The following is a 67478-nucleotide window of genomic DNA, read 5'->3' on the forward strand; positions in this document are numbered from 1 at the left end:
TATTTTACCTTTCTTAAATTTTTTTTCCCCTCCATTTCATTCTTATTTAGAAACCTCATAGCTCTTTCAGGCCCGAGCATTCATTTTTTTTTTGGTATTTTCAAAATGTTTTTGCATTTTTGATACTCAAAAAATGTATTACCCACTTACATGCGTACATTTGGCAAGAAATTTGATTATCTCTATTTGGGGAATCGACAACAAACTAGTAACTTCATCCAATCCTAAATGAATATATATACATATAAGTATAATAGAGAGAGATAAGGTAAAAAAACAAGGTAAGATTTTTTTTTCCTATGTATATAGTAAGATACCTTATATGATAAGAAAAAAAAATCACTATCAAGAGAAAAGAAAAAAACGGGGAGGACAAACAATTTTGTTATGGTTACAATAAAGCTTTGCAATAGTGAAGAAAACAGAGAACTTGTTTGAATTTATTCCATTTTTTGGACACATTACGTCTGTGACCGCAAAGAGGTTAAAAAACAAATGTCAGCAAATCTTTATTTTTTGAAGAAAATAATTCACTTCGTTCAAATTTTTCATTCACGACGATGCTGGATATATTCATCAAAATTTTCTGTAATACATTATTTTCCCGGAGGCACTTTAGATTTGGAGCAGAAAAATATCTGCTCGTTCATTAATACTAAAAGTTTGTTAATGCATGAGCCAGTTATACACATTCAATACTCAAGGAATATAAAATTTTAAAAATAAACAGCCTATCATTACAACTGTAAAAGCTGCTAACATTTGAATAGTCTTTTGGTTGATAATTATCTGCTAGTTTATGGAAACAGGCACAATGAAACTTATCTTTTTGATTGAGCTCAAGCCTAATGGTCCTGCAAGCACAAGATGAGATGTCATACCACATAGGACGATTATATTCTCTTAGTGTTTTCGCATTGAGAATTACTCGTCAGCAATCAAGATTTCACACGGTTTCTCATTCTAGAAAATAATAGAATCATCCAATGAAACAGTTAAATCTCATCTTGTGCATGAGGGATTAAATACGAACTTGGTTAATACAAAGAGGAAGGGAAAATCTAGAATTTGCATGAATCACAGAAAAAAACAACTCCTCACAATACCATTATACAGCACATCATTTCAAGGAAGTTGAAGTATTTAGAATTTGAAAAATTCAGATTTCTGAATCTCTCAATTCTAGGGGGTGCTTGCACCCGTTCCAGAAATTTCCATGGGTGCTCGAACACTCCCAGCTCCAATGGCACTGCATCATTCTGAAGTTCATTTGAATATGAGGAAAAAAATGGTGTCCTGTCAAGACATGGCCAAGTGTAAATCTCTTCACATGAAAATTTTTCTTTTAGCGTTGTTTTGACATGAACCCATGCAAAATAAGTCTATATTATATTTTAAAATTCTTTCCGATATTATATATATAAAGGAAAAAGAAAATTATTCACACGTATTACACAATAAATGATCAGTCCTTCATTTCGAAGTTGTTCACAACAACTTTATTATTTTCTTGCAAACATTAAGCATTTTCTCTGACCTTACTTGTTTCAATGCACTTCATAATTGAGAGAAAGAAAAAAACGTGAACAAATCACAAACAACCCATTCATATGCAGTCTTCATTTGCCTGAGAATTGAAACTTTGAACAAGTTTTTCTTTGAAAATATTGTTATTTATATACATGTATAGCAACGTATTACGAACCTCTAGATTTCCGATACACTGATTCAACAGAGTTCTCGAAATTGAGTGAATTTTAAATATTCTTTTCAAAAAAACGGGGAAAAATTATTTTACACTACTTTCTGATTCACAAAAGATCGCCCAATTTCAAAAAAAAAGAAAAGAAATTATAAGACTTACAATTTCATAGCGAGTACATTTAAAACTACACAAATATCACATTATTTTTCCTCATTTAAATGTTGCATAGTATGAGTATATCAACACTGACAGGGGGCGATAAGATTTATTTTTCTTTATCATACACACATCTATAAAAAGAGAAATTCCAATTAAATAAAAAAATAAATTATTAAGTTAGATTGTTTTTTGTTACTATTGAGAGATAAGATTCGAAACGAGTTGTTTAGATTATAGCACACACTTACTAGATAGTTTTAAGAATTTTTTTTTAAATGATCATAGATATCGAGCCTGAAACAGCTCCTAACAGTTTTCTCGATTCTTGAAAATTCATTCACAATTGTCACACTAGGTTGATTTTCTTCATACTAATACACCATCCACATTTCATAGCTCATATATGTACTACTAGATTAAAAAGTTGTTATATAGCAGTTATTATTCCCGCTTGTCATTAAAATATTTTAACGGAAAAAAATCTAGTCTCAAGACTTTATTTACTCCTGATTGTTATTATCTTCATGGGGATTAAATGTGTCAATGTACATGTTCTCTTTCTTGTGCATCCTACGCACGTGGGAGCGCAAATTGTCTCTACGAGCTGAGCGATAATTACAGTGTGGACACAGGTGAGGTTTCTCGCCCGTGTGCATGCGACGGTGTTGAATGATTTTCTTAAGTTGGATGCTAGAAAAGTTGCAGATATCACAAAGGAAGCTTTTTCCGACCCGATGTTTCTCCATGTGTTTTTGCATCTGATCCTCCGTAGCTCGATCTTTGCCACAGATTTTACAACTGAGCTTCGGCATCAAAGTCTCTGTCCCAGTTGCATGTGACTTCATGTGTTTCTTCAACGCTTTGTATACTGTACACGAGTACTGGCACTGAGGACAGTGGTATTCTTCGGCGTTGTGCCTGTGCCTCTGCGGCAGGGCATCTGGCTTGTGACGCTTTTTGCCACAAGGATGTACACCATCTAACAACACATGCTTTTGCATGTGTCTGTCCAATTTGTCTCGACGCTGCGTACTATAACTACACGAAGGGCAAGTGTACCTTCGATTTGCTATGATCTGATCCACAAAAAGCATAGACATTTTATGAGCTTTCCTTCTTTGGTATTTTGGATGCTGAGCTTTCAAATGCTTTTTGAGGGCTGCTCTGCTTTTACACATCATTCCACATTCTAAACAGTCATAAGATATGCATGAAGTATCATCGATGCCATATTGTGCAGTGTCGATAATTAACTTTGTATCTTGGAAGGTCTCGTCGTCAATATGATCTGTACCCATTTCTATTGAAGAGCCAATAACAAATCGATCAGAATCAAGATGAGAGTTGATGTGATCGTCAATCACAACTTCATTTTCAACATTTGATCCAACTATGACCTCACTATCTTCGATTATGTCTTCCTGCTTAATCATGCTGTTGGGAACGAGTATAATTTCTCCATGTGGGTCGTCATCGGTACCTACCTCCACATTCTGCTCGACGATCATTTCAGTATCGCCAGCATCTTGAAAAATAAAGTGCCCAACATGATTTGTGCTTAGAACTATTTCATCTAATTTCTCATGTTTCATGGTGATGAAACTCTGGTTTTCGACATGACCGTCCGCAGATATGATGGAACTGTCGCTGATAAGCTTCCCTGGGTTTCCTACAAAAATATAATTGTAATAAAATATTAAATACAAAATTACACTATTATGCCAAAAAAAATTATGTATTTTATCATAAAAACTCCATTAATTTGAAAGTATCATCACCCAACTTGAGTTCCACTCATTTACTAAGAAAGTTGAATACAAACGTGAACAAGCAGTAATTAGTGAACAGTTATTATAATTTGTTATAAATGCACTGAAGAAAACAAAAAGTATAATGCAGGAAGCCCCCAAAGCAAAATGTTTTGCATTAGTCTGTAACAAGCCCTCAGCTGGCTCAAAATGTTCCGCAGTAGATATTCTCATAATACTGTTTCCTACACTTTTATAAAAATTCTTCCAGATTGTTCTGTAGCAGCAGTTATTATTCTTTGGTGTATGTCAGTTTTCAGCACATTCTGCTTTGGGGTAGGAACTTTTTGGCTTGTATGCCATTTTTACCAGAAAATACTTTTGCAAGCCGAAGAGCTAAATTAATTGCTTGGGAACCAAATATGGGAGCTAGAACTTTGTAAAAGCTCTCTTATGCAGTTTTATCGGACACAGAGTTGAACGGTTTAGAGAAAACCAAGTTAATCAAAAATTAGATTGAAAAAATAAAAAGATGCAGCAGCAAGACAACACAAAACATAACTTTAACAACATAAATTTGTTAAGAGACCACATAACATATACACTCAGAACACACATTACGGCATGCATAACTGCCAACTTTGGGAAATGAGAATTAGGGAGGTTTCATGTGCATCCAAAATTTGTTTAAAAATAAATATAAAAGGGGTTTCGAAAAACAATGTAGGGATTTTTCATTAATAAAAGTACAATTGTAGGGATTTTTCTCTCTGCAAAATGTTACATTGTGTAAGCCATCACAGATTCACGCCAAGTAGCTAATCATCTCTAACCAGTAGGTTAAATTATTATTCTCAAATCATGGCAAAAAAAATCACAATTGAGTTGAAAACGGGATGCATGGTCAAAGCAGATACAACTAATGTCGAAATGTCAAAAGACTGAATCAACGCTGACTGTTTGGTGAATTTTGTCTTTTCCTCCAAAATCAAATTATTTTTTGTGATTTTACAGACTGACAACAATTTACAATTTACATTGTGCTTGTGATGTCAGTTCAGGGATTAAAAACGAAAGCAAAGGGGAAATTCTCTGGGAATGATTTTTTTCCTACAAAGATAGCAAATTTTTACAATCATATTTGAAATTCTTGAGCTACTGTCGGTCGGCGCTCAATATAACAACCCTCTTAGTTTTGTCAAAAACAGACATTATATTGGTAGGGTCATTATATAATAGCCATTCTATGAAAACATTTGGGACTTATCCTACTGGTAGTTGTAGTGAAATGGTCGCTATAATGCGGGGTTGTTACAATGTGTGTCGCGTGTATAAGAATTTTTCAGGAGTCCGGAATAGAAATTCTGGAGCCTCCCAGATTTTCAGGGACACTTGACAGCTATGGAGCATGTACTGATTTGTTAGAAATTGCACAGAGGAATGTTTATCAGATGCATGTATAGTTAAGTAGTCATAGCAGATCAACATAGTACACAGCAATAAAATACTACCTTACATAAACACTCAATACTTAGGCAAATGCAAATCAATAAAAAACACTTTCTAATAAAGAGCTAACAGACACATTTTCAGATTTAAACATACAAATATAAAGGCCACAACAGGCAAAATGCCCGACAAGGTGGCTGAAAGAAGATGCCCATAAAGAATATGGATATCCGAAATAACAAAAATGAAAGTAACCAAAAATAAGAGCAATTAGAAAAAAACAATTACAAATTAATACATTGGTCCACTAAAAAAACCTAAGATATTTTTTGTACACCAACTCTGGTCAGTTGGTCAATTCGACATATTTGAGAATTATATTATGCCTCTAAAACCATTCAAAAAAATGTTTTCAAACATTATAATTAAATACAAGATTTCAGGACTGAACAAATACCAGGTTGCCATAGTGACTAGAAAATCTATTAGCACTTAAAATTTTCCAAATGCGGTTGCTAAATTAAGTCTAAGGGTGACACGAAATTTAATTTCATCCTTTAACATGGGAAAAACAAAACATTATTTAGGACCATTTTTCTTGAGCAAAATACAATGCCTGGCTCCTGAGAAATGAGGTGGCACCTTAATATTTTTTTCAATTTGTCAAGACCGCAAGACTTGGTTACATTTGTGCATCACAAAGGTGATGCACAAATGTAACCAAAGAGAATTATGTGAACTACTAATACTGGTAGCAGTTAATAAAGACCAATTAAACAATTAAAATGTGTTTCACAGGCATACAAAAAATTTCCTGTGTTGGATTTACTGCAAAAAAAAAAAAACCACCACTAAGATCTCTACCTTGGGGAGGGGGCTTACTTTCCCCAGCAATGTTAACTAATCTTATCAAAATTTGATACTTCAAAAAAGGTTAATTCAACTTTTATATGGCCTATAAAATTAATTCTGAGAGAAATAAGGTGTGTTAGTCAAAAAAATATATATACATATCATACGAATAACATGGAAATAGGATTTCTGAAACAAGGGTCTGAAGAAAAATTTGGTTTAAGGGATGGATGAATAAGAGATGTGTTCTCTACAGCATTTGTATTTTGAAAATCAGGTTTTTTTTTTTTTTTAAAATTTATAAAACCTTTCTCACTACTGTACCCACTCCTGCCAGTTCAATAGCTTCAGAGTATGCTGGTATTATCGAGCCCCCAGCGTGACCCAACCCGCAAGGGTAAAAGACTTATATCCCGGGAGGGACAGAGCCTGGGCCGTGACTGGTCTGTCGGTATTATCGAGTCACCCAAAAATCACCAATTTATCAATAATGTAATCAACATAGTAATGGCTCATTAAACATAAAAGGACTTTGTTTAATGAGCCAGCAGCATACCAAGGAAACATTTGAGAAAACGGCAGTGAAGAAAAAAAAACTTCGATCATGCTGTTTTATAGTTGTTGAAACTTATTATATAACTGTATAATTATTGCATTAATCATGAGAATTACAATTTTTCATTCAAGCCACATTCAAATGAAATCCATAATTCAGTTGAGGTAAGTACTCTTTCACAAAGAAAAACACATACCAAAAAATATTGTCTGCGGACATTCAGATAGAAAAGCTTGATGATCCCTGAAAAAGAAAGAAAATATAAAATTAATAACTTGAAATTTGAAGCAAATAAATTTTTTTCACAGATCAAAATTTCTTCTAGCTATTAAAAATTTGAAATATAGAAGTTTAGCAATAGTTTATAAGGATACATAATCAAGAAACAATTGACAAAAAATAAAGCAAGAATTATTTCTTACATGTTGCTTTCTTCAGGTATACAGCAGTGATTTGATTTAATGCACAAAATTGACTCCTTCGATCTTGATTCTAAAAACCATCAGCATATCTATAGCTAAAAGAAAAAATATATATATGAATATTAAAATAGGTTTGATGCATTTTTAATTGATTGCAGTTACAAAACTTTAAGAAATTAAAAAATTAATAGCACACACATTAGAAGAAGCATAGCTTGACATTCACGCATTAAGAACAGATAGCTTGATAAATTATAGATGCCAGGTCACCACAAGAACTACAAAATCATATGAAATGTTTTACGAGATTAATAAATAGAATTAATTAACCATGCTTTACTCCTAGAAATTTGGCTGGCATCTAATTTCTTTTTTAGTCTTAAAATACACTGATATCAAAATGAACATTACTATGTACAAATATTTGCATTTTAAATCAGAGCTTGACAAATCCCAGACACCAAGTTCCCATGTGAGAACACAAAACTTTTGGAAATTATTATTATGGCTGGGATTACACTATAAAAGTTTTATGAAAGTTATTTTACAAAACTTGAAAAATACAACCAATAAATGCATCTGTTACATTAAAGCATGTAACTAATAGGCTTGTTGGTTGTTTTTTTCCAAGTTTTGCCAAAGATCTTCAGTTTAACAACACTAGAAAGTGGTCACTAAGCGCCAGAAAAGTGATACAAAATCATTAATTTTACTATTTCTCTAAAAAAAAACATATGCCTGGCTCTACTTTTTTTGTCAAGCCCTGCTTTAGAATTTAATTTATGTGTGTGACTATACCTTAAAAATGAATTAACTTCATTTGAGCTATAACATAACAGCGAACATAGCATCTTATCATATGACTGTAGCTGTTCAATTGCAATTAAGGATGCCAAAAATCATATTGAAATTCCAGTTGAAACAATGTCTGGTTTAAGAGATGGTAATGCTACCAGTATATTGAATTGATACTGAAATTTAATCCTTGGTGTCTGATGAGAAATATGTGAGGGGAAAAAACTTTTCATTCCAAAACTACTCAATTTAAATTTAGCAATGAAAAGTGAGTAAACTTCTGTTATCATTAAAAATTATAGTTTATAAAACAATAGCTTTTAACACTTGAACATATGTCAGGTGCTTTTTCAAAAATTTAACATAGAGTGTGTGCTCACACTGTTTCTGACACCTTTTTATCTTGCATTTTCATTCACTTCTCGAGCACTTCAGGGCGTAAGCGAATACAAGTGGATGAAAATCTAGGTTCTTCAAAAAACTGGGTTTCAGGCAAAAGTTGATCAAGTTTTCATAAATCACAGAAAAGATAGGGGTCAGCCAATTTTCCCTAAGAACCAAGGATAATTTTTTTCCTGAGGAAAAACGACCTAAATAATTTGGAGCAGCTATAGTATACAGGGGGAACGAGACATGCTCTGCCAAATGAAAATACTGCTTTGGGGCATGAAACACCTTACCAACCCGTCTTATCTTAAACTGTTTGAGTTATGGTAGAAGGCAGATAATCGATTATGAGAAAAAAATGTGTCGAGTCTGAAAAAATCCTGAATCTGAAGTTTTTGAAAGACCTACGCACAATCTGAGTACATATTTGGAAAGAACAGAAAAATCTTATAGTGACACCAACTTCATCAAAATATTCGGTTTTAATAGCGAGCTACAAGCACTGAAAGATGGGAGAAGTTCAAAACTGAATTGTTTCCAAAATTTTTAATCATGAATTATGCAAGCATCCTTTTAGCTATAATCAATCAAATTTACCAAAAACTTGTTTATTGTACCAGTTTTCAAAAGAGCCAACAACAAATCATATCAGCCTCCTAGTTCAGGAGAAGTTTAGTCTTTTATTTGCAATATATCACTGAAATTTATGTTTGTTGAAGTAATTTTAGTAGGTTTTGGCAACAACTTGATTTTTAATCTCGGCGCTTGAAGCTCGCCATTAAATACAGATATCCTGTAGATAGAGGTAATATCACCTTATAGGATTTTTTCTGAAAAATCAAATTGTCACCAAAGTCTGTGTCCGCACATTTTTTGAATTTTTGTCGAATATCTACTTTGACAAATGCTGATTTCAGTAATATATTGCAAACAAAAGGCTAAATTTATCCCGAACCAGAACACAGATTCTAGGCTCTTTCGAAAGCTGGTGCGATGGACCAGTTTTTGGTAAATTTGACCAATTGTAGCTACAAAGGTGTTTGCAGAATTGCCAATGAAAAATTTTGGCAATTCAATTTTGAACTTTGCCAATCTTTCAGCGCTTGTGGCTCACCATTAAAACCATATATATTAATGAAATTGGTGTTAATTGACAGGATGTTTTTTGCTCTTTTGAAATATGCTCTTAGTGTGAATGTAGGTCTTTCAGAAACTTTACATCACAAATTTGAGTTTTTCAGACTTGACCCATTTTTTTCCCATAATCGATTTATCCACCATAACTCAAAAATGGTTTGACATAGGACAGTGTTGTTTTCATGTTCCTCTTGGGCTTGCCCATTACTCCCTTTAGTTTGTACAGGGTGAGCATGGTATGTTCTGCCAATCTCTTTTTTTTATTTGGCAACTTCCTATCTAATCATGTGACAAACAAATCGTCCTATCTATCAAATTGTCATTTCTTCCTGCCCAGCCCCCTTTGCAGATGTAGATGTGTGCCAATTCAGTGCTTTTTTGAAGTGGAATATTATGAGGAGCCACCCCCTCCCCCACCGTTATGAGTTTGAATACAAGTTTGCGATAGCAAGCATTTCACAAGAACAAAATGACACAAAAATAACTTTGTATTAAATTCTGTTAACATTGTGAAGACATTTTACAAGCAGCCATAGACTTTTTCTTGTTGGAAAATCACCCCCCCCCCCTCTTCTTTTCCTTGAGGTAATGAACCCTCAATTACCATTTGTTTAAGAAAGAAATGTGCATTTCAAGCACATAGCATCAACATGACAGCATAGCACACACATTGCTACTGCGATAAGTCTACACAACTGAGCTATACTTGGTGTATACTTCCTATCTAATCATTTGACAAACAAATCATCCTATCTAGCAAATTGTCATTTCTTCCTGCCCAGCCCCCTTTGCACATTTTTTTTCTGCTTGCTATCATTATTAAAAGTGTCCTCAGGTTGTCATCATTTTTTTTACTCCTCCTCCTAAGCAGATCATGGCTCACCGCTGTCTCAACGAAGAGATTTTAACGCATGGTCGAAGAAGGCCCCCGAGCCATGCTGAAAGCCGTGCGTGTGTGTATTATAAACCTAACGCACAAAGATAATTTTCTTTTTCCCCAAAAACTATAAGTGAAGTGTAACGATTGAATAATTATATCATTGTAAGCCTGTTGCTTTCTGTGGCGGGACTCTTCAACCTTTTCCTATTGTTGGTTATTGCCTGTAAATGACATCACCCTACAGGTAACTATTAATAATAGGCTTTTGTACAAAGCGCAACATTTGAATTAACCAAGTCTGTTAGAATTTTAAAGCCAATTTTTTTTCCGTTTGTTATACATTGCATCACGAATACAATTTTCCCCCCAGTATTGTATTCAGTTTTTTATTTTGAAATATCTCATTTGGTATTCATTTGCAAAATTCCAATTGGGTTCTCTCACGTTGTACATATTTCGTTATAATTTTAATCCCACAATCATGCTTTTATAGAACCCAGAGTGATTTTTTTGCCCTGATCGTCGTATTACCAAAAATAGAGCCCTTCTTTTTATCATTTTCAATCCATATCAGGTCTAAGGATGTTTTGTTAGTTTTTAATATAATTTTTTTTCATTTCTAAGTCATAGTGTTATTTCATTTTAGTGATGCATAAGCAATTTTTTTATTATATTATAGCTGTTTTAAGGGATTATATTATAGCTGTTCCGATAATTTTTTTTTCATGATTTTCTGGGCTTTAGTGGCCTGTTTCCATATTAGTATAGTTGTTTATGTAAATTCTGTGAATGGATTCTTCGTTCTGAGACTCCAAATTAATCTTCACCTGTAGAACATTGTAGGCGCCAACACAGACTTTTAGTCACAACGGCAAACATGACATTTGTCATAAGCCCTGGTTAATAAGATTGTCTCTTTACAAAAAATATATATTTTTATTTAGCGAGAAAAATGGTTAAGTAGCAGGTATCTTTCAAAACATACAAGTTATTAACACTGTGTTCACACAATCATCAGAAGCGAACTGAACAGAACGCTACTTTTGCCCCATGATCAAAAACAATAGTTAAAAATATAACAAACAATTACATGAAATAAAACTATTTCGAATTTTCAAGTGAAATTTATTGGAAAAACGTGAGAAATTGCAGGGGAAAAAATGTCACATTGTTTTGCGAAGACGGTGGAATTTCGGAAGAATAGACGACAGCAGAGATAGTTGTAACTTTTCGGACAAAGGCTTTTCACTGAGCAAGTTCCTCTCACATCCGCTTCCGTAAATCACAGTGTTTTCAGGGATAGTTTCATCACAGGCAACTTCACACAATGCCCCTATTACGCAACCGTTACTAAGTCTGGTTCGCTGACCAACCTTCGCTTTGGATTCGATGACGTTATTGTCCCCGATTCTCACAGACTCCACATAGCACCCAACTTCAAAGACATTCCCGTTCCCGATAACCATGGCATTTGATCCACATTCGTCTTCTTTCTGCTTGTTCACGATCAAGGCTCGTTCTTCAATCAAGTTGTCATCTCCAATAACGATGGGGCCGGACTCTGCTCTTATCACAGCTTCCGGATGAATAACTGTGTTATACCCAACACTCACATCCCCGAACACTTTACCAACACAAGTATTTCGTGGTCGAACAACCGATTCCATTCCAAAGTTCAAATCTTGACTTCTAAAGATTACAACTGTGGAGCCGAGAAAGACAAAACTAGTGCTTTACGACTTTGACACAAGTTCACACCTGGAAAATTCAAATCTAATTTGCACCAAGCTGTTCATCATGGAATCGAGAAGTGGGGAGGGGCGATAACCAAAGCTTTATAACTTCCACTTGACAGTTAAGTAGCAAAAGCTCGAGAACAGTCTTACAGTATGATCTTACATGGGCAATAGATATTCAATTTTGAATGTGAATCAAGAAATAGGGATACTGTTATTTGAATATCCAACTGAGGTATAAATGCAGCTGTTGGCCAAGAACAGTCATGACAGGCTACAGAATATATTAAGTCTAGCAAATTTCTGATTAATCGCTAACTCTTCCTGTATACACTGAATAGCAAATCGGCGATTTTTTTTTTGTATAAATTCGTCGCCAAGGCCAATATTTTTCACCATAAAAACAATTTATATTTTTAAACGTCCATCAACACTTTCATTACGCTACGAGTTATAGTATTTGTTCTCGCGCGATGTTTGATTCTGCAGATATTCACGAGACATTGGAACATTCCATTCCTCGCGAGACAAAGAACATTCCCGACGCCATTAGTCCTTGAAAAAGGGCAATCAATATGGCGGCAATGGAACGGCGTGCGAGCCATGCACTAATTTATCATTACGAGCACCTTTTATCGAAAAATAATCGCACAAAATTAGGATAAAATTCGACTTATGTAGCATTGCGTTCGTTCGTGGATTAATAACTTTCAAAGACGGATTAGATAACCCAAAAAAGATTCAAAGCGCTGCGGACATTTCCCTCGCTTCACGCGAACCTCAGCTAAGCCTACTTTTAGGGAATAATAAAGATCAACATACCTTTATTCTTGTCTTTTTACCGGTCAGTGCGACTTAATAATTGAAATATCACATGATAAAGTTACACTTGTAACACGAAGAAATCGTTAAAATAATAACGACAAGCCTAACGTTATTATTCAGAGAATCACTTCGACGCCATTGAATGCGTGACGTCATCGTCACATTGGCGGGAAACCCAGTACCTTTTTAGGGATGGATACGCGTCCTTGCTCTTCAGCGATACTTTGACCAATCGCAAGCGAGTTTTTGTACAAAAATTTACACTTTTTTATATATAGTCCATTTTGATTTGTTAAGTTTGAGAACGTTTGTTGCTATGGTCTTGAAAATTTGTGTGGAAGTGCCATTTTCATCGTCATTTCTGTGAAAAGACAGAGCCTTCCGATCATTTTTCAGAATAAGTTATTTTTATATTTTATCTAAAAATTTATCCCCCCAGAAATTAATTTTTCGTCTGCTTGCTGAACCTTTCACTCTTTTTTTTCTGTCCTGACTTTTGAATTGTCCCGTTTTTTTTATTTTTTGCCTGTTTTTAAAAAAACATTTATTTGATCCACAAAATATTGAATTTTCTCCCTCAATAATTACTTTGAACTATTTAAATTGAAAATTAATAAAAAATTGTTTAACTTATTTCCCATTTGCTAGAATCGTGAATCTGGGGACCAAAAGATGACCAAAATAAAGTAGTCATAACTATGACTCCAGCTGAAAATAATTTTTGATCAGTAAATATAGTTATTATTTTATCACAAAAAACTATATTATTATTGTTATTATTGTTATTATTTGTCTAATTTTGTTTCTCTTTATAATATCAGTATTTTTGTTGAAGAAAATTATTTAAATTACATCTGAGCTTCTGATAGTATATTGATCAATCACAAAATGTTTGTTATATTCAATTTCAGAATCATGTTGTAAATATCATTTTGATTGGATTAAGTTGTCTTTGAACAAGTGAAGCTTGTAATTGTTTGACAGTGGTGAAGTAGAATCCCGAACTAGCTACGTTGATATGCTGGAGCCATGTTTTGCGGCATGATGGCGTTTTCCTATGGAAATATCAATAAATAGTGCCGTGTTTTGAATTTATTTTCAATATTGTGAAAGTGACTACCAAAAAGGCTTAAAAATGATAAGCCACCCGTACATGATGGGCGTCATAGCCCAACAGCAAGCTTTTGCTGCGGCCCAGCTTGCCGCCCAAGCTCAACAGATGCAGCAGCAGCATTACCAACAACAGCAACCAAAGCAGCCTGAAATGCTGTCCGAGGAGAAGCTGCAAGAAAAGGCTAGGAAGTGGCAGCAATTGCAAAGCAAGCGCTATGCCGAGAAGAGAAAGTTCGGGTTTGTTGATGCGCAAAAGGAGGACATGCCACCCGAGCACATACGCAAGATAATCCGCGACCATGGTGACATGAGCAGCCGTAAGTACAGACATGACAAGAGAGTCTACCTGGGTGCCCTGAAATACATGCCACACGCCGTGTTGAAGTTGATGGAGAACATGCCCATGCCGTGGGAACAGATCAGAGATGTCAAAGTACTCTATCACATCACTGGCGCAATTACGTTCGTTAATGAGATACCCTGGGTAATCGAACCGGTCTACATAGCCCAGTGGGGCACCATGTGGATCATGATGCGTCGTGAAAAGAGAGACCGGCGGCACTTCAAACGGATGAGATTTCCCCCATTCGACGATGAAGAACCGCCGTTGGATTATGCAGATAATATTCTCGATGTTGAGCCGTTGGAGGCGATACAGATGGATCTTGATAATGATGAGGACTCTGAAGTCATTAAATGGTTCTATGACCATAAACCACTCGTTGATACCAAGCACGTTAATGGTACGACCTACAGGCGTTGGAATTTGACTCTTCCTTATTTGGCAACGTTGTACCGGTTAGCTAACCAACTTCTTACAGATCTTGTAGATGACAATTATTTCTATCTGTTTGACCTAAAGTCATTCTTCACGGCAAAAGCATTGAATATGTCGATACCTGGTGGTCCGAAGTTCGAACCGCTTATTAAAGATGCTAATCCCGCGGATGAAGATTGGAATGAGTTCAATGATATCAACAAAATAATCATTCGTCAGCCAATACGTACAGAGTATCGCATTGCCTTTCCGTACTTGTATAATAATTTACCTCACTATGTTCATATGTCTTGGTACCATGCTCCGAACGTAGTCTTCATCAAAACAGAGGATCCTGATCTACCTGCTTTCTATTTTGATCCCCTGATCAATCCCATTTCACATAGACATGCAGTCAAAAGTACAGATCCGCTTCCAGATGATGATGAAGATTTCGAACTTCCCGAAAGCTTTCAACCGTTTCTTCAGGACTGCCCCTTATATACTGACCATACTGCCAATGGAATTGCGTTGTTGTGGGCACCCAGACCTTTCAATTTACGTTCTGGTAGAACAAGAAGAGCTATCGATGTACCACTAGTGAAATCGTGGTACAGAGAACATTGCCCACCCGGAATGCCTGTGAAAGTCCGAGTGTCATACCAAAAGTTGCTTAAGTACTATGTTCTGAATGCTCTGAAGCACAGACCACCTAAGCCACAAAAGAAACGATACCTATTCAGATCATTCAAGTCGACAAAGTTTTTCCAAACTACCACCTTGGACTGGGTAGAAGTTGGATTACATGTTTGCAGACAAGGGTATAACATGTTGAATTTGTTGATTCATCGTAAGAACTTGAACTACCTTCATCTTGATTATAACTTCAATCTCAAACCAGTCAAGACGCTGACAACTAAAGAGCGTAAGAAATCAAGATTCGGCAATGCTTTCCATCTCTGCCGTGAGATTCTTAGACTCACAAAGCTGGTCGTTGACAGTCACGTTCAGTATAGGCTCAACAATGTTGATGCATTCCAGCTTGCAGATGGCCTTCAGTATATTTTTGCCCATGTCGGTCAGTTGACTGGAATGTACAGATACAAGTATAAACTCATGAGGCAGATCCGAATGTGCAAAGACTTGAAGCATTTGATTTATTATCGTTTCAACACCGGCCCCATCGGCAAAGGACCTGGGTGTGGATTTTGGGCCCCTGGTTGGAGAGTTTGGTTATTTTTCATGAGGGGCGTCACTCCTCTCTTGGAGAGATGGCTTGGTAATTTGCTGTCCAGGCAGTTTGAAGGAAGACATTCTAAAGGAGTCGCTAAAACTGTTACCAAGCAGAGAGTCGAGAGTCATTTTGATCTCGAATTGAGAGCATCTGTTATGCACGATATATTGGATATGATGCCAGAAGGTATGAAGCAGAACAAAGCCAGGACGATTCTACAGCATCTGAGTGAAGCATGGCGTTGCTGGAAGGCAAATATCCCATGGAAAGTACCTGGTCTTCCCACACCCATAGAGAATATGATACTCCGTTATGTGAAAATGAAAGCAGATTGGTGGACCAACACTGCTCATTACAACAGGGAGCGTATACGTCGAGGTGCTACGGTTGATAAGACTGTCTGTAAGAAGAATCTTGGGCGTCTTACACGTTTGTATCTGAAAGCTGAACAAGAACGGCAGCATAACTACCTGAAGGATGGTCCCTATATTAGTGCAGAAGAAGCTGTTGCCATTTATACCACAACAGTGCACTGGCTTGAAAGCAGAAGATTCTCGCCAATACCCTTTCCACCATTGTCTTACAAGCATGACACAAAGTTATTGATTCTCGCTCTCGAAAGACTCAAGGAAGCATATAGTGTTAAAAGTAGGTTGAACCAGTCTCAGCGTGAGGAGCTGGGTTTGATTGAGCAGGCTTATGATAATCCTCACGAAGCTCTGTCTCGCATCAAACGTCACCTGCTGACTCAAAGAGCATTCAAAGAAGTCGGCATCGAATTCATGGACTTGTACAGTCACTTGATTCCAGTGTATGACGTGGAGCCATTGGAGAAAATCACGGACGCCTATCTCGATCAGTATCTTTGGTATGAAGCTGATAAGAGAAGACTATTTCCGCCATGGATCAAGCCTGCGGATTCTGAACCTCCACCTTTGCTGGTATATAAATGGTGCCAAGGTATCAATAACCTCCAAGATGTATGGGATACAAGCGAGGGAGAATGTAGTGTCATGTGTGAATCACGCTATGAGAAAATGTACGAGAAAATAGATTTGACGCTTCTGAACAGATTGTTACGTCTTATTGTGGATCACAACATAGCCGATTATATGACAGCGAAGAATAATGTTGTTATTAATTACAAGGACATGAACCATACTAATTCTTACGGCATCGTCAGGGGATTGCAATTCGCATCATTCATCGTGCAGTATTATGGCCTCGTGTTGGACTTGCTTGTTTTGGGTCTCCAGCGAGCTAGTGAGATGGCTGGTCCGCCCCAGATGCCCAACGATTTTCTGACCTACCAAGATGTAGCTACAGAAACAGCTCATCCGATAAGATTGTATTCCCGATACATTGATCGCATCCACATATTCTTTAGGTTCAGCGCCGAAGAGGCAAGGGACCTAATACAACGGTATTTGACTGAACACCCGGACCCTAATAACGAAAATATCGTGGGTTATAACAACAAGAAATGCTGGCCCAGGGATGCTCGCATGCGACTGATGAAGCACGATGTGAACCTCGGCCGTGCTGTTTTCTGGGATATCAAGAACAGATTGCCTCGATCTGTTACCACTATACAATGGGAAAACAGCTTTGTTTCTGTTTACAGCAAAGATAACCCCAACTTGTTGTTCAACATGAGTGGTTTTGAATGCCGCATCCTTCCAAAATGCCGCACCACTCACGAAGAGTTCACTCACAAGGATGGAGTTTGGAACTTGCAAAATGAAGTAACCAAAGAAAGAACCGCTCAGTGTTTTCTCCGTGTTGACGACGAATCCATGCAGAGGTTTCACAACCGTGTGAGACAGATTCTTATGGCTTCCGGATCGACCACTTTCACAAAAATTGTCAACAAATGGAATACTGCACTCATTGGATTAATGACTTATTTCAGAGAAGCTGTAGTTAACACCCAAGAGCTTTTGGACCTGCTGGTGAAATGTGAGAACAAAATACAGACCCGCATAAAGATCGGTCTGAACTCCAAAATGCCTAGCAGGTTTCCTCCCGTGGTGTTTTACACACCAAAAGAACTTGGAGGTCTCGGTATGCTTTCGATGGGACATGTGCTCATACCCCAGTCCGACTTGAGGTGGTCTAAGCAAACTGATGTAGGAATTACTCACTTCCGATCTGGTATGAGCCACGACGAGGATCAGGTGATTCCCAATCTGTATCGTTATATTCAACCATGGGAGAGCGAGTTCATAGATTCACAGAGGGTTTGGGCAGAATATGCCCTGAAACGACAAGAAGCTCTCGCCCAAAACCGTCGTTTAACTCTTGAAGACTTGGAGGACAGTTGGGATAGAGGTATACCAAGAATCAATACTCTGTTCCAGAAGGATAGGCACACGCTGGCGTATGATAAAGGATGGAGAGTACGCACAGACTTCAAGCAGTACCAGGTATTGAAACAAAATCCTTTTTGGTGGACTCATCAGCGTCACGACGGCAAGCTGTGGAATTTGAACAACTACAGGACAGACATGATTCAAGCACTGGGAGGTGTGGAAGGCATCCTCGAACATACATTGTTCAAAGGTACATATTTCCCGACTTGGGAAGGACTGTTCTGGGAGAAAGCCAGTGGTTTCGAAGAGTCTATGAAGTACAAGAAGCTCACCAATGCCCAGAGATCTGGTCTGAATCAGATCCCCAACCGCCGTTTCACTCTGTGGTGGTCACCAACCATCAACCGCGCTAACGTTTACGTTGGTTTCCAGGTGCAGTTGGATCTGACTGGAATATTCATGCATGGCAAAATCCCAACCCTCAAAATATCTCTCATCCAGATATTCAGGGCTCACTTGTGGCAGAAGATCCACGAGAGTATTGTCATGGACTTGTGTCAGGTTTTCGATCAAGAATTGGATGCACTGGAAATCGAAACCGTCCAAAAGGAGACCATCCATCCTAGAAAGTCATACAAGATGAACAGTTCATGCGCTGATGTGTTGTTATTCGCTGCATATAAATGGAATGTATCCAGACCATCTCTACTCGCTGATTCCAAAGATACCATGGATGGCACGAGCACCCAGAAATACTGGATTGATGTGCAGTTGAGATGGGGTGATTACGATTCACATGACATCGAACGATATGCGAGGGCCAAGTTTTTGGACTATACCACTGACAACATGAGTATTTATCCTTCGCCAACGGGAGTTCTCATCGCTATAGATTTGGCGTATAACCTTCACAGTGCATACGGGAACTGGTTTCCTGGGTGCAAGCCTCTGATTCAACAGGCTATGGCAAAAATCATGAAAGCGAACCCAGCTTTGTACGTGTTGAGGGAGAGGATTCGTAAAGGTCTTCAGTTGTATTCATCAGAGCCCACTGAGCCGTACTTGTCTTCGCAGAATTACGGCGAGCTGTTCTCGAACCAAATCATTTGGTTTGTTGATGACACAAATGTGTACCGTGTGACCATTCACAAAACATTTGAAGGAAATCTTACTACAAAACCGATCAATGGTGCCATCTTCATCTTCAATCCGAGGACAGGGCAGTTGTTTTTGAAGATCATTCACACCTCTGTATGGGCTGGACAGAAACGTTTGGGACAACTGGCAAAATGGAAAACTGCAGAAGAAGTTGCAGCTCTCATCCGATCTCTGCCTGTTGAAGAACAACCTAAGCAAATCATTGTCACAAGAAAAGGCATGTTGGATCCATTGGAAGTCCATTTACTGGATTTCCCGAATATTGTCATCAAGGGAAGCGAGTTGCAGCTGCCTTTCCAAGCTTGTCTCAAAGTGGAAAAGTTTGGAGACCTCATCCTCAAGGCCACTGAACCTCAAATGGTTCTTTTCAATCTCTATGACGATTGGTTGAAAACCATTTCGTCTTACACAGCGTTTTCTCGTCTTATTCTCATATTGAGAGCCCTGCACGTCAATAACGAGCGAACTAAAGTTGTTCTGAAACCTGACAAAACTACCATAACAGAACCCCATCATATATGGCCAACTCTGTCTGATGAAGAATGGATCAAGGTTGAAGTTCAACTGAAAGACTTGATTCTAGCAGATTATGGCAAAAAGAATAACGTCAATGTGGCATCCCTTACTCAGTCGGAGATCAGAGATATAATTCTGGGAATGGAAATATCTGCTCCATCCGCTCAGCGACAGCAGATAGCGGACATAGAAAAGCAGACGAAGGAGCAGACTCAGCTCACAGCAACAACAACTCGTACCGTCAATAAACATGGTGATGAAATCATAACCTCGACAACCAGCAACTATGAGAAAGACACTTTCTCTTCAAAAACCGAATGGCGCGTGAGAGCTATATCTGCCACTAACCTTCACCTTCGTACCAATCACATATATGTAGCATCGGACGATATAAAAGAGACTGGATACACATACATTCTACCCAAAAACATCTTGAAGAAATTTATTATTGTTTCAGATCTGAGAACGCAGATCTCTGGTTACCTGTTTGGCGTCAGTCCTTCGGACAACCCTCAAGTCAAGGAGATTCGGTGTATAATCATGCCTCCTCAGTGGGGAACTCATCAGACTGTTCACCTTCCAAACCTCCTTCCTCAGCATGAGTACCTGCAAGAGATGGAGCCTTTAGGATGGATACATACCCAGCCGAATGAACTTCCTCAACTTTCACCTCAGGATGTCACCACGCATGCAAAGATCATGGTAGACAATCCGTCGTGGGATGGCGAAAAGACAATCGTCATAACTTGCAGTTTTACACCAGGTTCTTGTTCGCTGACTGCTTACAAGTTGACACCTAGTGGATATGATTGGGGTCGCCAAAACACTGACCGTGGGAACAACCCTAAAGGCTACTTGCCCTCGCACTACGAGAGAGTGCAGATGTTGTTGTCTGATCGGTTCTTGGGGTTCTTCATGGTTCCTGCGCAGGGGTCATGGAATTATAATTTCATGGGTGTCAGACACGATCCGGGTATGCGATATGATTTGCAGTTGGCAAATCCAAAAGAATTTTACCACGAATTGCACCGCCCATCACATTTTCTGAATTTTAGCAATCTGGAAGACAGTGAAGGAGTTGGAGCCGACAGAGAAGACCACTTTGCCTAAAGTCACATTTGTTCCCATGATCATATCGTACATCTAAAGACTAATAATCCTTTCATCAAGAGCGAAACAGCTTGAAAATATTGTCTGATAATATTGACATTCCCTACATCGACTTCCCCCCCCCCCCCTGTCTTTTACATCCATCCTAAGAATACTATATAATTCTCTGTACTGATTTTTGTGCATTTAATTTTTTTTTTCTTCTGGTTAAGGGCATTGATTTCAAAGTTACTTTTATATCAATAGTATTTGATGCACTCAACCATATATTGAGCAGGAGCCGTTTGTTTTAAGAACGAACAATCATTTGCATTTGGCAAAAATGTTTTTTTTTCCCTTGCCAATTTATTTGAACAATCAGATGAAGATGCACATATTAGTTTGTGATGGAATTATTGCTAGTTTCATGTGTTGCCATTCATTTCCATTAAAAAGAAAGTTAATTTTTATTCACGCAAATGATTGATATGTGTTGTCTGTAAACTTTTTTTTCATACATCTGTGTAATAACTATTATGCAATCATTTTTTCCAGAATAATTACGTTTGGCTATTTTCTGCCAAGGTACATGTAAGTTTTTTTTTCTCAATAAAACGACGGAAAAATGGAGTTTCAGATCGTCAGTTTTTCTCAATTCGGTTTTTGAAACTATCTTAATGTGTGTAGGGGCCGACCAAATACAATCTGTGATTTACTACAAGGTATCTTAATACATGGTTTGTGACAAATCCAAGAAGGAAAAAAAGTGACAGCCAAGGGTTCGAGAGCAACTAATAAACTAAACCTGCATTCACAGGTGGAGATTGACTTTTAGGTCTGGCGAGGGTACAATGATATCAATACTTTAAACGGGAAATCTCAACGTGTATATTAGTAAGAGCTGGGAGACCAAGAACGTTTTTCGCGGTTAGTACGACTTCAGTGGGAACGTTATGAATGGGGTCCACTGTATATGCTGTTTAAATTTGTTGGTCACTACATTATATGTATGCACCAATTTCCTTTCGCTCAGTTCTCGAACATTAATCTAACGTCTAAACATTAAGACCTTTGGTGTCATCTATCAACAAACTGAAAAACATCCGAAAATGAAACCGATTATGGAACATCTGCTGACAGTTGCAAACAAAGCGGCTCGAGATTTTTGTAAACAAGCTCTCGATCTTTATACAGCTTTGGTTGCAAAGAATAAAATTAAACATCTTTCGGAACTATAGATGGCAGTAATACGAAGTACAAAAGCCTGGATAACCAAGCGGAGATCGAGATGTAGTTCGGAAAGAAAATTCACATTTCTCTGTGGGGAATCGAACCCTCAATCTCTCTCTGTCCCGGCAAGTGTCGACATCTCTCGATAGCAGACGTGCAAAGCGAGACCTGTCATTCCTTCACAAAGTTCTTCACGGCAGAATCGATGACTATTATCTGACGAGCCTAATTAATATATCCGTGCCATCTCGCGAGCGACGGGTTCATAGTTCCCGAAATGTTTTTTATTTATCTCGTGCAGAACATTTAAACGAACATTTTAAATGCTTCACCAATTTTGCGAGCATGCAAAAATTACAATACGGGTGAATTCCCAGATATTTTGCACATGGATTCCATGTTCTACTAGGTGCTTTATGAATTTGTCTTCCTCATGCTGAATTCTCAATGTGTGCTTCCGTTGCACGTATATATTTTTGTTTTTTAAGTTTGTTGATTTTATTTTTAACTTGTAAATGCGATGAATTATTATAATTATTATTTGCTTTTCTATTAATTGTCATTACTTGTATTTTTGTATTGTTATGTCCGTGTGTTTCCCATCTCTGTAATTGGGCTCAGCCTGTTGAGATCACCGTAGAATAGAGACGGCCCTAGAGTAAACCCGGGCTCGGGACCCCGAGAAACACGAATTTCACAGGAAGTAAACCATCAAAGAAATACTTTTCACTCTGAAATTATATAAGTTGAAGTAGGGTCAGAACCATCTTCCTTTAAGAGGACATGTCCTCTTTTTTTATGTCATTTCTAGTGTCCTACGTTTCGGAAAATTCACTTTTTCGTCCTGCTTTTCAGGTTTCCAAAATTATTTTTCATTTTTTCTGGGAAAAAAATTTCCCACCTTGAAACATAAAAAATTTCTTCATTGTTTAGTGGTTTTTTTCCTACACGCATTCACCAATAGCCGTTGAAATTCCCAAATTTTTTCTATATTTCTGCCTTTTTTTTTGGTAGTTCTGTTATGGGAAAATTATTGTGGCCGGTTTTATTGGTCAGAATAGTAGCGCCACCTATTCTAAAAATTGGGATAAATGACGTCAATGTTGAGAGTGCAGGCCTCTTCCTTTCCAATCTGGAAAAAGCCTATTTGATGAAGTTTTCCCACACATTCAGAGAGAGAAATGCGTTGGTATCTGTCGGTGAAAAAATGCGCGGTTACGCATTTAACACGAAAAATTTATATGCACAGTATTTTTTTTATTTGATGATATTAGGGTGGATCGAAAAATCGAAATGTAGATAAAAGAATCGGCTTGGGGTGCAAAAGTTGTCTTTTAAGCATACTAGCATAAATGCAAAATTTTTTCAACTTCAATTAATTTCTTCCGGTGCCCCACGACACTTAAATATTTGCCAAAAATCGATTTTCATGTAAATTTTGAATAAAAAATAAAAAAATGAGTTAAGTAATCGATTTCACAGGGAAAATAGTATAGGCAGAGAAGGAAAAATAATTTATTGTTTATTATTAAATGTATAAAATTATTTAGTAAAGTAAAAGTTGGAAGGAATGGTGAAAATATTCATGCGATACCCAAGCAGTTGAAAGATGCATTCGCCTAGTGTCTTAGGCGTCGAAAAATGTGTGTGGAAAAAGAAGAGACACAAACAACACACGGCTTCATATTGAATAGGACAAAATCGAGAAGCCATATATAAAACATTTTAATACCAAAAAGCATTACAGCATTTAGAAATATGTAAATCTTCAAAATTAATACAATATCAGAAAAGCCATTATATAAGTTAAGAAATAACATAAGTTTTATGATTTATTGCTTTAATTTTTAAATTTATACTTCATGTATTATTATAAAATTACTATTATTTATAATTTTATACTTTAATATACCTGAATACTCTGCAAAATTTATAATATAAATATTTTTCATTAATTTACAATTTTTAATGCATTTGATAAAAGTGTGAATTTTTAACTATTTTTGGGGTGCTTAGGCCGCCAGAAGATATAAATGGATTTCAATAAAAAAAAGTGTGCTGACTCATACACCCAAGACACAACTTTCCCACCCCAAACCAAAAGTAATTTCGGAAAAAAAAAAATTCCTATATACTTTTCGATCCACCCTAATCTAATGTACATGTCATATATGTTTGTATTTTTAATTTTTTTGTTTGATGAACTCTCAAAATTTCCCACAAACGCCAAGAAATTTCCCACTTGTGCCAATTTTTCCCATGAATAAAGGAAAGTTTCTATCAGTTACCATCACTGGGTGAAATGGTGGTTTCGGCACGTCCACCATCCACCCTCTGCCGGAATTTCTCACCCTATATTCAGGAATCAAGTTTTTAATTTGTTCATCACCAGAAGAAAAGCATCCGCAGAAGAACTCTGAAATATATCTCAATGGTTTATCATGATGCTAATCATTGAATCTCTCTCTCATAGGTCCAGCGTTAAAGCCATACGCGAAGAGGGGGGGGGGGTGTTGGGGCTCTAACCAGTGCCGTCTTAACGCATGGACATCCGGGGGTCTCAAGAGAATGCGGGGTCCCAAAAACTGAGAAGTACGCAGTTGAATTTTTCGAAAATTTACCAGGTCGAAAAATCACTCGGCCCGGGGGACCCCCATGATGCTCTTAATACTGCCCTGGTTCTAAACCCCCTCTTTAGAAGAAAAAAAATTGAAAAGCTCTCCCCCTCGAGAAAATTCTTCATACGTAGCCGATTGATCTAATGTATGTAATGTACATAGGAATATACGCACAGGAGTTTTCACATAGGCATGCGATGAATTGACATCATCATCGTCCTACACCCCCCCCCTCCTCCTCCTCCTCCTTCTCTCCAGAGTTTCTAGTCTATCTCTGCCAATGTTCATAGAGAATTCAACTCAGTTGTCGGTTAATGTTTCCTGAATACGAAATCAAACATCCACTCTCAATGGTTTAAGTGAGCTCCATGACACCCCCCCCCCCTCACCACACACACAATGGTAGCATAGGACCGGGACAAATATTATTATTGTTTTTTTACACGATAAATTCGCTATAGCGGAGGCCCACCAAAGTATTCAGTCTAGGGCGACCTGTCTCCAGGATGTAGGGAAGAGGGGCACCATGGGTGAACACCGAAACGCTCTTACAGAGAAAGGAAAAATTTTATTCTTACATGAGAAATATATATGTGCCTTCTCTGACTATTTCCCCCAGATGATGGGGACACATTCTATTTTTTACACATGCGCAGACCTGTTGTTTCACTGCGCACAGAATTTCGCTATCTGTGTTGAACGACAAAATAACACGCTACCTTATGCAATATAGGGAATTTTTAGAAGGGTGACCAGAGCAGTGAATGACCAAAAGATTGACCAGAAAAGTGTGGAAGCGAATGAGTAGCCCACCCGGGCACGGCCCGGGGGTCTCGAGCGAAGAGGGGCCTCACAAAAATGAGATCTGGTTGAAATTTTCGAGAAGTTGTTTCGTAGGGCCTCAGAAAAATAACTTGGCCTGGGGGCCCATGATACTCTTAAAGGAATAGGTATTTTGCGCCGCGTGAACCGAACAGTATAATTTCACGTCGGCAGCAAAGTGTTACTTAATCACACTACGCGTATGTGTTTTCCTAGCGGGGTGCATCAGATCAGGGTGGCTATATTATATATATATATATATAGTATATGGCCCTGGCATCAGCTACTCTGTCGTCTGCATGGTCCGGTTTGAAGGAAAGCAAGGTTTTCTTAGAAGCAGGTTTCTACAACATTTGCAGCGTAAAAACGATGATTGGTCAAAAAACATGAATTTCAGGTTTCTTAACCAATCAGCATTTTCACGCTGCACACGGCGCAGAAATTCTATTCTAGGAAAACCCGGCTGAAGGGAAAGAAAACACACAAGAGTGAAGAGAACATCGGCAAACCGCGCGACGCACGACGCATTTGACTCCTCGAGAAGCAGTCGGCCAATCACGCCCGACGTAAAATGCTGTCGTGAGCCGTATTGCGCTCTGTAGGAAAACAGTCATACAGCTTTTCTTCTTGGTGAGTAGACGGCGTGTCGCGCTGGCGATTCACGTTGCGCGCGACACAGAAAACCTGCTCCTAGGAAAACCAGGCTTTAGATTCTAAAAATATATAAAAATGCGAGTGGCGCCGTGGTAAGATGCTCGTCTTCCCCTGTGAAGGTTATCATCAAGGTCCATGAGTTCGAATCCGGGCATAGAACGTTAGAAGCAAGTTATTTACCTACCGAATCTGGGACGGCCACCGATAGATGGAGCTTTCATTTCCCACCCAACTCCTCTGGTTGGAAATTGTCGTATGGCGATATATGGCCCTAGTTGGTGTGCGGTAAAGCAGTTGGAAAAGGGCCAGATTAATTGCAGGGCCGCAACTAGATGCTTGACCACCTGGGACAAGTGCGGATTTTGGCACCCCCTTGTAATGTTGAAGTAGAGGTTTGAGAATAAAATTTGAACCCCCTCTGGTCCATCGCCCGGGACACGAGAGCCACCTGCTCCCCTTTAGTTGCGGTTCTGGTTGGAATGGGGCGCATGATTTTTTTCTTGTTTATTTTTTTTAAATATTTATTCCGTATTATTTTCAAAGTTATCTGGAAGACGGGTAAAAAACATTTTTTAAAGATCGGTCAAAGCATTGTTGCTGCTATGTCTTCAAGGGGGAGGGGGGGATGTTGACAGGATAATCCTTTCACACTCAAGTATTACCGTCTCTTTTTTAACGGAAGTTTCAGTTTTTTATTATTATTATTCCTATTATTCGCAAACTGATTTGGTATTATAGACTTGTATACGCTTCTTCAAGAGTTCTTGAAAGAAAAAAGAGCTTTCTTCTTTATCGTTTGATGACATAAATGAAATATCCGTATCCATCTTGTTTGGCAGAGCCTTTTTGTTTTAATTAGTGTTATCATTAGTTTTTATTTCAACAAATAAAACTAAAAATTTGGAGAACAGTGAAAAAAAATTTTCATCTGAGGAAAATTCTTAATGAATTTACAATCTCACGTTTGAGGAAACAACGCACGTGTTTGGAACACGTAATGAAAGGACGGGTAAAATTACAACTAATAGAGATAAAGGATGCGGAGTGGTATCAAAAATTGGTACAGCGGTTTATGTACACCTGGACCCAAGTTAGAATGAACAGAGCATAGGGCTAAGCGGTAAAGGGTGGGGAGGAGGACACAAAAATTACTTGAGTGCTTAGGGCCTTCATATGATTTAATCCGGCCCTGGTTACTGTGATGCGGAATCTTGAAATTTTCGGTGAACTCACTCACATACAATGATGGTCACTCGTGGGAAATTCACCCGTTTTTCTTTTAACATTAAACCAAAAAATAATTGAAAGGAAAAAGCAGTTCAATGTCAATGCCTTTTTTTGAGACCTTCTCCCGAGAAGGATCGACAAAGATCTTCCCCTTCATGTGGTTTATGACGGGAGTTCCTCCCAGAGGAGGTCAGGAGCAAAAATGGTGACAACAGGACATAAGTTGCAAAAACTTCAATTAGGTATCGGGCCGCAACCAGATGCTTGGTCAGCCAGGGAAAGCACGCATTTAGGCACGAGGCCCTTTTAGGCGCATTAGGCCCTTTCAATGTTGAGGGAGAAATTTATTCCCCCCCTCCTCTGGTCCAGCCAGGGCCGCAACTAGGAGCCTCTAGTACCGGGAAGCAGGCGGGTCTCGTGTCCCGGGCACTGGATCAGAGGGAACGCAAATTTTATTCTCAAATCTCTCCTTCAACATTACAAAGGGACGACGAAATGCGCACTTGCCCCGGGTGACGAAGCATCTAATTGCGGCTCTGGGTCCGGCGCCCGGGTCACTAGAAGTCCCAAGTTGCGGCCCTGCCTAGAATAGTTTAGAGAAAAAAACACCACTTCAAAGCACTAAACAGGCAATGCACAACAATTTCGACAGTTTGCCACGATGCCCTTGACAAAGGTTGGCGATGCCCCTGAGAGCCGCGACGCATGGTTTGAGAAAGACTGATAACAAACATTCTGCATTGTATTTGGAAAAGAGAATAGTTTCACAATTATTGTTTTCTGCCGTTCCAACACCATTCAAAGTCTACAATTTCCACCACCAAGTCTATGTTAGGCAACTCAACAAATTTCTCTTTAATATAAGTTTCAATGAGTTGGCAACAGGGTCTTTTAAATTTTTCAAAATATGGCCTCGATGTCCGCCGATTCTGTATTTACAGATGATAAGGTGAAAGAGGACGTCCCGGTTTTAATTTTTCATTACTGAGTTTAATTGTATGCGCATGAAGTTGTATGCCAATTTTTTTCGTTTTTAGTTTGGAGCTTCTATTTCATTTTAGTTTTTTTTTGTTTTGTTTTTCACCTTATTTTTCTTGTTCTGATTTCATCCTAGGTTGGCATGCAAAAGCGTTTCATACTCGATCTTCTCTTCACTCGAGCATCATGCCAACTAGAGGTATGAGAAGCACTTAATTACTCGAACGGTCAATAGAGTCGAGTGTAAATGAATAAATTAATTAATTTGATAAAAATCGATTAGAGAAATCAACTAAAGGTTCATAGGGGGAAAGGACTTGATCATTTTCCATTTGTTGTTTTAATTATATTTCGCTTTTGTGAGAGGTTAGCATTCACGAATGATTGTATTAGTTAGTATTCATTTAATGATGAGGTTTATTTTAAAACTTAACAGCTGTCCCGGTACCTACCGAATCCATTGTATTTATTTGACTTTTTTTACAGTGGAAATTAAAAATTTTGCTATCTACGAACATCTATGAGGGTGAGATGATGGAGATTATGAATTATACTGTATATGATGGTATGATATTCGTTATGCATTGGCATGTTTTTTCTAGTCAAGAGGATTTCTCATGTGCTTAGTGTGACCTTCGTTGACCTTGATCTTGTACAGCCCCCGTTGGTACATAAAAGTTAGGCTAACAAATGTACATCAAACAAGTTATTTCATAAACTGCAATCAATATTTATTAATGCACTAGGACCCTTCTCATGCCCCCCATATCCTGGAGCAGTGAGAGTTGACTAGAATCTTTGGCGAGGTTTCCCGCAAGCCAGACTTTTCACTGGTTCTTTTATAGTGATTAATTACAGCATGAAAAAACAAAAAATGATGCTAATAGTCCTAGGGCTGGAGCCCTGTCAACCCTATCCTTGTGAGGACCATGACCCTGCTAATCAAAATTGAGACTTGGATCCATTCGATTATGAAAAAATTATGATTACGGGGATACATTTTTAGGACATGGTTTTATATTTATTTATTTATTTATGAAAAGAGAGTATCCTTATATGATAGATAAAAGCTGTATATCTGATGGGCTCAATTTCATTTAACGATAAGAGTCGAGAGAACCCAGTGCCTTTTTTTTCTCATTCAAAAGTAGATATAGAGAGACATAACTGCCCAGAGAGTGCATTTAGAAATGGTATTCTCTCTTCCCCAAGAGGATGGATGGACTTGATAAATTGAGGTCTGTTTACGTGGGTTAAGTTATTTGGTAGTTGATTAAATTTAAAGTGAGTGAGAGGGTGTAAACAGTGCATTTAAGTTCTTAAGTAATCAAGTTATTTAATGATTTAATAAACAAGTAGAAATAGAATCAAGCCTGTTTTTTTCAGATTGAGTAGACACAACGTGCAGGTGCCAGTGGGCACGGCTTTGTAATATCCAATGGTCACTCTTGGTTACATACTCAACCAAACTACTTGTTACCTAACATTTGAACAGATTCTTAACCCTATGATGTCATATTTAAATACTCTTTTGACTGAGTAATCAGATTTAGATTCCTTAGCAGCATGGTTGGAGACATATGCGTACGTACATACAGCTGCGTGATGCCCTGAGGACGTCATATGATTTATATGACAAAAAATCGCATGACGACCGCAGGGCTTTAAATGATTCCAATGAGTTAAAATACTTGGACTTAAAATTTCATTGACTACTAAATTAACTTGTCAAAACAGGTTCTCAGACTCAATGAAAATCATTGCAAGCAAGAAAGGATAGGGGGATCTAGTACCCCCACCCAAATTGTTATAAACATTCAAAAGTGGAGTAGATGAATGAATGATGTTAATTGGCAGGGCCATCACAATGCGAAGGCAAGGCCCGGGTGACCTATTTTGCACAATGAATCGTTCATTGCTATAAACATCAGTTATAGTGAGTGTATTAGGAGGTACAGCAGAATGTTTTTATTTCAGATTTCTGAAACTAATGAACAATGCGCAATGTGTACTGTGTCAATTTTTATAATTCAAATGCTGTTTGGAACACTTATAAAATAGTTACCTCACCCTTTCTTTAACCCCAAAAACAGAATATACATACAGAAATCTGTAATTTACATCACAGAACAATCAGTGCTACTGCAGAACGATCTGGAAGAATTTTTAAGAAAAGTGTAGAAAACACTATTATGGGAAACTTTGCTTCATAGCATTTCCAGTCAGCTGAGGGCTCATTGCAGAACAATGGGGGGGGGGCCATATTGGGGTTAGCGCCCCAACCTGTCAATGAGTATAAAAAACTGCAATAAATTGTAGATCCTGGTCTAATTAGTCTGTGTGTGCAGAAAAATGACGGTGCGAAAAAAATAATCAGTGATCAACTTTTCTGTGTGCTATTTTGAGAGAATCATGAAAGCCAAAAAATACAGAAAATTTTTAACTTCCTTTTTTTAGCATATGTGTAAGAAATGAGCTGTTTTCATTATTTTAAAAGAAAAACAGCAGAAATAATTTTTTTAGAGTGATATTTGTTTTCGTAACAGATTAGACAAAATCTATGTTTTTCAGTCACAAAACCCAAAGAATAAAATATGAAAGTGAAAAACATTTATGAAATATTAAACTTCAAGTCATTAGCTATAACTTGAGATCAATTTTATTTTGAAAATGTGGAATGTACGCGTTTTTTTTTTTTGGAAATCGCCTTTATACTGTAATGTCAACTTTATTCGGTTACTATTTTGTGATATTCCTTTAATTTGTAATTTTTTAAATTACTATTTTCACCATTTTTCCTGTTTCTGCTTTGATTGCATTGCCTGATGTCTTTATTTCACCGTTATGCTTATTTATGGTATGGATCTGCATAACCCTGGAAGAAATGTCTTTTTATTCTCAGCAACCATTGCATATTCTTATGATGTGATTGCTTTACTTGCTCTCAGACTTATTCGATTATTTATATTTTTCCTCGTGATGTGTTCTTTATTTCTAATATATAATTATGTAATATAGAGAGAGCATGATATGTTATGCCAAATGAAAGAAGGGGTGGTAGATGAATCCAAGTGGAACATGAGAAACCCTACCACCCCTGTCCTATCTCGAAACGGTTTCAAGTTATGGTAAATAATCAATAGATTATGGAAAGAATATGTGTCAAGTCTAAAAAAAATCCCTGCATTTGTGAAGTTTCTGAGAGACCTACACGCAAACTAAGCACATATTTGGAAAGAATAAGAATGGAAAAATCCTATATAATAACATCATCGAAATATCTTGATTTATTGGTGAGCTACAGTCGCTGAAAGATTGGCGAAGTTCAAAATCAAATTGTCACCAAATTCCGTAACCTCTAATTCTGCAAATGCCTTTATAGCTATGCTACAATTGGTCAAATTTACCAAAAACTTGCCCACCAGCTTGCCAGTTTTGTACCAGCTTTTGAAAGAGCCTACAATAAGTCATAGCAGTGTTTTGGTTCAGGAAAAATTCAGCCTCTTGTTTGCAATACATCATTGAAATCAGCCTTTGTCAAAGTAAATATTCGACGAAGATTCATAATTGGCAGATACGGGTTTCTGAGAGAATTTGATTTTGTAGAAAAATCCAGAAGGTTTCATCTTTTATATCTACAGGATATCTTTATTTAATGGCAAGCTTCAAGTGATGAGAGATTGGTGAAGTGAAAAATTGAGTTGTTGCCAAAATGTACTAAAATTATTTCAACAAAAGCAGATTTCAGTGATGTAGTCAAACAAAAGACTAAATTTCTCCTGAACTAGATCACTGATATAGTTTATTGTAATAGATTATTGTTATTAGATTATAGTTTATTGTATGAAAGTTGGTGTAATGGACAAGTTTTGACCGATTGCAGCTAGAAGGGTCTTCGCTTAATTGGAGATGAAAAATTTTGGTGACAATTTGATTTTGAACTTTGCCAATTTGTATCTCATCAATAAATCCAGATATTTCAATGAAATTGGTGTCACTTTATAGTATTTTTTCTGTTCTTTCCAAATGTGTGCTTAGTTTGCATTTAGATCTCCCAGAAACTTCAAATGCTGATTTTTTTCAGGCATGATACATTTTTTTAAATGATCGATTATTCACCATAACTCAAACAGTTCGAGATAGGACAGTGTTGGTAGGGTGTTTCATGTTCTTCTTGGGTTTGTCTATCGCCCCCTTTTGTTTGGCAGAACATGTCACATTCACCCTGTATGCCCCCACATAATGTTTTTCGAATATATATGTGGTTTTAGAATGAGTTATGTGTTGTTTTTTATTTTAGGGATCTCAGTATACAAAAAGAGCGGATCCAGAAAAACTACAAGAGATATTCGAAAAAGTACAGTAAAATTGTTTCGCACTTGATTGCCATATTTTCTATTATTGTTTTTCTTAACAATGTAAAGTTTATGTTTGAACATTTGTATACCACTATAGTCATTTCGATTTCACTCACACTTTTCTTTCCTTTCAGTATGCTAGCATCAAGAAAAATGGGGAGTATTTTATGACACCAGAGGATTTTGTTCAGAAGTACCTAGGCCTCTACCAAGATACCAACTACCATCCTGAAACCGTGAGATTATTAGGCAGCATACTTGACACCTCTAAAGATGGGTATGTTGATCATTATCAAATAATATTCAGTGTTATATAACCGGTATTGTAAAATATGAGAAGGACTTCTGTTGTCCAATGCTCCTTAACACTAGAAGGGCTGGACTATACGTTATACCCAGAGCGTAACAAGGCAGGTGTAACAGGTGTGTGTGTGCACAGGGCCCACTTGGAAGAGAGACCCAAGAATAGGCCAGAAGGGCCTAAATGTAAATTCTTGCACATGGCACAGGAATGGCTAGTTACGGCACTAGTTGTACCTATTAGAGTCAACGGCAGTCATTTTGAGTGCTCTTTCTTTTAAGTACAATATATTTAATCTTATTAAATTTTTACAATAAAAAGTAACAATCATTGTCTCACATACTTAATTTGTTAATTTGAAAAAAAATCTACCTTAAGTATACAGCGGGTGTCCATAAAAAAATTCTAACTTCAAATTAAATATAGAGAACAACTGTTGTGTTACAAGATTTACTGTGAAAAAAAGATAAACACATTCACATAGCATCATACATTGCTCTATTTTGATGATGTGTACTTTTTTATATGTGTATCATAATCATTTCTATCCAGACTATTTAGTTCGTATACACTATGCATGAAATATACAGTCAATGGTTGTTATAATGAGCGACTCCATCACAATGACAAGCAGGTCAAGTCCCAAATATTTTCATATATATACTATCCTATATGTTTCCCTTTCGATAGAACAACCTCTCAACATAACAAGAACTCCAATATATTGAGAGGAAGTTGTCTTGTACTACAGCTTTGGGTGTGAGCGGCCATCAATCAATCCCAATGGAACGATGGGAGGGGGGGGGGGTCATTATAATGAGCGGCGACTGTATTATGTTACTATAAACTTTGAAATTGAGGAAAAACCAGCACACTACTAAAATATAATTTCACAATTAAATTTATAAACATTACACAATAAAAAAAACTGTCTTTCTTTTTTTCATCAGTGTTATCTGATTCGGACCAGTCACTTTCGGAATCACTAATTTCTCTTTAGGGTGGATATAGTAGGAAATCATGATTTTCATTGTCAGAGTTTTCATATTGAGTCGTCTCAGACTCATTTTACGAAAAACCATTTAGTATTGATAAAATGTTGTTCAAACACATTCCATCTTCTAAGAACCACTTTTGCACACTGTCAATGAACCTCTGTTTAATGAAGCTTTCAAAGTAGATGGTGGCCTGAAGAGTTATCTGAAGTCTGACAAACAAAAAATAAACTTGTCAAGTGAACAATCAGGAAAAAAGTTTTCTCAACTTTGATAACCAGAGACTACAAAACCAGACAAGCACCTCTTCCATATTCCTCTACGAATTGGTAATAACCAAAGACTAATGTATATACATGTCACATTCACACATTTTGATAATTGAATTGCAATACGTTGAAGCAAAAGAAAGTGATATCCGGAGCAGCAAGCGGTGGATGACTTTATTTCATGGTGACTATAGTAAAAGTGAATTACATAACGTACATATCTTGATAAAGGATAGATGTGAAAGTGTAGGTGTACGAGAGGCAGGTGTATTAATTAGTCGTGATTGGCTAAAAGAGGCAGCTGCAACTTGGAGAGGTATGCACCGGAGAGGAGCAAGACCATGGGGACAGGGTCGTCGAACACCTGTTCCGAGACAAATAGCCAAGAACAAAGGACAATTTTAAATGTGAAATATTAAATTTAAGCATATTATCACATACAGCTAAATAAGAAATAGTGTCTGGAATGTGAATACACACATGAACTTCTGCTTTCTCTGCAAATCTTTTTAGCTAGCTGGAAGCCAAGTAACATGATGCTACAAATATCATTATCATTTTTTTTCTTACCTGTATGTTACTAGTGAATACGCATTGTGTTGTGTGTGCCATCAGTGAATTAGTGATATATATATATACCTAAAACAAAACATACATCGACTGCTCCAACAAGAAAACTTAATTTCCATAAAACAGTCAAAATGATTGTTCTTGGCCATTCTAGGTATAAACGTTGATATCTCTCGAACAAAACCTTCAATATCGTCACATTTTTGTACACTCAGAGAAGTATAAAAATGCTGAAAAGTCACAGAAAACTGAGTGTGTATGTTACATAATGTCGAAATTATAGTGTTATCAAAAACAGTTAAAATGACTGCTCTGGCCCAGGGCCGGCTTAAGAACATCATGGGCACCTGGGCCAAATGATTTTTTGGAGGCCCTATGTGGTGAATTCTCAAAAATTTCAATCACATTTCATTTTTGTGAGCCCCCCCCCCCACATTTTCTCTTGAGGCCCATGCGTTAAGACGACACTGCTCTGGCCATTCTAGTGTTTCTCTTCCTGAACCAGCCTAAGAATTCTGGTTTCTTCCCCATTGCAGTATATAATCTTAGTGATTTCTGGGGATATAATTCACGGGTGATACATTAAAAAAAACAATTTCTTATGCAAATTATCTGCAACGTTAATGAGTTGCATTAATTTTTTTTATTACTCCCATTTTGATTTCTTGTTATGTTTCTATGCTGTGCAAGAAAAAATTTACAAAAAAGAAATTGTGTTAAATTACAGTGGAAGTTTGATAACTTGATAACCCATAAGGGCATCTAAAAACATGTCGACTTGAGCGGATGTCAAGTTAACAAGGTTTTATTTAATTTCACCTTCAACAATTTTTTAAAATTATTTATGTAATCACATAAATCACATATGTGCCTGTATATTGTTGAACAATTCCATGTACAAATTCATACAATGTTTTGGTCTGTAACTTTCTGTGAAAAATTTTCCTATCGAGGATAATTTTGAATCAGAATCAGATAGAAAAAACATATTTTGATTGCCAAAAGATATTTCCTTTGTGAATAAGCATTGCAATTGTCCAAATTGACTTTCTTCTCACTAAAAACCTCCCGATCTAGCTTTCTTCACCATCTCGCACTCAAAAATTTCAGAAATCATATGTATTTATCTGTGACTTTCGCAGTCCAGAAGTTGAGTTTTCAGGTTCCAAGCAGAGTAATAATGGGAGGTAACCTTCCCCACAAGTGTGGGAGAGAATCTTCGTCACATGCCAATCAACAAAGAAACAGAAGTAACATAGAAAGTTTGAAGAAAAAAAATGGAAACACAAGAGTTGTCATTAAATTTTTCAAATATGAATGAGCACTTTCGAAAAAGGAGTTGTGATGACACAATATAAATCGTAGTTGACTTGAGCAGGATGTGGTAATCATGTGTCGAGTCAGAGAGGATTTTCTTTATTGAATTTAGTATTGAGCAAACAATAAAAATGTAGAGTTATCTGTGTGTTGAGTTATCAAGGTTGCACTGTATTTGATTAGTGAATTTTTTCAGCAATAAACTTGATGATAACTAGGAAGATTAAAAAAAACAAAAAAACAAGTCAAATGTTTCTTGAAAAATCTGCCCTTGATTCTTTAGATTTAAAAGGAAAAAGCAATTAAAAACAGCTATTTAATTGTATGTGAAGTAAAATTTATTGTTTTTAAAATGTTTTTCTTTAAAGTTCATTGTGCAGGGAAATCTGTGTGCAACAGAATATTGAGGGATTGAAAAAATTGAAATATTTCCATATCTTATAAAAGGGTGCATCATCAATGGGACAATCTTCTGATTCTTTCTAATACAGGTTTCTGTCTCACAGAGTCTGTTTTAGACAGGTTTCACTATATATATTGATATGCATTGTTTTTTTAATTAAAAAAACCCCATTTCATGTTAACTCGATCCTAATGTTTTCTTCTCCAGCTGTGTGTGTTAGCATTTTGTTACTTGTATTTATCTTACATTTCAGACTTATATCGTTTATGGAATTCGAAGCATTTGAAGCAGTTTTATGTAGGCCCGATGCTCTTTATATCACAGCTTTCCAGTTGTTTGATACCAATGGCTCTGGAAGTATCACTCATGGTAATAACGTCTATAACATTTGTTTCTTCTGCATATGAGCCAATAACATGTTTTGTGAGTTCACACAAAATACAAATTCTGCAAAGTATGCTTAGTAGTTTTATTGTAGCTGAACTTGAGGGGGGGGGGGATTGTGAAAATATTTCAGTACAACAAATCTTGGTTTTATTTCAAAATTTACATTTTAACTCATTAGGTTGTGTTTTTTTTTGTATGTTATTTCACTTTTGTATTCACTCATTTATTTGTATTGCTTTAGATGAATTTGAAGAAATTATCAAACATACCACTCTCCATGAGAAGTTGCCGTTCAATTTTCAGAGTGAATTCGTGCGATTACATTTTGGCGGGGACAAGAAAAGAGAAGTTAGCTATAGTGAATTCACGCAGTTACTACACGTTAGTATCAGTAGTATCAGTACTTTCACATTTTTTTCAACACCCATTTGTATTATCCTCTCTATCGTTAAAGATAGATTTTTTCCCCTCTCTTTTTAAAATGATAGGAGCACAGTTTATTACTTCCCAAGTTAAAAAATAAAAGCATCCAGGTTATATCAGTGCTACTCAAACAATTGTGACTCATGACTCCTTAGTCATAGTTCATCCTCATTATCCATTTGGTCTCCATGTGGTGCCATTTTACCTAAGTTTAATTGTATTATGTTTGTCCATGTGGACTATAGAGTGTATGATTTTGTGAAGACAATTTAACTTGTTTACAATCATGGGCGTAATATTACATCCAAACATCAGTGGAATAATTTCAAAGTTCTGTTTTCTTTTCTCTTTCTTCCCCATTGTGAAGCTTTACAGCAACCCTATTATCTACAGAAGTTGCATTTTCTTTCTTTTCTTTATATTGTATCTCTCTGCTATATACATATAAGAGCAAAAGAGAACATGTGTAGGGTGAGAGTGAAAAGAAAATTCTAAAAAAATCTCTTATACATTATATTCTCTTTTTTTATTTCTTTTTCTTTCCCCCCTCCTTTTTCTAATATATGGTAAGGGTACCATATTTATTGCGGATTCGTTAAATAGATATAATCCAAATTTCTCATGCTGAAAACGTAATAGGTGAAATCGTTAATTAAGGCTAATACAAAAATTTTAAGTAATCTGGTACAGATTTTGGCAATCTCTTAACCCATTGATGCCAGTTGGTAAGAAAATTTGCCATTGGAAATTTTAATTTTTTTCCTTGCCGATACATATTACGAGTGGTTCCATGCAGTGTTTTATTTTTCTTTCTAAAAATCAGTCATCATTAATGGGTTAAGGCAGTTTTTTTATGCCATAATGAAAATGATTTGTCTAACCATTTGATTCAAAATCTCAGAAAAAAAAAAACCAAATGCTCTATAAAATAAATAATAGGCATTATTAAGGACTTATCGGCATTAGAAAAATAATAAACATTTCATGTGTATTTCTCAATATTTTGCACTGCTAAATGTAGGTATGATTACGCTCAAAATTTGTATGAGGTAAAATTGTTTACATTAGTATTTGCTAGTGGTCAGGTAACCTGAATTGCAAATATAGTTCAGATTACCACCTCCTCCTAAACAGAACATAGCCCGCCGCTCTCTCAACAAAATGATATAAGCAGGTGGTTCAGATTTTCTGACTTTGGAGGAAAAACATTTTTTATTGAACTTGTCTCTGTGATAGGTAGTCAAATTTAGCATATAATTTTCTGTTGTGTGATACATCAAATTTAGTATGTAGTTTTCTGTTGTATGAGTAATTTATTAAGTTACTTTAACTCAGTTTTTTCTAAATTCAAAGTGAAAATTTTCTTTCAAAATTTTTGATTAATTTTTTTTTCATCACACGTTAGGACTTCCATGAAGAGCATGCCATCCAATCTTTCCAAAAGTATGACAAATTTAAGAAAGGAGCCATATCTGCAATGGACTTTAGCAATATCATGATATCAGTCAAAAGGCACTTGCTCAGTGAAGATGTAAAGAGAAATTTGGTGGCAGTAAGTCATGCAATACAATCCACATATCGTATATACTCGTGTATAAGCCAAGTTTTTTTTGTGGAAAAATTCGTTCCCTATGTTGGGGGTCGGGTTATACGTGGGTCAGTTTTTGATGGGAAAATACTGACCCCCCACAATCAGTAGTCATTTTTGTAGCAGTGTTCGAGAAACCTGCATTATTGTTATGGGATATATTCAAACCCCACAGAACTGATAATGTCAAAGCTGAGGCAAAGAAATCAAAAACATCATTGGTTGGGGGTGGCTAATGTTGATTTTACAGCCTTTAGATGTGAGCATTAACAAGCCCCTCAAAGACTGAGGAATTTGTGGATCAAATGGATGGGAGAGCGTGGAATTCTGTTTCCATCGAAATTATCATCCGATCCTTCAAAAAGTGTTGCATCTGCAATGCGATGGACGGAACTGAAGATGATATCCTCTTTGAAAGTGACAATGGCGATGACAGCCCAGATGAAAATAGAAACAAAGATGTCGCTCCCCCTATGATGAGCTGATGGATTACCATCAACTTGATCAACTTGGAGACTTAGAAGAAATGGATTAAAAAGTTTGAATCACACTATTGTAAATTTCCATAAGCTATTCATTTTGCATGAAAATATAAGATTTTTTTTTCTCTGAAATGCACAGATTTTTTGGGGTTGGCTTATACATGGGTTTTCAATTTGTGGTTTTGGTGGTCTGAAGTGGGTGGGTCAGCTTATACATGAGTATATACTGTACTTTATTTGTCAATAAAAACAGGTGTCTCATAATTGAACCATTTGCATGGTCAGATTATGAGAGGAAAGAGACCATGATTTTTTATATCATGTATATAATATTCTTTTTTAATGTGTGTATTCATATGGTGAAACCAAAATGCTCATTATTTTTAGTACACATGTTAATCTTTATATATTAAAGGCAGCTGGTGGTATTGCGGGACATCTGGTGTCTTTCCCATATTTCATGGCCTTTAATACTCTGTTGAACAACATGGAGCTGGTGAAAAAAGTCTATCTAAGCTTCACAAAGAATAATACAAGCCTTGAAGTCACTAAGGGTGAGCATGTATTCTAATCAAGTTTAACAAGTGTTTTATTTGTTTCTTTTTTTCCTCTACAATTAAATACATAATCTGCATACAACAAATCCGCTGTGTTCTATCTAAAAATTTATTTCATTAAAAACTTGTTTGAGAAAAATCATTTTTAATGCGGAGTAAATTAAAGTGGTTAAAAACTTTGTTGTATGCAGAGTGGGGCAAAACTCAGAGTGTATACATTAAGGAAATCAACAACATTACAACAACACATACATTAAGAATCAACAACTTTGGTGACAGAGCACTAGACAAGCACAAACCACCATACAACCCATGCACATACTCAAGTGATAAAGTGCTAGAGGGTGCTTCCCAGCAAATGCAATAAATATGATGTTTAGAGTAGTTGCCATTTGAGTTGTGGATCACTGCATAGATGGATGTGTACATGAATCAGGAGGCGGCCAACATGCATTAAATGTAAGGGAGTGGGGGATGGTTATGCAAGAGGGAATCTTAAAGATTGAACGTTTTCTGACAGGACACATGCAAGAAGCAAGAACCTTCCAGCAATTGCGCCAACTCTGCAAAAGGGACTCCTTTTTGTGTTGCATGGAGGATACTGTTCATGCAAGGAGTGAGGTGTAATTGACAACATTCTCTGGTGTGTCTGCTTTTTTTCCCTCTGGGGTTATATTTAAAGCCTCATCTATGATGGTGATGAAAGGTTTCATGATGGAAAGAAACGTAGATTCCAATGCAGATCTTGTTGCCCAGATTTTTGTATCTGCTATTTGAGACATGCCTGGTTTTTCGATAATGTTTGGCCATTACTTCATCAATGGTATGAAGCCTGCAACACTGTTGTCACATCACAGTTTTGAGCAGTTGCTGTTATGTCACTGTTGGAAGTTGTGAAATGAAACATTTTCCATTAACTCATCTGTGTTCTTTCATTCTGTCCGTCTTGTTTCTCATTTCATGGCATAGCACATACCACCCTCTAGGTCCTTAACCACTTGCGTTCTGGGCATGGGCTGTATGATGATTTGTGGTTGTTTAGTTGTGTTTTATAACCCCCCCCCCCACCTTCCCTACATATGAGATTTAAAACACCCTGCATAAAAATTCATTTTTATGGAGACTACTGTAATTCATTTCTTTGATGCTTATAGAAAAGGAAAGAAGTTGCATTTGTCTTTTTCTACATTCTTCAGCTTTGGATTGAATTGTTTTGTATATTTGAGTGCAAAAGTACTGAATTATTTCATTGCTTGATTATATAGATACAGGCAAGCCTGCTTATAACAGAATTAAAAATAACAAAGTCGTTAGATGTGTGAATATCAAATTCAGCTTAGTTGTTCTTTTGTAAAAATCAACAACTTTGCTATTTAAAATTATATTAATTTAAATTTTAGGTTCTTCTTTGGAAACATAGTGTGGGTAAAATTTTTATTCCTGGGAATAATAAGGTTCTCCCCAAACCATTTTCAAAGCCACTTGAATGAAGACAGATTGGCATAAACCCGCCAATTATTACCTATTACAGTTTCTCCTGACTTTGAAACTGTGCAATCGACATACATTCAAGGACTTTCTTTTTAATTTTGGCTTGACAATTGTATGAAAATTTTTATGATGCATGGCAGTCGAAGAACCACTGAAAAGGGTTAAAAAACATTTCAGATTTTTTTTTTTGGAAGACATAAGGTAATCCAGGAGGAGAGAGTGCCTCTGTAGAAAACTGCAGGGATCATATGGCTGAAGATCTTTCAATGATTATGCTGCCAGCTGTGCAGTGGCATTGAAACAAAAAAAACAAAAACAAAAAAAATGCTGAAATTATTGATCATTGATTATTTTTGTCGCACCACGGTCATTTTCTGCACACGAGGGCTAATTAGACCGGGACCTACAATTTATTGCCGATTCCAAACGGCAGGCTTGTTTTTATACTCATCGAGAGGTTGGCACGCTAACCCCTCGATGGGGGACTCCCTGCGGTAGCAATTTTTTGCTGCGGTCAAGTCGCCGTTTTTTGTTGTACCCCTGTGTCAGGAAAGTTTTCTGACAAGGATGAACCGGGTATCGAACTCGCGACACCTCTAAACATCCTTTAGTACTTTAGGCGAGCATCTTATCGACCGGGCTACCGCGCCCTTGAATTATTGCTTCAATATTAGAAAAATAATTCTGATGACATTGGAATTGAAGAAAATAAAAGAAATAAGTGCTGTGAAGTTTCCGTATCACTAATTGAAGTTCTAAAAGAAATTTCCAGGGTGTGACAAATCTTTAAAAAATTTGCATCATCAAAATGTCTTGGAAGTCAATCAATTTTACTATGAGAGAAATGGTTTAAGTCATTTTTGTTTTGTCAATTTTTCAAGGACTGAATGACATATCTCTCCATTATTAGTCACATTGACATGAATTCAGTAAATTTTGCTTGGCCTCAAATTCCAATTTTGTAATCCCTGCAAGCCGCTATGATAATTTAAAGACACAAGATAAATTCTTATTGCTAATTATTTCTTCAATAAGCAAAAATTTGCCAGTGTTTTTTCCTTTTTCTCAATAAGGTTTCAATAGTAATAATTCTATTAATAACCCTTTGCTTTGGATCACATGAGGGATTGGCAATGTTTTGTCGAACTTAAATTTTTTCATTTCAAAGGTCGGGATTACACTATAAAAGTTTGATAAAATCCCTTGTATAAAACGAAAAATCCAACCACTAAAGCTCATAGGTTACATTTGAGCAAATGCAACTGATAATCTTATTGGTTGAATTTTTCATATTTTATAAAAGAACTTTTAAAAAACTTTTATAGTGTAATCCCGGCACAGGGGATATATAGTGTGGATTACACTACAAAAGTTTGATAAAATATACCTTTTACAAAACTTGAGAAAAACAAGCAATAAGCATATCAGTTACATTTGAGTAAATGCATTCAATAGGCATCACGCAATCGGGGGGGGGGGGCAAGTATGGCTATGCCCCCCTCCCAGACTTCCATGTCCAACTCTGCCTATGATACATAGGCTTATTGGTTGTTTTTCAAAATTTGTTAAAATTTGAAATTTTTTTGAAACTTTATCAAACATTTATAGTTTAATGCCAGCCTAACATTCCTATCATTTCCCAATTTTTACAAAATTTGAAAACTGATTTATTTTTAGAAATTGAATTTTCTCAGAAACATCATTTAATTTTCTGCTTATTAAAGTGTGCTTTGTACTTAACATAATTTTATTATAAAAAAAAGGTCAAACCAAGGTTTTTTTAGTCGGGTTTGGATGGTTGGATGGCTGATCAATTTTGTCTCTTAAGTTCATCCTCAGGGAATCCTGAATGAATTGAAATATCAGAATGGCTTTTTTGAATTTCACATATTTTTTTTTTTGAGAAAAGGACCACTGAGAAGCGCTGACCAAAACAGCTTTCAAACAACACACAAATATAAGGCACTTTTTCTTTATTTCGCTCGTAGATGATGCATTTCAAGAATTTTTCTGCTCAGGATGATTTTTCATTAGAAGTTTTATTTCAGGAGTCTTGGTTTTTTTACCTTCCTGGGTGAAGTTTGTTTCTCCTCCCTCCACTAATTAGAACTTTTTCATTTGCAGCTTTAGATTTGCGAGTGTATCTGTTGGTTTAGAGAGAAGCAAACAAAAAAAAGGTGTGAAGCAGTTTAAGGAAGCTAATATATTTTTTCCCCTTTTTTCAGAGGAATTTTTATATGCCGCTCAACAGATGTCACAGATCACGCCTTTAGAAGTTGATGTTCTGTTTCAGCTGGCAGGTTTTATACACGCTGATACAGGGTCAGTGTTGATCTACGCTTTTTAATAAAGACACACTTGGAGCTTTTAATAACCTCATTAGGGTTAATCTTTTTGCAGCAGTTTTATTACTATTTATATTATTTATTGTACATGCATATTATTTTTCCTTTGCTTAAAACATCCACTTAGCATAATTTATCTATTGGATTAGCTTTTGCTGATTTTGGACTTTGAATAATTTGCATTTTATTCAATCACATTTTCTTGGAGCAATTTTAGCTGCAAGTGCATCTATGAGATAATTTATTTTTCATAACTTTATTTTTACACTGCACGCTATCTTTGAAGGTGTATGAATGTGCATTTTTTTTCAGTCTCCTCATCATCATCCTTGGGGAAATAAATGCCCCAGTGTTTTATCATGTGAGGAACACAGCAACATATTTTTCATTATGTGATTTTACTTTACTTTATTTTTGGCAATTAGTATAATCACACAAAAATTGCCTAAATAATTATAGAATCCTCCAGCTATGTCAACTATGAGGAATATCCAGTTGTTGAGCATGTACAAGTCAAGGATTTGAACAATGGCAATTATCAAACTTTTAACCACATAAATTTTATTAATATCTTTGCTGAAATTGTGATGTTATTGAATTTTTAAATTTTTATCTACATCTCTATCATTAGACGTATCACTTATGATGACATCGAAAGGATCGCTCCATACAGACCCACCAAGTTCTTATCTCGGCCTCTGGCAGAAGTGAAAGCTGTTAAGGTGTGTGTGTGACGAGACCATTTTGATTTCTATGGTATTTCTTCATTTAAAATGTTGGTTTTCCATTTGACAGATTTGATTTTGAGATGAATTTGATTCAGAATATTGTTTTCAAATTATAATTCTATTGTTTTTTAATCTTTCAGAGCCCTGCAGAGAGAAGCATAGGAATTCAAATATTAGAAAGTTTATACAGGTTTATACTTGGTTCTATCGCTGGTGGTAAGGATTTACATTTTATTCAAATATATTATATTTTCAAAACATTTAAATCTCTGCACCTTACAGAGGAAGTGGGGGGGGGGAACTCCCATTTTTACGTTTCTTAGCATTTCAAATTAAATTGTCATTTTATGTGTTTCATCAATGTCATGAAGCATTAAATCCAAACAATTAGTATAAAAAAGGTTGGGTGTTTTTTTTCTCCCTTTTTTTTTTCCCTTGTAAAATCTGGTTTTTGGACTTGCATTACTTTAAAATACAGAAACTAAACTTTTTGTACTCTTAAATGATATATAATAAGGGAGAAATTTAATTCGTTGATGTAATTATGCTTGGGGGAATTTATTGAGCAGAGTTGTGAGTAAAATGGGTAATGAAATTTAATACTCCAAATTCTAACGAATAATCTTGTATGAAAAGAAAAACAATTTTTTTTTTTTTTGTGCATACTCATTTTTTAAACTGATATATGTGTAAGATAACAAATTTATCTTGTAATGCAACAAACTAAATAAGAGGCATGGTTCAAAATTAAGGGCCGATCTCACACACACACACACACACATATATATAAAAAACGAATGGCAATATCGATTGGTTCGCTCATGTGTAGCAGCATTACTTGGTTTGTTGGGAATGTAACTGCCATATTGCCATCATTTGATTGTTGTCTGCTGCCGCAAGACTGTGTTAAAATGAGTGCGGTAATAACAAATCCCGCCAGTTGTGAAATTTGATCAGTGATTAGATTTATAAATGCAAGAGGACATAATGTTATTCAAATTCACCGTCAATTGTGGGAATTTGAGCAGCCTTATGTTCCCATATCATCACTGGTGATGAAACATGGATTTCATACATCAATGCTGAGATGAAAGTCCATGCAGTGCGGCGTCATTCCGGTTCACCTAAACCGAAAAAATTCAAACAAATCCAGTCTCAAAGGAAAATCATGGCAACTGTATTTTGGGACCAAAAGGGTGTGCTTTTGATTGATTTTATGGAACCTGAAACAACCATTACATCATAAGACTATTGTGAAACACTTTTTAAACTGCACTGTGCCATTCACAACAGACAACGCTAAGCTCAGAAATCGTTTTCCTTCGCGATAATGCATGTCTGCACACAGCTGCATGCACTACAGAAACAATTCAAAAATTCGGATGGGAGATTTTTGATCATCCCCCTTATAGTCCTGATATTGTCCTCAGTGACTACCATCTCTTCCGACATCTCAAAAACTGGCTTGCATCTACACGTTTTGAGAAAAGTGAGGGATTGAAAATCTCAGTGCAAAGCTGGCTGAAATCCCAGGCAGCGGAATTTTATACAGAAGGTTTGAAGAAGCTTGTTTCACAATATCAAAAATGTTTGGAATGGCATGGTGATTATGTAGAAAAATAAAGTAATCATGTAAATTTTTTTGAAACTATTATTAAATTTGTCATTTTTTCAATTGTTATCATTTCATTACTGATTGCCCCTTAATTTTGAACTGAGCCTCGTATCATATTTTATTTATCACTTATCAAATCAATGGTGCCAAAAAGATTGTTGTGTTAATTATAAAAATTCTTCCTGAAAATATGAAAATAAAGCAAAATGGATGCATGCTACCTCTGAAAACAAAGTTTGTGCCGTTAGTACTTATGGTATTTTATTATATAATATTTAACACTTCTGATTGGCCTTGGATCTTTTTATAGTTTTAAACTTATCATGTATACACAAGGTGATCCAGAAGTCTTGACATGTTATTTGTAACATAGGTGTTACAAAGAATGGAAGTAAAAAAAAATGTTGTTTTTGGCAAGAATTACTATTTAGGCTTGACGTCCTCTGCATCACTAAAACATTTTGTAAATAACTAAAAAAAATTTTTGAAATTTTCTCGATTTGTCTCTATTTTTAATAGTTTTTTTTTTAAATATTGTTTTCAAAACAGATCAGGACTTTTGGACTACACTGTATTATTACACCATTTTTATTATGAGTAGTTAAGTTTTGTTAACATGTCTTAGTTTTTTCTATTGCTCCAAAAAAGTTTCAATTGAACTTTTCCAATTCAAAATTGTTAAATCTCTTTTGTCAATCAATAGCCGCTGGAGCAACTGTTGTTTATCCTATTGATCTGGTGAAGACTCGAATGCAAAACCAAAGAACAGGGTCTTATATAGGTGAACTGATGTATAGAAACAGTTTTGATTGTGCAAAGAAAGTGATCAGACACGAAGGCGTCTTTGGTTTATACAGAGGATTGGTGCCACAACTTGTTGGAGTCTGTCCAGAAAAGGCCATCAAACTTACTGTAGGTTTTGGTTTTGTTATCACTCTTAAAAATTCAAAACTTGAAAAACAATCTTGGAGGCAGTAGCAGACAGACATACATATATATGTCTTCAACTGATTTTTTAGGAAGTGGTTGACTTTTGCTTATAGACTGATGTTGCTTTAAATTTTGAATTAAATTTGTTTTAAAACAAAGACACTGCTTATTGAAATCACAGATAATGTTGTGTGGATATTGTTATTGGGTACAACTCCCCCACTATGCTTTCCTTCTTTTGGTTATTCTTCAGTGTCTTTCAGTTGACTGAATTCACAATATTCGACCAAAAGACTCTCAAAGCTTCTGTAGAATGTACCGAGCATTAAGAAAGTATCATAATCCACATTGAACAAATCTATTGTGGCTTTTCACAATGGCTGAATCAAAAAATAAAAATAAAAATAAAATAAGTGGACCTATTTCAGAGCAGTATGATGAATAAATTGGTCAGTGGAATAGAGTGGCATAATTGAACATTTTGCAACCAGTATGAGAGAAAAGACCAGGCTATTCTGTTTTTCCCCCCGCGTGAAATGGGCGCATGGTCATGCTTCTGGGTTTGTTTTGGTTATAGTTATCAATTGGTTATTTATATTGGAAGCCCTGAGTTCCGGTGTGATTATATTGAGTGGCATACACTATATGCTCAATCTGTGAGAAAAATAGTCAAAAAGTTTTAGTTCAGGTCAGTGTTAAATGGTGCCGCTGTGGTGGTCGAGTGGTCATAATGACAGACTCGCATCGCGGGGATCCGGGTTCGAACCCCACCGTCACCGCAGTGGTGGTCGGCTGAAGTTGGTTTCCTGTGGTTCCCAACTTCGAGGCGCGAATGCCAGCCGATCTCCCCATTAAAAAGTCTCGCCACAGAGAGCAACACGCCTACAACAACGATAAGTTATTCAATCATTACACTTCACTCACAGTTAGAAAAACTGGTGGCAGATGGCAGCACGACACATAACAAGAATTACACAAACAAACTTCACGTCAGGTTTCGCTACACGTACACACATATTTCCGCATGTACCAATTCGTTAGAGGTTCCGCAGAGGAATATGGACAAGGTGCATGTGTTGTTTAGTAGTAGTAGTGTTAAATGGTGTGTGGTCACAGAACTACAATTTTCAAAGCACAAAATATAGAACATTTCTAGGTACCATGGTTTCCTTTAACACAAAAAACCTATTTCATTCATTTTTGAACTACAAGGTGATACAGACTCGCAAGTATTGCAATAAGTTTGACAGGAAAAAAAGTCTTGAACTAAACAAAACCCAGCTTGATGTCCTCTATATGAAGACTCTGAATAAAGCATCTAATTAAGTTTTTTTTTAACCTCGAGGGACTAAGGCATAGAAACCCAGAAATGGACAAAATGCAGTTATAGTGCCATAGGTTATGAAAGCTTAGTACGCTGTGGTGTTAATATTTTCTTATGCTTTGAGACAATATTGCAGTTCATGGCGACATTCTGTCACAATTTCCATTATCTGTTACACTTTTATAGTAAATGACATATTTTGAATTTTAGATGAATGACCTCGTTCGTGATAAGCTCACAAACAAGAAAGGTGAAATACCTCTATGGGGCGAGATACTTGCAGGTGGCTGCGTAAGTTCTCATTTCTATGTTCAAGCATTATCTCTCATGTATTTAGATCATTAATAATACCGTGAAATTTGTCCATTGGGACACTTCTGTATCCTGACCACCTTCATATATTAAACAGTTTTAAATGGACCTGGCCATTATCCCATGACACAGAATGGCCACAATACTGCACCTCTATATCTTTAACACCTCTTTATCTTAAGCAGATTTTAATGAAAACATAAGTGTCCAACTTAGGTTTTACTGTATTATTATTACCACCTTTTGATGCTATTAGCATATCAAACTTTTTATGATTATCTTGAATAAATTTCATGCTTATCGATGTATAAATATGTATATTGCACAAAAATAGTTTGCTAATTGTATTAGTCATAAGTGTGAACAATATTTTATTAATTATTGTAGTAAACTACAGGAACTCGGTCTATTCTGTTCTCTAGGCTGGTGCATCCCAAGTCATGTTCACTAACCCGTTAGAAATTGTAAAAATCCGTCTGCAAGTAGCAGGAGAAATAACTACAGTCGGTAACAAAGTCCGTGCTCTCAGTGTTATAAGAGATCTAGGTTTCACAGGTTTGTACAAGGTATGAGCTCATTGATATACTCTGAAAATTTTTAATTGACATTTTTTGAAAGTCGTGAATTTTCCAAACATAAATGTAGTTCAGTTGTGTGTGTATTTGGTAACATTGACAAGATTGGCTAAACCTGAATACTGCTACTTATCTTTCGTGTATTTGTGCATTTCAACAGACCACTTGATTAGTTTATCTTTTATTTCTTTTTTTTTTTCAGGGTGCCAGAGCATGCTTTCTCAGGGACATACCCTTTTCAGCTATTTATTTTCCCGTTTATGCACATGCAAAACTTAAATTTGCTGACAGCAACGGTCATAATGGGGCAGGATCTCTGCTACTTTCTGCATGTATTGCCGGTAATTATTATTTTCATAAACTTTATACCTTTTAGACCAGAGCCTTAATTTTTTCAGCCAAGATGATGCAGGGTATATTCATAGTCATAAATTTTTTTTCCAGAATTTTATTGCCAAATTTCATATGATAAATCACATTTTTCTTGGAGGCCATCTTAAAAATCCCATGAAAGTTTAACTTTGACGAAAGTCCCAAAGTTCATATATTCACCCTATTTCTAACACAAAACTTACACAATCCTTTAAGTCAGGGCTTAGTTCTCCGATGTTAAAAAAAAAATTCTGCAGTGAGAAAAAGCAACCATCACATTTGCACATGCAGAGTCTGAAAAGATTATGGAAATTAGAATAAGGTTTTTTCTTTTGCCATAAAATGTGATTTTATGGTTTCGGTTTATGGTGTCTTGCTTTTCAGGTGTTCCTGCTGCATATCTTGTAACGCCTGCCGATGTGATAAAGACCAGGCTTCAAGTAGCGGCTCGTGAGGGACAGACGACTTATTCAGGAGTTTTTGATGCAACTCGAAAAATTCTGAAAGAAGAAGGTGGCAGTGCATTATGGAAAGGTGGACCTGGTGAGTTTCATGACGAATTAACAAAGAATTTTTCAGTTAGAAATTAAAAATTTGTTGATTTTTTTTTTTTTTTAGCAACAGAATTTCAAATGTTCATTTTCATCTTTTAGCTCGAGTCTTCCGATCTGCACCTCAGTTTGGGTTCACGCTGCTCACATATGAAATTTTACAAAGGATGTTCTATGTAGACTTTGGTGGAAGGTAATTCTTGTTGCTAACTTTTATTTGTTTAATGAATTTGTTCATCAATCGTGTGCAACTTGTTAAAAGTGATTTTAATGAACGAGTAGGCCTATACAAAGATCATTTTCATATTGAACTCATTATTTTCATAATTCGTTGTACATATATTAAGTATATCAAAAAAGTAAGTTGCACACTCAAGTATATCATAGAAATATTTAAAATAGAAATATGTATATACGATACTGTGCTTATTAATTAAAAAAAAATCCTCATTCATTTTTCCGCATAATGGTAGGGAGTTCAAGCATTTATCATGATGCATAATTACTTATTCTGTTTTTTGAAAAATAGAAATCTCTTGGAGTGTGAACAGTTAAAAAATACTCTTCCATGTTATCAGTTATCATTGGTTTGAAATCATTACCTTCAAATTATGTGTCTTATCCCCCGTCCCCAAAAACAAATGAAAATCCCACTGTGGTGTCATAAGTCAAGTCGATACGATGGACATGGTCAGATCAGGGCTTGATTCAGGTTTAATAGGGGGTGGGGGCATTTTATGTCCAACCCCAGCTGTCTTTTGTCAACGACAAATTGTTACTGTTTTTTTGTGTTGAATATGTGATATATATGGTAATTTATGGACCTAATACATATCTGAAGCATTTTAAACATTTATTATTGTGGACTAACTCAATTCCAAACTTCAGTGTGTTAAAATCAGGTCTTTGAGCAATTTCTCCAAAAAATAACAGTTTGAGATTTTCAAAGCATTCTGCAGACCTCTAGACTCTAGGCTGCAGCCTATAGGGAAATCTGTTACTGGATCATGTGTATTATTTGAATTTTGGTGGAAAGGCAGGAGTGGAGAGGCCATAATGTAGTACTGAGTCATCACATCTGTTAATTTGAAAGAAGGCACACACTCACTCTAACAAATTGAAATATGTCATGGTGTCAATTTCTCTGATTTGCAATAACGTTATGGGGCATTGTGCTTCCACCATATAGGTTTAGAGCAGAGATTTTACTGTGGATATTGATACATTTCAAGAATTTTTTCAGAGTATCTCTGATTCAGGGTGAGAGTCCAACTGACGCATCATCATGGAATATTTATCAAACATGTATGAAGGTATTAAGTAAACTAATTAGTATAAGCTACTTTAAAACTTATGTATAGACATCATTGACAGTCACTAAATTTCCTTCTTTCATTTCAGTTTATTTAAAATTTTCCATTTGTTCCTGTGAATTTCTTCTCGGTGTGAAAATTGTTTACCATTAATTATTAATTCTGTATTAAGTAAAAACCTTAGCACGCTCAGCAGATTATTAAGTTTTTCTCACTATTTCTAACACCCATCAAATCCTTTTGATGTCAGCTTCAATCTTGGTACAACAGCATCCAGTCCCCAGAGACAGACATATGCACGCGAGTTGGTCATGAATATTTGTAAAAGATTTGATCTAAACAAGTGACATAGGGAGGTGACTTGTAATTTTCTGAGCAGAAAGAAAAAAATTATGGGAAACCTGCTATCATTTACTGAATTATACGGGACTGGAATAATCACAAGATATTACAAGCAAAATTTTATGTGTGTGTGTGTATGATTTTCTTCTAAGCAATCAATCAATCATACTGTATTTTGTGCAATGTCAATCATGTATATGTTCTCATCTTGTCAAGCATCTTTGGCTCATAAAAGGGAGTATTTCTTTTTTTTTTACTCGCCTAATTTTTCAAGTGTATGTGTAGATTGGATGTGAGGGTAATATTTGAACATTCATTAAAAATTTTCAACGTTTCGATTACTTTTAACTGCATGCAGCAATACGGGAATGCCTATAGATTCGGACCAAAAACCTCGGAAGTTAAGTTTTTTACTTTATTTTTTTCTTTGTAACTTTACGTTCACTTTACACGCACTTCTGTTTTTTGTGGTAACTGTTGTTTATTTTTATTTCTGTAAGCTTATTTGGTTTATAACTGCACTGTTTGAGTTCCACTGTTGAAAAGAATGAATTGTTTTGGTGTACTGGCATAAATAAAGGCTTCGTGCATGACAGTAAAACACATGAATAGTTATCTTAACAGTGGGGGAAAGGTTTTGGTCAAGTCCATGACTATTACTTTGTAAATTCTCTGCATTGGACAGTTATATTAGCTTTCTTCAGCAATTTCTTTTTTTCCTTAATACAGTATAACCTTATTAAAACACAGACTAATAGGAAGCAAAGTTTGTCCATTTTTTAATGAAAATCCAGTTCATAACAAATAATTTTTGTATGGGTGTAATGTAACAAGGTGTACGCCTGTGAAAGTACAGTAGCCAGATATAAAAAAGTGTTCATTGTATATCAAACAGATTCGAACCTAGGTTGAATTTGAAAAGCATGTGTACTTATACACTGCATTAGTCATAATTTTTCTGGCTGCCAAACGGTACAAGTCATGTAGTGTATTCATGTTTCTGGGAAACAATGCGGTTGATGTTTAATCACTTCCTTAAAAATGTAAAACTCATCTGATAAAAATGAGCACCCCCCCCCTTCACTATTATTGCATATTTTTAACTGTCTGTTATAATAGAAACTGTAATAATGAGGTCCTACTGCACTGCTGATATATTCTTTAGAGACATCAAACTATCATATTTTTTCTCTTAGTTGGAGCTCCAATAATAACCAAAAAGAAAAATAGCATATTAAAATGGCCTGTAAATGACTCTCATAAAACATCTTGTTGGCAGACACTTATTAGATATTCAGCGAACCAATTACTTCCCAAGGAAACTTTGTGGTACTTACAGACAAAAGAAAGTCAAGGACTCCTACTTGTGAAAAATGTAGTCTTGTCAGAGAAAAGTGTGTGTAGATTGTGCTAAATGTCGAAAAGCGATTTCCGCAAAAGGGGCAGTTGTGTTGTTATAGATTTTTTAGCTGTTACAGTGAAAAGTGGATGAATATATGAGTAAAGATGTATGCATGTTCAAGTTAACAATGAATTTAAATCCGATGTTGTGAGATGAATATATTTTTGGAATATTGTGTTTGTCAGAAAAAGTCAAAGCGTAATTCAGGTTTGTTTCAAGTTATGAGAATAAATGTTAATGAAGTGAACTTTTTGAGACACACTCTTGCTAGAACAATTGATCTTTGTTGAAAAGTCAACAGACATAGTCTATAAATTGACAATGTTGTTGTGGCACTCTTTGAAGTTTTTTTTCTTTTGGATAGACTTGAACAGGTTATATATGTAAGAGTTTACTATCATCATATTTGCAAAAAGACAAAGGAAATGCTTTCTAGATGAAATTACTCTTCCCCCCCCCTTTGGAAATGATTGGTCATATCAAATTAGTGAATTTTCGTGCTTTGTCCTCTTCAGGTCCTTTCCAAGATGGTTTCTCGAGACACCTGAGCTAGTGAAAAAATTGGTTGTAAATTTCACTGAAACTGAAAACGTCACACAGAAAAAGTGAAATTTTGTTTTATTATGGATCATTTATTATTGTTCTTTTCACTGTGGACCTAATCATTCCAATATGTCTATGAAAATATGTGAAAAGAAAAATATATTGCTATCTGAGTTATATTTATTCCATTGGGAGTTTCTCAAACATCCTACAAATTCATTTGTTGATTTTTCAGCATTTGGGAGCATTTAGCATCCTACTTCTCAACTAGCTTTAATTGTGGCCACCCTCGTTCCCTATATATCATTGTGAAACCAGGTTATCTACATTGAGGGGAAAATTTAAATCTGAACGAAACATAGAAATGGAGCTCGGAATGTCAATTTAACATTTTCTTATGTAAACTGTACGAGACAAACTCGAAAAAGCTAGAAATTCATTCATGAATTTTAAATAACCAACTGATAAGTGTGCATTTAGTTTGTAGGTATGTATGAATGTACCATTTCTTTTTTATTTTGGATTTCTATATTGTCGGCCCTTTCAATTTTTTGGCCTTTATTAATTTATACCTTTTCACATCAACACTACATTTATTACACTGAACAACAAATGTTGACAAAGTTTCTACAACCGAAACAAAGTTATTTCGTATGTAATTCTGTGTGCTAAACACGAAGTCAATCATAAAAAAAAAAAGCTGAATTAGCTATGGTTTTCTCTGAAATTGCACATTTAACCCCCTTCATGTGCAGGCTTTTGGCAACAAATTTGGAGTATAATTAATCTGTATTTGAAGTATAGGCAGGCAAAGTAAAACCAGACTGTCACACGATTGTAGCTTATTGTCCCAGAGGGCATGGTCGTACTTGCTCTAGTAGTACATAGACGAAACTGGAATGATAGAGAAATATGGGCATTAATATTAAAAAACTGGATTAACCAGTCAACTGTCCAATTAATTTCTCCGAGTGTTACCCGCAGTGCCCACTTTTTTTTTGAAGATGCGTGCGCTTTTTCCTTTTTTTTCCCTTTTCTTGGAAGTTTGAAATATTAAAATATTTTTTTATAGCATTTTTTTTATAGCTCTAATGTGTCGAGACATAATATGACACCCAAAACTAAAAGAAATGCTGTTGATGGATTTATGTGGAACCATAATAGTTGAACCTTTTGCTAAAAGATATATGAGTAATAAAACAGATGCATCTTTGCAAGGGAGTTGGAAATTGAAACAAAAACGATGGGGATGCAGCTTTGCAAAGCATGACAAAGATAATAGTAATAATAATCTCAGACCTGAAATATAATTGTTAACTCCATCTAGTGATGAGATAATAAAGTAGGAGGATGCTGTACAGAGATGGCAGCACATGTATGACAAATTATTTCGTCATATCTATGTGAAAAAGACAGAAAAGTCTGTGTGTCTGCAAATGCCGTCATAGGCACCAACATTACGTATGGCAGCGACGGCAAATGCCTTCTTAACCACTTGACTAGTTAATATAGATATTTCCTTTTTTGAAATATAAGGGAAAATAGATCAGTGCAGTATCGATTTCATTTTTGCCCTCGCCTCCCTTTCTTACCCTCCTCTATTTTTTATCTTTCTCTCTCTCTCACTTACAAATTTATAGTGGAAATATACTTTATATGCGGCAGGAAAAATCACTAAACAGGGGTTTGGAAAGAATGGGGAAGGAAAAAATAAACAAAAACTTCTCTTCATAGGGTTACGGTAAAGCTTTGTGATGATGAGAAAAAGATAAAAATAAAAGGCAGAGAGAACACTGGATTGAATTACTTCCATGTGCATTAGGAAGAGATATCTTGTCCCTGATTGTTAACTATAGAATACTAATTCTACATCTCAGAAACGTTGACACAAAGGCAGTTAACGCAATTTTTATCACCGTTAGTATTCTAGGGTTAAGGAGTTGATACACATTTAATAATACAGTACATTGAAAACACAACATAAGTATATAGAAAACAAAGTAAATGTACAGAAAAAGACAACCCAAATATATAGAAATTTTGTCAGTATATCAAGGCACAATATTGATATGCATAAAAATACATTAAATCATTAGAAGTTGCATGTTTTTAAGTTGTACGGAGTTTGATTGTTGTCCAATGTTATTTCATGCTTCCCCTCTCAGAGTCAAGATTAATGGTTTGGATTTTTCATCTCAATTGTTCAGTTTATAATAATTTCATTATTTTTGCGAATGTCAAAGCTTAATATTCCCTGTTCAAACTTATTTGAAAAAAAAAAAGCAATTGAATGATGTTTGATTATTTTTTTTTGCTCATAATATTTTCATTTCTTTATCAAACCAAAACATCCTTTTTTTAAAAATCTCATGTCATTGAGGGTTTTTGTTGTAAGCAAAAGTTAAATATTTCTTTAATTAATGTGTATTAACCTTTGAGGTTTCTGTACTGATGTGAATTTTTGTGTTCCTTTCCCCCCACAGGAGACCAACGGGATCAACGAGTAAGATTCCAGTCGACCACATGGAGATGCGCTCAAAGAATCCAGACCACGTCGGTGGATACACTCTGGCTCTCGCAACCTTTGCCGGAGTCGAGTCCAAGTTTGGTTTATTTCTCCCAAGGTTTAGAACGAATAATACTTCTAGTGCTTAAAGCCCAGCGAATGAATAATATTTCTGCCATCCCTGCCTTCCTTCTTTGCAAATACTGCCTAGCTTCGTACTGTATATAACCTCGGCCGGAATCGCGAATGGCAAAAAGGTTTAGCTTCCACGAGTTTAAAAAAGAAATCATCATTATTATTACTATTATCATCAGCTTGGTGTAGAATCGCATATTTGAAAGACGCCGAAACAATAACATCTGCATGTGTTTCCTCAAAGTTGGTGCTCTCGCTTAATCAAGGGAAAAAATAGTAAGAATTTCAAGCAATATCATGTACTTTTGGTCTAAATCATTTGAACTAAATCGGCTGTAATTGCTTTTTTCCCCCCTTCTTCCTTTCGTCCTTGCAAATGGAATTCATTGGAGAGATTATCGACGCGCAAGTTCTGAAAGTTCCAATTGTGAAGAGAGAAAAAAGTTGTTTTATTTAAAATGAGCCTGAACGACACAAAGTAATTTGTGATTTGAATATTTCAAAAGAGCTTGTCAAAACGCATGGTCACAATCAAGCCAGTTGGCGAGAATCAATTGGTGGCTGCCAATTCATTCACTGTCTTTTTTTTCCCTTTAGGATGCTTTTTTCACGCTGTTAGTAAATCAGACTTTTTTTTGTTCCGTCTTGAGTTAAATATTTTATATTATATATACACACATATATTTATTAGAATCTAGGACCATATTATTTAATATAAACTAGTTGGGGTTGTTGTTGGATCATGTAATGAGAGATGACAGTTCCTACGGCTCAAAATTGTTGAAGCTTTCTCTCCCCCCACCCCCTCCTTGTTTTATTGTAAAGGATTTGTTTTCGATATATTATACATGGGTTTTCTTTTGTTTTTTTGTGTCATTGAGGAATTAGAAGAAGTGTGATTTTCGTCTGGCACCAAAATCGACAGTTAAATTTTTGATAATGAAGAGGCCTCAAAAAAAAATTCTCTTGTAATAAAATCAATATGCTCTTCTTTTGTTTTTTTTTTAATTGTAACGATTGGTTATTTTAACAATGATAGCAAATTATTATGCAGCAATAACTAGCGAAATGATCACATAATCAATGTAAACAGCTCGAATTTGTGATATTCTGATAACTCGAACATGGTGCAATTTTTTCTTCTTTCGAAATAACTCGATAAATAGGAAAATTTATGTAGCGTGATACATTATTTAATTAATTATATACATTGAAACATATTATCATTAAAATTTTTTTTAAGAAATCATATTTGCAGTTCAATTTGTTTCAATTGAGTGAAAGTCAGTTTTTGTACAGATAAATTGTTCCCAAAATAAATTTTCATCTCCAACTTATATGTACATAGATGTTAATTTATTACTAGTATTGTAAAATATTTCTTAGTTACCAACTTGTCTTAGGCCGGTATTACACTATAAAAATTTTCTAAAAGTTCTTCTAAAAAGTTCTTTTTAAAAATCCAACCAATAAGATTATTGGTTGCATTTGCGCAAATGTAACCTATGAGCTTTATTGGTTACATTCAAGCAAACTGATGATCTTATTGGTTGCATTTTTGCATTGCAATTTTATAAACTAACTTTTATCAAACTTTCATAGTGTAATCCTGGCCTTAGGCATATAATGAGCAGTTATATTCCCGTCATATGAAGACAAATTTAAATACACCTGCTTTCAATTGATGCAAAACGGAACCCGTTTACAATCAATTATCCACATCTAAGTACTTTCGAATGTGTTTCCTCTGAATTCTGCCGCCTAGACTTCTTTCTAAGGTGTTTATTGAAAAAAACCAAATTGTATGCAAAACTAAATCCTGAACTATCAACCTTTAAATATGCATAGCTTTGCATATATGTAAAGGGTGCTTTAGGCATTCAGCACTGCAGCCAGTTTGGAGATAAAAATTCAGAATTGGCTTTGCACATAAGCTTGAGGTAATTTTCTTTCCATTTTATATCTTGAATTTGCTGTAGATGTCCCAATTAACGATAATTTTTTATTTGTTGTGTGTCTGTAATCTTGCTAATTTGTTAAAATGCTTTGTTTGTACGGTGTTAGTTATTCATACGAAACAGAAGGTCAAGTGACTGTAATATTATTCTGTTTTAGACAAATTTCAGTTTTATAAAGGTGGAAAGTAATCATGGAACACACTATATTTTGATGCTGTTTTGAACAGGTTTCCGTATCATCAGTGTCCATCTTAGAGAGGTTTTCACTGTACTGTTTCTTTTTACCTTGAAGTTTGCAACCCGAATTTTTTTTCTTACTATAGTTTGAATAACAAAGAAGGTAGTTATATATTTGGAATGTATTTTTACAGTGAAACCTTGATAAGTCGTCACTCAAGTTTTCGGGGAATTGTTACAGCTTAAGCAGAGATAACTTAAGCGAAGTGTCATCAGTTTCAAGTACAATACTTTAAAAACCGTAAAATGTAAAATTACATTCATTTGACCCTCTAAGCGGCAAATAGAAATCACCAACTTCAAATTCAAAATGCCATACCTTTTTTAATAAAGTAGGCTATTGTCTCCGGTAATAGGGCAGCGGTACAGAGCGGAGGTCATGATCGGTTTCGGGTCCTCGCGATGCGAGTCCGTCACTATGACCACACTCGATCACCACAGCTAGCAGGTTTTTCTGCACCGCGTGAACCGAATAGGACCATTTCGCTTCGGCAGAAACGTTACTTTATCACGCTACCCGTTTTTGTTTTCTAGCGTGGCGGATCATCTGTTCTGTCGTCTGCACATCCACATATTTTTGCACAATAGAAGAGGGAGACAGAAAGGAAGGGAAAGAAAACACAACCACACAAAGTGAAGATCCGTGAAATGCGCGGCGTGCGACGCATTTGACTCCTCCAGGAACAGTAGCATCCAGTGGCGAATTAAAGTCGACCGAGGCCCCGGGCGCAAAAAAAATATATTGGGCCCCCTTAAATTAGAAAAAAGTTTGTGTTTGTCCCGCTCGCGTCCGGTCACGACCTCCTATATAGGTTATCTAGGTGGTCGTGGTCCGGTGCGCCCGCCGTTAAATCCGCCTCTGGTCTTACCGCTTTTGCTATTGGTGAGTGGACGGTGTGTCGCGCTGGGCGATTCACGTTGCACAGAAAACCTGCTCCTAGGAAATCCCGGCTTTAGGAAAGCCATAGAAATCACACACACACCTGCCCTTCTTTCTCAAACTTTTCCGTAGTGACGAGTAAACGAGGTTTTAATAACATTGTTATCTATGAGCTGGACGGAACCGAAGAATAATGACGACTTACCGAGGTTTTAATGTAATTCAATACATTTATTTTATGGGTGATTATGTTTTATCTCTATACGGCCTCTTTAATGAAGTTCTAAAATTTCCGGAGATAGCAGCAAGAGCTGCAGTATTTCGATATGGACTTCAAATTGCATTAGTACCAAGCTGACCATATTCCCCAGGGAACACTGCGAATTGCAAGGAGGTCGTTATCCCCTGTGATTCATAGCTCCATGGGGGAATTCGGTGTCTCAAATATGGGAAATCACGTGTAGTTGTCAAAAGAAAAACGACGGAAATTTTTGAAAAATTAAGACCCTGGCGTCTTAACACATGGGCACGGCCCGGGGGCCTCAAGTGCTAAAAAGGGAGGGGAGGGTTGTGATAATTTAAGATTATTTTATTAATTTCTTTAAGATTTTCGATAAAAAACATCTCACTTGGTAAGCAATCATCTGTAGTCAGGTTGAGGCAAGGGCGTAGCGGGGGGGGGGGGAACTTGGGGTCTGGTCCCCCCCCGAAATGTGAGAAAATGACCGAAAAAGGGAAAAAGATGGCCAAATCCATTGTTCTGTCACTTTGGTCCCCCCCCCCCGAACGAAATTTCTGGCTACGCCCCTGGGTTGGGGGCCCACGATGTTCGTAAGACGGCTCTGCTCATTGGCGTAGACGGACGTGAGGGTGTTGGGGGTGGGGGCTGAGCTATAAGGAAAATTTCTCTATAGCTCATTGCGGCGGGGGGGGGGGGAGGAATCGTGTCAACATACAACTTATATCTACGGTAAATGTGATAAATCGGTTATTATGTACAATCGATAGTCGTCTCAGTTAAATTTTATAAATTTATTGCTTTTGCCAATGATTACATGAATACCCAAGTGTCGTTGGTGAATTTCATTGGTAAATGCAAAAAAAAAAAAAACGGAATCGCTATAGATGTTTCGGAAATTTGATAAAACCAGTTATTATGCATAATCACCTGCTATTGCGCATAGTTACCAACCATTTTTATAAGTTTTGTAATTTTAATAAATTTTGCGTTCCCATTTATCAGCGATTATGTGTAATCCCCAGCTCGTATTGTTAAATATGACAAATCGTCAGTAAATTATTTAAATTTACCGGAGGGGCGCGGTAGCCCGGTCGATAAGATGCTCGCCTAAAGTACCAAAGGATGTTTAGAGGTGTCGCGAGTTCTATACCGGGTTCGTCCTTGTCAGAAAACTTTCCTGACACAGGGGTACAACAAAAAACAGCGACTTGACCGCAGCAAAAAATTGCTACCGCAGGGAGTCCCCCATCGAGGGGTTAGCGCACCAACCTCTCGATGAGTATAAAAAACAAGCCTGCCGTTCGGAATCGGCAATAAATTGTAGGTCCCGGTCTAATTAGCCCTCATGTGAAGAATGACCATGGTGCGACAAAAATGATCAAATTTACCGAAAATTTTGCTCAAATTCAGTCTAGGATGGATTCTATCAGTGTTGTAGCTTATGTTCAAAAATGTTGATAAATGTGAAGAAAGCTAAATATTACAACGCTGATAACAATTAAGTTTTTTTATTCTCATAACACTTATTTTCATTTAGTTTTTTTTCTTGACAAAATATGCGTAGAGTGAGCGTGTGTGCTTCCCATCACGCGCGGGAGAAACTGATACGTGGTAGAATTTAAGTGATATTTCTGCATAATTTCTTCCAAACTTATCTTCAATCTGGAATTATGCGTAATTACCAGAGTAAACGTGGCAAAATGTCGAAAAATTTATCAAACTTACCGAAAGAAACGAATGGTGGTTACGCATAATTGCCGGTTAATATGCATAATTATTTAACAGATTTTGAGTAACACATGCAAGTACGTTGTAGGTTAAGTGCAACCATGGCTCCCACATGGGCAGGGCCCGGAACAATTATGATTTTTTGATTTTTCATGCTATAAATTCACTATAGAAGGGCCCGTGAAAAATCTGGTTCGGGGGCCCTTCACCAAGATGTGAGGCAACTGTCATAATCTGCTAATAGTAATATGTCGCTCTTACAGTCGTCAAACTTATTTAATGTTACCGTCTATTGGTTAAATTTTTTTGCCCTTCAGAATTTCCTACCAGGCGGAAAAGTGGGGGAGTAGGATGATGTCGGCCGAAAAGGTATGCAGCAGTCGTGGATTTGAAACGTCTGGCATGACATTTTGGAGACAGTTCCGGGCTTAGGAGAATTTCGCGTCCCAATGCAAATAAAATTTTGCAGCCCCCCTCTGGAAGTAAATGTAATTGCTCCCCGACTTACAAACTTTTCGAGTTCCGAACGTAAATCTTGAAAGGGAAATTTTTTCACAAAGAAAAAACGCATTTTATTACTTTTTTTTTTTCATTATTTCAGGAACGCGTTGATAGTCTGTAATATATCGTAATCAAACACGACCCATTGAGAGGGAATGACATTTAAATTAATTTTACAAAATTCATAAATTATTAATAATAATTAGCATGTGGTCCACCATAATTTCAGCATTGATAAAAGTGATAATTCCAAAATTAATGAAAAAAAGAATAAAATTAACGAAAGATAATTCCAGAATGAAGGAAATAGTATTCCAGAATCAAGGAAGGACAGTTCCAGAAATAAAGAAATAATTTCAGCATTAATGAAAAGTAATTTCATGAAGTAATTTAATGAAAGAAACAAATTCAGAATTGTGATGAAAGCAATTATTCCAGAAGTAATGAAGGAAATAATTCCAGAATTAATGAAAGAAAATGCAAGAAATAATGAAGGAAAATTCCAGAATTAATGAACAAAAATCCAGAATTGATGAACAAAAATCCAGAATTGATGAAGGAAAATTCCAGAATTGATAAAAGAAATGATTCCAGCATTAATGAAATAAATAATTTAATCTTTTTTTTCACCTTGAAGGAGCAGGTTTCCTGTGCTGCGCGCAACGTCGTCCACTCACCAATAAGAAAAGCAGCACGACTGTTTTCCTACAGAGCGCAATACGCCTCACGACAGCGCTTTACGTCGGGCGTGAATGACCGACTGCTTCTGGAGGAGTCAAATGCGTCATGTGCCGCGCGTTTCGCCAATGTTCTCTTCACTCTTGTGCGTTGTCTTTCCTTCCCTTCAAACCGGAGCATGCACACGACAGAATAGCTGATGTCAAGGCCATACATGCTATAATATAGCCGTTCTGATCTGATGCGCCACGCTAGGAAAACACAAACGCGTAGCGTAATCATGTAACACGTTTCTGCCGGCGCGAAATGGTTGAATTCGGTTCACGCAGCGCAAAAAACATATTCCTTGGAAAACCCGACTTTAGAGATGAGTTCTCTATCTTTTTTTTTAATCTCTAAAACCTAATATTTAGAGACCGAACTGCATAGGCGGAGAGGAGGAGGGGGGGGCCCACCCGTATCTCCGCCCATGCCGAACTGTAATATTAGAGACCGAACTCATGGAGGAAAGAATAACAGGAGGTGACGCGACCAGCGCCTCTGTTGAGAAAGCATGGGGAATCTGGGTTGCCAGATGAAGCCAGTGATCGCTGTATTAAAGGGACCAAGTAAGCCCAAACAAACCGTGGCTTCCCACGCTTTCCTATGAGAAACATCCCCGTTTTTAAAAATCATTTAAAAATTTACTATTCACTTTAGGAACTCGATTTTTTCCCCTCAAATTCTTTGGATATATTTATACAATTGAACGAGAGCTTTTACAATTTTAGTTGTTATTTGTTTTCGAATATTAACTTCAACAACATGGAACCTTTTACAACAACAACAAAAATTTACCCATATCTTGTGCCACAAAATTTCTTCTCGGCATTTTAATTAAAAAAAAATTATGCCAAAGTATGTAACACCTCAGTGCTGAGAGAAATACAATGCTTAAAGACACTTGAACAAGCGGTGTTTGAAAAAATCTGACTTTTTTTGCGAAAAACATTATATATGCAAAACATTAGCATATATAATGCCTTTCAGCTGTTTATATTAAAATATCGTAGAAATATTTCTCCATTTCAGGCAAAAACTCGAACACAGACACAATTTTACATTTCAAATTCAATTCGAAACTTTTTTATCAAATTTTCGTACACACGTCACTTTAAAAGCAAAGTAATTGGTACAAAATGAAGAAGAAAAAAAACAGCCCAGATTATTTTCCTAAATACTGTAGCCCAGAAAGATGACTTATCGCGGCTCGTAAAAAAAGTTTTTTATTTTTAATATTTTTTTTCTCAATACTACATCTACATAGCGGAAAGTTCGGATGGGCGGCATATATTACCAGTAATACCTATTCAAGAATATCAGAGTGGAACGGAAGAAGGGTAGCGAAATTTGTACAGCCTACAGGCAGCAAAACAGTGGCAAATAAATACACAGTGGCGGACGACGCTCGAGCACTTTGAGGCTGAATCATGTTTGCCCCGGGTGGCAAAAACCCTAGCTACGGCCCTGTCAGAAGGTGCTCGAGCACCTCAGAACTGATTCAGAAATCAAAATTCCTCATGTAAAGCTTAAGACGAGCGCCCACGGGCCTGAAACACTTTCGAAATGTCCCGGATCTATCATAATAATGAACGAAACAAAAAAGCAAGATAAACAGTTAAAAGAAAAAAATTATGAAATTACATTTTATTGGAGCTTCATATTATTTTAATTAATCATATTCCCATAGACATTAATGTGATGCATCAAATTTTTAAAATAAATTGAAGCACTGAACTAAAAACTTATGACGAGTCGAGAGTGAAAAGTGATCTTCCCCTTTTTCAAAAATAAATTAAAAATATAACAACCCCCTTATATAAGGATAAGATTTTATTTTTCCCCATTATTGGATCATGTAGATTACCTGAAGACGCATTAAATGGACATGGTGCTTAAATTTATTTAGATATTAATATTTTAAAAGAATTCGATCCGGCAAAACACATGTTAAGTATAGGGAAAAGAGCTGTTTGTTTGGGCTTACTTGTCAGCCCATAGGGTTGCCACAACGGCTTCAATTTTCGTTCCTGATGTCACCTCCTGTTATTTTTTCCTCCATGGACCGAACAGACTTTGTTTTCGGCGCAAACGAACTTTGTTTTCACCGGGTCACGTGGTTTACTTGCATTTGATGTTGCCGTCGCGGCGGCTGGATGCTCTCTCCAGTAATATAAAGCTCGAAGCAAACCTCAGAATCTCTGTCGTCTGCTTCTCTATAGATTATTTGTTTTGGACGTCTCCTTGTGTCCTTAAAAAATTACTGAACTGGAAGTTTGAACTGCCAGTTCTGTTTGCGAGCTTAGCTTGTAGGGAACAGAACAAACCGACTTCTATTGTCTGCCGTCTGCTCATTAAGAGGCTCTTCGTTTTGGACGTGTCCTTATGCTCAAATAAAATAAACGAACTTTTAGTTTAAATTTCCAGTTCAGTTTATGAGCTTTGTTTACAAGGAACTGAGAGGAATAAATAATATAGTTTTTTTACTTTAAACTTTATCACCACATGAGTCACTTTTAAATTTGAGATTAGATGGCAGCACATTACTATGAAGTGGTGTGTGGAAAAATTCACTTTTTACGGCCTTAACCTGTTGTCTGCTTGTTTGCAGGTCGTTTTTTTTGCATGGAGGAAAGAATAACGTATGTATTCTTTCCTTCATGTTTGTTTTGAATGTCTCCTTGGATCTTGAGAAAATAACTGAAATTTGACCTTTCAGGTCAGTTTATAAGCTTTGTTTATAAGGAGCAAAAAGCTGAATTGAAGAATTTTGTTTTTTTATACCTGAGTTTCGTCATTACCACATGACGAAGACCGCAATTCGATTTTGAAAGTACCAACAATATTTTTAAAAATGAGTATCTTAAAGCATTCTAGAGTATTAAATTAGTTTTAATTACCTTAAAATTGTTAGTGCCATTGTGAATTCGCTGCAAATGCTACAAGGCAAAAAAAAACTGCTATTGGCGGACGGCGTAACGTTTCGAGTCACCCGGTACTCATTACTTCCTAGATACAATATCTATAGGACGTACTGGCCTAGTCGGGAAGACTGGATGCATTTATCGCACCCACGTCTTGCAGCAGGGGTTGCTGGGCTGGAATATTTCTTGGGGCCTTAGAGGCCACATTTTTTACTGGCCCTCGATAAAGAATTTATAGTATGAAAAAAAAAACGAAAATTATATATATAAGAAACTAGGCTGAAGCTTTTCAGCCCCCACAGAGGCCGTGTGACCTGTGCAGCCACATGGGACACCTCTCTAGGAAAGGGTGCCAAATCCTAGTTGGAAGGTAAAAAAAAATTGTTGAGCTGAGAAACGTCATCAGGGGCACCAAAAATAGATCCCGCACGGGCAGAGTTTCCTTTCTATTTTCTGCTCCTACCCATTTGACACCAAGGCCACCTTAAGACCATTGTAGACCCGGGGCCACAACTAGAGGTTTGGTCAGCTGTGTCGAACAAGCATTTTGGCACCCTCTTGTAATGTTGAAGCAGAGCTGGAAACAATTCAGAAAAGAAACCATAATCGCGGTGTTCTTAACTAGGGACGGTTCTTTGGCCGTGCGACCTGTGCGGATCCAGGTCGATGTGTCGGGAGAAGCGAATTGTGTAAGTTCGTTGGATCGACCCGTATTTTACGGGACAGGAAAATTTTCTAATATTATTCGGTTCTTACCTATCGCCCCCACACTGCTGCGGCCCTCGGGAGCAGCGTAACAAGGGGGCCGCAACACGAGGGGAGCAGACACTGAGACGATAATTATCATTTTTTGTGTATTTTCCCACATTATAAACTTACTACGGTGGGAGGGCATGAAAGTTTGACCCGGAGGCGTACCAGAGATCCCAGCCTAGGAGCCATACTGTAGTATACGGGATCCATGGTTTTTTATAAACTTTTTAAAGCATTAAGCGGAATATGCTGTAGTAATTTAAAATTAATCTACATTTTCTCTCAAATGTAGTTCTAACGTGTTTCAGAATGCTTTTCTTTATTTTTGTGAATTCCGCTTTAAAAAGTTTTCTCGCTTAGTACGACTTATTTTCGTGATCTACTAATTTTTACTAATACTTATTGAAATTTCCCGTTAAAACGTTTTCCCGGCAAAAACGTTTTTCATGAGTTTTTGGAAAACGATATAAGTGGAATTCACTGTATATGAGCTCTCTTCAATGTTATTACTTGTTTAAAGCCGTTTGTTGCCACAAACAAAATTCAAGATTGCAATCTCAATATTTGAATATTCAAATTCGAAATTCAAAAAGACGCTGTGGAATAGGGGTTGTGTCGAATATTCACAAGACTAGCTGCAATCAGCCTAAACCTCAGATATAATTTATTTAATAGTAGGAACTACCGGAGCTGTAAGCAATGTAGCCTACATCCTAAATGTTCGGAAATTTGTGCTGTTAAATGTATTCATGCATGAACTCTCTATTCATGAACAGGGTCGGTTCTGGACATTTTTCAAGTGTAAGCGAATGATGTTTTGATGATAAAAAAATCACCCTTTTCAGTTGGCGCCTTTTGCGGCCGCGTAGTTCGCAGGATTCGAGATCCGGTCTGTTCATGAAACAAAATATCTCTAATGTCGGTACTGAACCAAGTGAATAATTAGATTGAGGAAAAAAAAATCAGAGAGAAACGTTTACCTTTTTTTTTAGAAAGCTCAGTAGTAAAAATTTAGAATTTACACATTGTATATCCGTCTTCCGGAA

The 67478-nt window shown here is 36.3% G+C and overlaps 3 protein-coding genes and 1 pseudogene across 4 annotated transcripts; 2 read left to right on the forward strand and 2 right to left on the reverse strand.

The window, feature by feature from the left end:
• Positions 1 to 1476: 1476 nt before the first annotated feature.
• On the reverse strand, positions 1477 to 12831 carry LOC149067088 (uncharacterized). Its single transcript, XM_089252851.1, has 4 exons — positions 12649 to 12831; positions 6892 to 6986; positions 6666 to 6712; positions 1477 to 3533 (listed from the first exon to the last, which is right to left on the reverse strand). Coding segments are annotated over exons 2-4 (1218 nt in total). The 5' UTR covers positions 6894 to 6986; positions 12649 to 12831; the 3' UTR covers positions 1477 to 2364.
• LOC149067089 (dynactin subunit 6 pseudogene) lies at positions 11195 to 12612 on the reverse strand (annotated as a pseudogene). Its single transcript, XR_016195371.1, has one exon. The product of XR_016195371.1 is annotated as a dynactin subunit 6 pseudogene (transcript).
• Positions 12832 to 13650: 819 nt separating the features above from the next.
• Positions 13651 to 21460, forward strand: Prp8 (pre-mRNA processing factor 8). The gene has a single exon (XM_089253016.1). It carries the CDS (start codon positions 13787 to 13789, stop codon positions 20849 to 20851), a length of 7065 nt encoding a protein of 2354 aa, XP_089109142.1. The 5' UTR covers positions 13651 to 13786; the 3' UTR covers positions 20852 to 21460.
• A 6804-nt stretch (positions 21461 to 28264) lies between these two features.
• On the forward strand, positions 28265 to 57834 carry aralar1 (calcium-binding mitochondrial carrier protein aralar1). Its single transcript, XM_089253049.1, has 18 exons — positions 28265 to 28330; positions 28496 to 28558; positions 32660 to 32716; positions 32852 to 32994; positions 36826 to 36941; positions 37201 to 37340; positions 38788 to 38934; positions 39868 to 40006; positions 43726 to 43822; positions 44477 to 44567; positions 44714 to 44789; positions 46892 to 47100; positions 48653 to 48733; positions 49177 to 49320; positions 49532 to 49670; positions 50086 to 50244; positions 50355 to 50445; positions 56336 to 57834. The coding sequence occupies exons 1-18, from the start codon at positions 28289 to 28291 to the stop codon at positions 56505 to 56507; spliced, it is 2106 nt and encodes a 701-aa protein (XP_089109175.1). The 5' UTR covers positions 28265 to 28288; the 3' UTR covers positions 56508 to 57834.
• The last annotated feature ends 9644 nt before the right edge of the window (positions 57835 to 67478 follow it).

This window comes from Pholcus phalangioides, unplaced genomic scaffold, assembly GCF_987345545.1.
Source record: "Pholcus phalangioides strain wild (caught in Gottingen) unplaced genomic scaffold, Ppha-v1.0 ptg000031l_1, whole genome shotgun sequence".
NCBI lineage: Eukaryota > Metazoa > Arthropoda > Arachnida > Araneae > Pholcidae > Pholcus > Pholcus phalangioides.

What these genes read in the sequence shown, in the direction of transcription:
- aralar1 (XM_089253049.1), top strand. Translation starts at nt 28,289, where the DNA reads ATGGCCTCGATGTCCGCCGATTCTGTATTTACAGATGATAAG. An exon ending in AGATACTTGCAGGTGGCTGC is followed by an intron (nt 48,734 to 49,176) that starts GTAAGTTCTCAT and finishes TCTGTTCTCTAG; the next exon opens with GCTGGTGCATCCCAAGTCAT. An exon ending in TATGTAGACTTTGGTGGAAG is followed by an intron (nt 50,446 to 56,335) that starts GTAATTCTTGTT and finishes TTCCCCCCACAG; the next exon opens with GAGACCAACGGGATCAACGA.
- Prp8 (XM_089253016.1), top strand. Translation starts at nt 13,787, where the DNA reads ATGATAAGCCACCCGTACATGATGGGCGTCATAGCCCAACAGCAAGCT.
- LOC149067088 (XM_089252851.1), bottom strand. An exon ending in TCCGCAGACAATATTTTTTG is followed by an intron (nt 3,534 to 6,665) that starts GTATGTGTTTTT and finishes ATATTTTTGTAG; the next exon opens with GAAACCCAGGGAAGCTTATC.